This window comes from Micrasema longulum, unplaced genomic scaffold, assembly GCF_059751315.1.
Source record: "Micrasema longulum isolate JH-2025_06_02 unplaced genomic scaffold, ASM5975131v1 h1tg000101l, whole genome shotgun sequence".
Taxonomy (NCBI): Eukaryota; Metazoa; Arthropoda; class Insecta; order Trichoptera; family Brachycentridae; genus Micrasema; species Micrasema longulum.
The window spans coordinates 468,399-531,668 of NW_028277307.1; the positions used below are offsets into that span (position 1 = coordinate 468,399).

Sequence of the window (63,270 nt, forward strand, 5' to 3'; positions counted from 1 at the left end):
CGAGGCTTGTACGCATCCTCGAGTGTTACGAGTGTGAGGGTGTGATTACCCTGTGGTTTTATTCGAGCTGATTTTTGTGTTTAATGATTGTGCCACTCAACTTTTTCAAACAATTTTTTTTTTTAATTTGAAAATTTATTTATAAACCCTTACGGATTATTACATTTATTTTACAAAAAAATAATATAAAACATTTTTCATTCATACTCTGTTGTTCAAAATAATATTTTTTACATCTTTTGAAAATGTTGTCTGAGTCTTTTGTTTAGTTTTGTCTCGTAGTTTATTGTAAAATTTCAGTCCCTGGTTCATTAGTCTTGATTGTCCTTGTCTTGTTTTAGAAAGTTGTGTATGGTATGTGTCTGATATTCTCGTATTATGTCCATGTTGACTACAATTTTTCACAAGTTTTAGTTCTTCGTCTACAATTACATTAGTGGCTAATTTATGAATAAATTTTAATGATTCTAGTTGAAAGAGTTCAGTTATATTTAATTGCTTAGTTTGTTTAAAAAGTTCTCTAGTTGCAGTTAGATAGGGAAGGTCATATACTTACTTTAATATTTTATGTTGTTGTCTTTGCAGTCTGTTTATGTCATTTTGATATCCTGCTCCCCATAGTAGTTGCGTATAACATATTTTAGTTTTTACATAGGCTTCAGACATTAGAATTTTTTACGTTTTTGGAACAAAGTTTTTGATTTTTAAAAAAAGACTCGATACTGTCGCCACTTTGCTAATTAAATTGTTGATTTGAATTGTCCATGTCAATTGTCTGTCTATTGTTAGTCCTAAGTATTTAACATGCTCGATAAAAGCAGAGTTAACGAGGTCAAAATTCGTTCTCTTGGACGATTGTGTGGGAAATTAATGTATGACAGGGTTACAAATGATGAAATCGGGCGAGAGTGGAAATCTGAGGCAGGTGTTTATTGCAAATTAAAACAGTACAATTTCAAATCCCCAGGAATCTTTTTTGAACATTGAAAACACGTTGAAAATGGAATTGTCGTGACTCAGTTTATCTTTAAACGCGAGTACTTTTCAAATAAGAGCGGTAGTTTTTGCTACTTTCACTTGCAGCCAATGTCACGGCATTCACGAGTTGTCAACGACAACTGACGTTATCTCTGAATAATATTCCGAAATGTTCCCGCCATAGAGCCCGCGTGACTTCGGACTTCAATTCCGACTTTTGACGTTTCGGTCGTAAACAAGTGGGTCGGTTTTGGTAAACAGTGCACAAAATGACGTTTTCGGGATTGTCGAAATTTACAAACTGTTCAATTTTGCGGGACCATAAAATAATTAGAGAAGACTTGTGGGTTCGTGATGGTGTCATTGTTGATCCAGAAAATGTGTTTTTTATGGAGAAATGTCAAGCTAAAAAAGTAATTGATTGTAAAGGAGCTATTATTTCACCCGGGTTCATCGACCTACAGATTAATGGCAAGTACTGAATTAAAACTCGATTTGTAAACTATATATTTTGTCAACTGATTAAATTAATACAGTGAGAATCTTTTTGGAATTTTTACTAAGATCGGGGTAGTTATAAAAATCTTTTATTTATTTAGGTGCTTTTTAAAATTTATAGACCGATCGCTAAATAATGTCTAAACTGACTGATTATGTGAAATAAAACAGTATAAATATTTATACTATACAAAAATCAGGTGTGAAAACAAATAAACAAACAATCGCAGAACCCCTTTCTTAATATTGTTGATAATGCTTGTCTCAGCTTTGCATACTGCACAGAATTATACACAGAATTGCCTATCATACATAGTTTTACCAGATATATGCCTTAGAAACCGCATTTCAACAGCAAATTGCCTTATTATATTGTTGTGTTTCATTTATTTTTACTTCATTAAAACTATTAAACCCCAAGATCAACCCTTTTCCATTTTTTTTTCTTGATCTATATTTATTTTCTTGTTGCTATCCAAAAAGATTCCATAAAATATTCATTGTCCTTATTAAACAAATTGTCTAATACTTATTCATAAATCTTTTAATTACCTACTTAAAGACCATGTACTTACATTTCTTTTCTATTGGTGTTAACATAAGTTGTGTCTGTTTTTTTTCTAAATTGAAAAATGAGCACCAAAAGTAAAACAAAATGGTAAAGGTTATACATCATTCGTAAGAAAATTTTCTGCTCTACAAGATATTGTATTCACTTTTACGTTACATGTATTATTTTATTTGATTACAAGCCTTCAAAATGGAATGTCGAGTTGCCAAAAGTGAGCATTTTCGACACCTCTTTTTGTTCGTGTTCAATCAAGAAAATAAAGTTAAAGCTGCTGGCAATATTTGTGCAGTGTTCGATGAAAATGCTATGAATAAAAGGAAAGCTCGTCTATGGTTTTTGCATTTCAAAAACGGTAGGAGCATTCAAGACGATGGTATACAGTCATGTGACTACGATTCATCCGCTCAGCCAATTCTACGGTAGCTTGAAGGGGATCTTCATGAATAATATGATTTAAGCAGTCCTCACCGAAGTCGAAATTAGCATCTTTGAAATGCAAAAACCATCGATGAGCTGTCCTTTCATTCATATCATCTTCACCGTGCACCGCACAAATATCGCAAGCAGCTTAGGCAGCTTTGTTTCCTCGATTAAACGTGAACAAAAGAGGTGTCGAAAATGCTCACTTTCGTCTACTTGACATTTCATTTTGAAGGCTTGTAATCAAATTAAATCATATTTTACATGTAGCATAAAAAAAAACAGTATCTTGTAGAGTAGAAAATTTTCTTTCAAATGATGTATACCATTTTGTTTTACTTTTTGTGTTTATTTTTTAATTTGTAAAAAACGGACAAAACTTATGTTAACACCTTATATTCAAATTTTTCATTTGTGATTATTTTGATAGCTCATATAATAAAAGTATAATATGTTCAATAATAACTTAGAAAATATAACCCATATTTGATAAGCCCATGTCGTAAATTATAATGATAATTGTCATGACGTGATAAATACTTTTTAAGTGGTTTATGATTTTAGGTGGTTTTGGAATAGATTTTTCTTACGATGTGTCATCAGTGAAAAGTGGAGTAGATAAGGTAGGTTTGGGCCTTCTGGAGCGTGGAGTCACGTCCTTTTGCCCGACTCTTGTGACGTCTCCAGCGGCGACCTACCACGCTGTCCTTCCCCAGATAAAGAAACGTCCAGGAGGGAAACACGGAGCCACGATCCTTGGAGTTCATACAGAAGGACCTTTCATCAACAAAGAGAAGAAAGGAGCACATCCAACTGAGTACATCAAAACACTAGATAATGTTGGTTCTTACTAACGTATATTTAACAAGAACGAGTTTTACTGGAGAGTTTTTGCTTTTTAGAGTAAAATCCAATAAAAATCGTATTTGTGAAACACTGAGTTCATGTATTTAATAAGATAGGTTTTCAATTAATGTAATATATATTTTTATTTGTCGGCCTTGTGGTGTAATAGTCAGAGCGTTTGCCTACCATGCAAGAGGTCTCAGGTTCGATTCCCGGCATGGTTGATATGAAATATTTATTTAAAAAGGTGTTTTCTCACTAGAATATTTCATAGTCCCTGGACTGGTACCTGAAGCGTAAGACTAATCATTTTACCTTTATGTAACAAAAATGATCAAGATACGCTGCGATTGGTGTATCAGTGCAATGCTCTATGCACCATTAGGTGCGGAAAGGGAATGATGATAATATTTTTACATACAATCATAGAAAAAAAGAAACCTGTACTATTACTTTATATTTTTTTAAACTCCTTGCTTGAATCGACAAAAACTAGCTCGTTGTAACAAAGGTCGTATTTTGAATGTTTTTTTGCCAGCTGTGACCCCATATTTATAATAAGGGAGCCATAAGGGAGTATTAATATTTTTGAACGCATTCAGAAGAAAAAACTGTGAAAAACAGAACAGATGTATTGTTTAATTTGTAAATACAATTAAATTAAATAAATAACTACAGAATTATGCATATTTTTTTATACATTTTTCACTATTTTAAAGTACATGAACATTTACCGCACGCAAGAATACATTTTTTGTATCCAATTTCCCGTAGGGCTGAACTTCCTCATTCATTGTTTTTGTATTTATGTTCTGACTTGCTAAAATTTTGATCCTTCTTAAGTCATGACTTACAAATGTTTTTTTTAATTTTATTGTTCAATATGTTGATACAATTTAAAATAATGATAACACAAATAGATAAGTGTTTTTACAATACATAAAAATGTTATTTGAAATAATTATATCATAATTTCTACTAAATTTTATTCTCGTTTTAGTAAATCTTAAATAAACTACTCTCCCTACAAGCCCCTTCCTGCATTTATTACTTTTCTTTGAAAAATTATTTTTCAACTTTTCCAGTACAGCTAAAACACAGGTTTGCTATTGTTTTGTAGATTACTGTTTGATATAGCTTTATAAATAAGATAATATGACTGCACTAGAAATAGCTTTGACCATCAAACTTATCTTGTTCTATGAATGTCAATTTTTATTTTAGTGTAGATAAAGGTTTAAGTATCTGAGAAAGTTTTTTTTTCTTTTCAGGGTATTGAAACACTCAAAGAAATGTATGGTTCCTTAGAAAATATTGCAATAGTTACCCTGGCACCGGAACTTCCAAATACAGGAGATGTTATTAGTAAATTAAAGAAATTAGGCATCACTGTTTCCGTCGGACACTCGATGGCTGATCTATCGGATGGAGAAGCGGCAGTCTGCTGTGGAGCATCATTAATAACGCATTTATTCAATGCCATGTTACCGGTAAGCAAGTCGCAAGAAGTGTCCGTTATTTCATGCAGTAAAACATTATCTCTTTGATAAAGTTTACTAATAAAAAAATGTTTTACTAGGTTCTTCGAAGTAATATAATAATAAAACTCTCCATTCTATCTGATAAGCATTTTATCTATACAGGTTGTTTTATTTTGAATATTTTATTTTATTTTTATTATTTCGGCGTGTCATTTTGACGACTCGGTCAGGGGCCTTCAAGTAATTGTTGATTGGCTAAATAAGTACTCTGCAAGCATTGGTCTGAAAATAAATGTTAGAAAAACTAATGTTATGTACAACTTTTCGTGCCTAGATGCCCGGGCACGAAATGTTATACATAACTACTTTACTACGCTTTTTACTACGCTTTTTTTTTCATAAATTCATAGCTGAAAGCCTTCAGTATAATTTTCAACTGAAAATTTTGTGCTTACTTCGAAAAAAGTGAAACAATCAACGAAAGAATACGAAGGTGTCACAATTTACATTCGATTTTGCAATTTCCCAAAAAATAGATTTTTTTAGTTGAGTCATTTTCGTCCTAAAGGTGCAATCTGTCTAATTCACTACCATGATAATAGCTTAGTGCTACCAAAAAATATGTGCCCAATTACTGTTAATAAAATGTATAAATTTCATAAATATCTTATTATTGGTGAACTTATTTAAACTTACTAAATTAAATGGAACTGGATGATCCAAATTTTAAATCCATCTTGCTACAAGTTAATCTGGCTTCAATGCATCTTTATATATATAATTATTCTGTATGTGTGATGTCACTAAATGGCTTAACCAATTTACGTGCAGTTTTCAGCGAAATGTAGGTCTTTGCGCTGCGCATGTTCTTAGGTATTAAAATTTTCAATCTAATCTGTAAAAAAAAGTTAGGGGCATAATTTTTTTTTATCGACCTACCAGGGTTGCATTCGACGAGAATGCTTACACAAAAAAATAGATGGATGTTGTTTTTTTGTGTTTAAAAAGTTTGTTTTTGAATGTTTACAAACAACATTCGCTTTTTATGGATCCCAATCAGATTCTTTCCTTAAATTCCTTATAATTTCTTCCCGTTTATTTCCTTTTACTTGTATTTACTTTACTTTTATTGTGTATTTTTGGTGATACTAAAATGATATTAACTGACATTCAGTACATTTTTTAAAATCGCATTCCTGAATAAAGTGCACCCCTGTTGGTGAGAAGACCAGAATTTGACATTTGCAAAATGAATTCTATATTTGAAAATGAATTATTCTATGTTTTGGATTTCAATCATAAACAAGTACCTGGGTACCTATTTATCAACAAAAAGTCCTTTCCCCTTAATCCGGACAGTTTTTGCACGCTTTCATGACACAATCAGGCATTTTTCTTTTAATTTCTTATGGTTTCGAATAAAACGTCAAGCTCGCTTCAAAACCCTGCTGGTGGTTAAAGAATGACTAAATTTGTGCTGGGCATGAGTTGAGTGTCATAATTTTAGAGGGCTCAGGCTCTGATCTGACTTTTCTTCGTTAACACATACTCACGTATTTTCTCCCTTGATTATGACTCTAGAATAGTGATTTTTGCATGATTTTGATTTGAGGACAATGAGGATAGCCAATCACATGAGGAGATAAAACGAAAAACTAAACCTTATTACGAATATGTTAAAAGCTCAAAAAAGGCAAAAAATAAATATTTCTTTATTCTTCTGTCCGCGTGTATGTTACTGAACTCCTCCTTAAGGGCTGGACCGATTTTGATCAAATTTTTTGTGTGTGTTTGAGTGTTACCCTGGATGGTTTAGATTTACAATTGGACCCGGTAGGTGGCGATGCGATCTCAATGTCAAATGTCACTTAGTATATAGTTTTTAAAAAATTAGAATTTTTTGAGACTTTGCGTTTGCTGAACCAGCTAAAAGCAGGCAAGCTAACGTTCAGGCAAGACAACGTCGGTCGGTTCCGCTAGCATTATATAATATTTTATTTTTTATTTTAGTTCCACCACCGTGATCCAGGTTTAGTTGGTCTCCTGGCTTCTGATGCCATTCCTCCCGGTCAGCAGATTTTCTTTGGAATCATTGCAGATGGAATCCACACACATCCTTCTGCATTAAGAATAGCACACAGAACACATTCTGATGGTATATTTATTTTGTTTTTAACCAATTATAAATGATAAAAATATTTTAATGCTGGCACATCATTTTATGGGTAAATTTATTTAACGGATGTGACATTGCATTACTGTTTATTTTTGTTATTTATTGAAATCTGCAGTAATTTAATTACAATATAGCTATAATATCACACCGTGAGTTTAAAACCAAAGTAAGTGCAAGTTTCTCATTTTTGAGGTTTAAATGCAAAACAGTCACATTTGCCACTAACTTATAAGTGTAAAAGAGAAGAATGTTTAAACTAAAACATTAAGGCATAATTTATTTATTTTTAAAAATCTTAAAAACCAGTTTTTCAAGCAAAGTGAAATTTTCAATCTCCCATATCTACAACTTTTCCCATACTTTAAAAAAATGTATCTTACATTATACAAGTATTTGCACACACTACGGTTTTACATTCAAAGTGGGATATAACACACAATTCTAGCCTAAAAATTATTTCACGCTTATAATTAAAAATAAATATGTATGTCATAAATTATACTAGAATGCAACTAGTTGCATGCATATTCCTAGGAATATGCATGCAAAATAAATATTTATACATATACAACATATATTTCAATGTAAATTTGAAAGGAAAAATAATATTGTTAAGATGACATTATTCACCTACAACAATAATGCCTGCGTGCTGTCGCAGATTCCCTTTTTGAATTTATCAATATTCAAGTTCAATATATAAATCGCATCAGGGCCCGGTTACAATGGGAAGTTAACATTTATCTTCAATTCTATCTACAAAGTAAAATTAAGTTTTCTGTATAAAAAGCAGAATATGCTTACAATTTTTTCTGCCAAACATGTTCAATTATCGGTTACCGAAGAAGATACTTTAAGATTCCATGCAAATATACTCATTTTTGTACACAAATATCGGTTTTTCTTTATAGACAGTCGGAGATAACTCTGTCAACTTCTTATTGTAATCGGGGCCCAGCTCCAAAAAGGTAATTACATCAATTGCCAATTCTATTTATGTTTGAATTTTTTGCTGTATTGGTACAGTAAAATAATTTGGTGTGACTAGTACGTCTATTGGGTATATGAAAATGAATTAGACTAAGTAAATTTGCGCAGTTACTAGTGCCATTTATAATTTTGAATAAAAACATCAAGTCTGCAATCTGTCCTCTATTATCCAAAGGGTCTATCTTAAAATGTCTCTTCGCTGCATTGCAATTATTTAATTGGTAATTATTTCTGTACGATATACATATTGGTAATTTGTTTTGGACTTTTTCTACTTTATACTTCATATAACATGGGGACCAGGTGAAAGTTGCATATTTAAGTTGGCTTCCAATGAATATTCTTAAATTATATTGACGGTGAAAGCTATAAATTACTAATATTTCGATTTGTTTATTTGAGGAAATTATGACACTTGAAATCATACTTGCCGTCTGTCAACGGATTGGAAATATAAATAATTATTTTGCTTGTAGAAATGATAAAATAATCTGTATTTATTTATTGATTTCATATTTTTTATGATAACCTAAAATTCCACTTTTAGACCAAGTGTTTATGAGATAACCTCATTTTACTTTTGTAAAACGTAATATTTAAATGCCATCAAAATTTATATTTTCTCATGCTCCAATAACATATTATAATGTTTATAGTATCATTTTTCATCAGTTATTATTATTGAATCAATAAATATAGTTTTATTTGTAAAAATACAATTATTTAATACAAAGAACAGTAAGAAGTTAATCTTTAAAATATCACGCTGATCATACCACGAGGCAAGGTAGTATATTAAAATTAATTATTGCCATTAAAATAATGAAACACTGAGTGTGTTAAATCAAAATGTACACTTTAAAAAAAAATTTATATATTATGTCGATTTAATCCACATGTCCGTGTCCGGGAGGAAGAAGAATACAGTTCTATGTGTGAAATAGAACTAGAACCCTGGGAAAATGCGTTCGACTCAATGTTGATTTTTAAAATTATTTATTTATTTGTTTGTACGTATTTTTTAAAATTTAATTTTTATTAATATTACTAGTATATTTTTAATTTTTTTATTGGTTAGACTGTAAGAAATTGCTAGCTGCAATAAATCCGGCTGTTAGTCATGTACAACCTTTGTTTTATTATTTTGCATTCATAGCAATTGTATATTATAGTTAATAAAGATATTTGATCATTATTATTATTAATGGTTACTCTCAATGCTTGAGGTCTCGGGTTCAATTCCTAGCAGTCAATGTGAAATATTCATTTTAAATGTGGTTCGCCGCAATATGTCACAGTCTCCGGACTGGCGCCTGAAGCGTAAGACTGATCACCTTGTCCACATTTGACAGATGATCGCTGGATTTGGTGTACAAATGCAGTGCCCTATGCAACATTGGGTGCAGAACGGGAAATGATGATGACTTCAGTCATTTTGTTCCAGGATTGGTACTAGTGAGTGATGCGATCTCCGCTTTAGGTCTAGCTGAGGGCCTCCACCACATTGGACAGATGGAAGTAGAGATCATAGGGGGAAGAGCTTATGTAGCTGGGACCAAAACTCTTTGTGGGAGTACCTCGTCTTTAGACCGATGTGTTAGAGTGTTCCGTGAGTCCACGCAGTGTTCTACAGAATATGCCCTGGAAGCCGCTTCTCTTCACCCGGCTAGGACATTGGGAATCCAAGACAAAAAGGGATCTTTATCATTCGGCGCGGATGCGGATTTTGTACTTCTCGGGGTAGATTTAACAGTTTGGTCTACGTGGATCGCTGGAGAATGTGTCTTTCAAACAAATGATATAGACAAATTTTTTTCTGATGTCACACCTGGAAATTAATACACTATGTTGCTTCTTGCTGATTTATTTTTACAATACTTATATTAAATAATTTCCTATATATATATTACTCGTTACAGTGGAACCTCTGTATGTATTTATTTGCAATTTTTATCTTACATTAATATCAACAAACAATATTTGTGTGGTCAGTAAAATAAAAAAAGAAGGATTGAGGTTTGTTAGTGATAAATGTGAGTTTTATATCAAAATATAAGTTATATGGAGGTTCCACTGTACAATACTTGCTCGTACAAAAGTTAACCACACTTTTTTTCTGATTAAATAACATGCACATTTTCTATTATTTTAATATTATATAATAATGTATTAGGGATACAAACTTTCCCAAGTTTTATGGTTGGTTGATGCAATGTCATTATAACAGTAAATTATTTAAAGACTTAACTAATGTTAGTAAATACTAGTATGTAACCACTTACCGACTTTTTATGTCTGCCGGTTTCCATACGTACCCGTCTCTTTCGCTACACCAACATACAAATACTTAAATACACTTTCCCCATTTCCATCACCGAAATAAATTACATGCAGAGTTAAATTAGATTAGATTGGTTAGTGTTTAAACCCAAAAGTGGGCCATGTGAAAAAAATATTTGATTACTTATTAGGGGAAAATTCATTTAAAAACCTTTTTTAATGTGAAACACCTCCATGTTATTTTATTTAAGTCCTTTTTTGGTATTGGAATGTAAAATTTCTATCCTTAAAATTTATGAGATGATTAGCAAGCTCTGAAAAATTGCTATTATTTAAACATCTCATGTGTTCTTCAATGCGAATATTAAAGCTTCGTGTATGTCTCGAAACCGGTAGACATAAAGTCGGTAAGTGGTTATATACTAATGTTTACTAACATTAGTTAAAATGTTCGCCCACAAAGTTAGTACTTACATAAATAATATTCAAAGACTGTTTTTTACTAAATGTAAGAATATTACCATTGAAGTATATTTTTGTAAGTTTGAAAAAATAATATTTCTAATATGAAAAAAATATATAAAAAACCGTTGATGCAATTTTTTGAAGAAATCTCAAATTATAGTGTATAACACAATAAATAATCTAGAAAACACTTTGATTTAGCTAACTTTTTATGATTTAAAAAAAAATATATATTATAAGGCTCACTGATACAAATTATTTTCAGGGAGAAATTGCCTAATTTTTAGTAATTAATATACAAGGTATATCCAGAAAGTAAGAGTACTGTATGGGGGGGAGTCTCCTGAACACAGCGAGCACCGGCAACCCCCGTTAGTACCAAAACTTTCCACGTAATGTTAGTTTCTGTGAAAGATGTCGATAAGAAATCCTGCTAAGTGCGAGGTGCGCACTGTCATGAGGTTCTTTTTCACGGAAGGAAAAACTCCGACTGAAATTTTTGCACTGATCAAAACTGTTTATGGCGAAGGTGCTATGAATATGTGCTTACAACCTGCATAGAACAGGAAGGCGACCACGTGGCAAAATAAGTCATATATATACAAACAATGTACTGTACCTTTTTTTATATATTTTTTTTAAATATAAAAATTGAGTACCCTTACTTTCTGAATATGCCTCGTATATATGTATGCATGTTATTTTATATGTTGGTATGCCATGTATTTTTTAATGATATTTTTGTTTTGTATAATATATATGGTGATATGTATGCTGTTAAAGTGTTATACAAAATATATTCGTCCCAACTCAACACAGGACTTTGGTTCCATGGAGTTGGGATTAGTGTCTCAATAAATGTTACATAAATATATTGTGAATAAAAACAAATAAATATTCATATATTTGTCATTTAATTCCAAACCCCTCTATAATTGAAAATGTTAAAAAAAATTATTTTTAATGTAATATTACAGAAAAAAATTACTACTTTTAATTTGTCTCGGTTTTTTAACTCTTAACCTTTGAATCAAAGCAAAACTAAAAAAATTATGCAACAAATGACCCGTTAACAAAGATTTACGGAGAAAAAAGCATTTGGACATAATCAAACATTGTTGAATTACTACCTGGTAAAAGAAGAAGTATAAAAATTGGAAAATTGTTTCCAGGCGTTGCCTAGTAGGTGATTTGGTTCAGCCGGATGAATCTCACCCACGTGATAAAGGTTTCAGCTCTTTTACTTCACAAAAGTCAACAGATGGAAGAGTTGAGGAAATGTGGATGTTCAAACATGGGCAGAATGGTGAATGTTACACAGTGTGTAAAGTGGCCACTTAAACCAGCCAATGACAGGTCATAAGCCCTGTAAATGCCTAGACTTCCATATTCCCTTCTCGAAAACTTTTTCCCTCTCTCTTGAAATAAATTTAAAAAATAAGTTGATCACTTACTTTTTAGGATGTATTTTGCCATGCGCAGAGTCCGTTATCCATAGAGTGGCCTGCGTTAGGAGGTCCAAAAATTATTTTATTTTTAAATGCCTAAATCAATAGATAAACTATCTAAAAATATATTCACAAAGTTATAGAGGCTAATTCAAAGTATTTTCAAAGATACAGAGCCGAGAGCAGGTAAGCGTCGAGCGTGTGCCTACGTGCTAGCATGAGCGATCAGCCGTACTCGAGCATGTACGCATGCTAATAAGGAAGAAAGAGAAACTCTGCGGTAAGAACTGGCTGACGGAAACTGTTGTCAAAAAGCTAACAATTTATTGTGGCTTGGTGATAAGAAATGTGGATTCTGTCCAAGAAATGAAAAAAGGTATAATTACAATGCTGGATCATTATTATTTAACAGATAAATCGCTGAGGCACGAGAACTGTCCAACAGGAGCCGACAGCTGGAGCAAATGGCGCTGAGCTGAAACTGTGAATCAATTACCTTCTTTTAAAAATGGTGCTCGAGTGATTGACAATTATATAGAACACATCCGCTCAATTTATGAAGATCTCTCAAGCGAGGATCTTTTAACACGATGTTTAGGGAAGGACACTTCCATTTTGCAATACCAACAAGTCATTCAATGCAACAGTGTAGCGTTTGGCTCCCGAATACTTGAATTCCGGCAAAAAAATAATCATCAAAAATGCCGCCTATATGGCGGCAGGCATGTTCAATGAAGGCTATTCAACAATTTTAATCACGATGCAGTTGCTGAATTAGTATATTGGCCAGCAGTGCAAGATGTTCATTGATATCTCTGACGAGCAACGAATCATGATGGAAGACAAGCGCCAAATATACAGCAGCAATGAGGCTCATAGGCTCGAGCAAATTCAGCAAAATGAGTTTTTTGAACAAGCTGAAGGACTACTGGAGCAAGAATAGCTTGTTAGCAGATCATTAATGTTAGTAACCAATAATTAATATTTCCTCCTACCGCAAACTTGTGGAAGTGCGTTTTCTAATGATTTTATTTTTAGGTTTTTTTTTTAATTGGCAGGCATAAAAACCTCAGAGTAATCATAGAAGCTCTTTAGATCTATTGCATAAAACAAAAGCACTCCATATTTTTGGTTTGGTTTTTAGTTTCACAACAAACGTGTAACGGACTGTTTCGGTTTGCGCTTGCAATTCTCGACCTGAATACCTACAGCCCATTATATTTATGCAAACTGTAGCTAACTTTGTGGTTAATAATCATAGAATGATTTTTCTCCGTATCGGCGACTCTATTAGCCATAGGCGATATTACTATAAGATTAAAACTATCGAACCAAACTAAAGCTCTCTTTAGTGTTATATGTATATCTTAGTGAACTAATAAATTGACAAAAAAGTATCTTTAATTTATTTATAACGGGCGTTAAAGTCAATTAATTTATTTTTTACTTTCTACTTTTTTATGGTTTATGCAGAAAAAAAAATTATGATAGTTAATAATCATTTTGATTATTTCAACAAGTTCAATATTGATGGTATTGGCAGAGTTGAATCATACATATAATTAGGTCACACCATGAAACTAGAAAGAGATAATTTGGAATCCGAATTAGAAGGAAGAAAGGACTAGGGTCATATTTCTCGGATGTCAGATGGTAGATGTACAAAAAAGTGATTGACTGGAATTCGAGAACATGACGCGGAAACGTAGGGAGGCCCCAGACCAGGTGGTCTGACGACATTAGAAGAATTGCAGGGCCACAGTGGCAAAGGGTGGCTGCTGACAGGGAATTGTGGAGGTCCAAACAGGAGGTCTTTGTTCAACACTGGACTCACGAAGAAGGCTGTTTTTTTTTCATTTCAGACAAGACTAACGAGCTGAATCTTTCCCACTAATTAGACTGCAGTGGCAAGGCGCTCCAGGAATCTGCTGATAAATCCGCCATATTTTATAAGAAAAAAAAATTGTTGTCTTCGAATGTATGTTTAAATATACCTAGTTTACAAAGCCCGGTTGTTTCTTTCCCTCTCAAAAAAAAATGCAAGAAAAACCTTTTTTTGGACCATTTAAAGCAGGCCACTCCCTTAAATTATTGATTTTTAAAAATATCATATTAGTTCATTTAATTTTTGGACATTTCCACAAACTCAATTTTATAACATTTGGACTAAAATTCGTTACTTAGTCAATGTCTGTCAGCGTAATATATTTTGTTGAATAATGAAGCATTTTGATTATGATTATGATTGTTAAAAATCCATTAAAGACGGTTTTGGAAGTGAATGACATATAATATCTCGTTGCCTATTATTTTCCGTAATTAACAGTGCATATTTGTTTAGCTAGACAAATTTGGAGATGGACGTCGCCATCCTCTTGCTCAAGGACATGATTATATAACAACCGCAAGAAATAATTTCACTGTCAATATTCCTCCCTTTAACACATCTGGCCAAAGGGTGCAAGGATTATTTCTCATCCTTCAACCACAAAATTAAGATAACAGATAACAAAATCAACAATATTTCGAGTTTGTCCAAATTTTTGTAGACAAGGACGAGATTCAACTCCCTGGGGAGCTGTTAATATTAACATATTACAACAGAGATGAAGAACATTTTAGAGAAGGTAATATAAAATTCTAGGCATCTACAGGGCTTATGACCTGTCATTGGCTGGTTTAAGTGACAGTCAACAGATGAAAGAATTGAAGGGATATAGATGTTTAAATATGGGCAGAATGGTAAATGTTACAGTGTGTAAAGTGGCCACTTAAACCAGCCTATGAGAGGTCATAAGCCCTGTAGATGCCTAGACTTCTATATTACCTTCTCTAAAATGTTTTTCATCTCTATTGTAATATCTTAATAACAAAATTGTTCCATACGCAAATCAAAATCTGGCTGAAGAATATTAGCATAGAAGAAATAAAATATATATTTAAGTGATATGTGAACATTTTAAATAAAAAATTTAACATTGAACAGTACTCCTTAGAAACAGGTTACCTAATGTTTATACTTTTTTTTCTCATAAAGTTTAATAATAGGGCTGCATTAGTACACCAATTGCAGAATATCCCGATTATCAATTTATCAAATGAAGATCAGATATATGTATATTATTATTATAAAAAATATGCTTGTGAACCAGTCAAACAGCACCGCATGTACACGTCACATAATAATTATATATACAATAGTTGAAATATTTTATTGATTTATGTGACTGAATATATCGCAATATTTATTACTGTCAATATTTTTATGATTTGAATAGATGAATATTTGAACAAATACACAACAATTTTATTTATTAAATAGAAAAAAATAATGAAAATAACTGTTTACTGAGGACGAAGACTTGAACATTCTTCAAGAGTACCGTTTTTAAAGATACAAGCATTTTTGAAGATCAAAATATTTGACTGCCCATATTATTAATATACCTACACAATAAACGGATTATTTGCAGTGAAGTTTTATACAGGAAGGACTGCCTAAAATAATAGATTTTAAGTGGTTAAAGTCCGCCTCCTGGTCAGCACGTTTGCCAATCATGCAAGAGGTTTCGGGTTTGATACCGGACACTGTTGATATGAAACAATTTATTTAAAAATATGTTTTTCACTAGAATATTTCATAGTCTCCCTGGACTGCCACCTAAAGCGTAAGACTGATAAGCCTACCTTCATGTAACGAAAAAAATTATCAAGATGCACCGCGATTGGTGTACCAATGCAGTGCCCTATGCACCATTAGGCGCAAAAAGGGAAATTATGATTTGATAAAACTCATTAAAAACTTCGGAGTAATAATGTAACAATGCGCTGCCCATAAGGACAAAAATCTTTCTAGTATCACAAAGCTAGCTATAGTTTACATCAAAACAATGGGCCGTAGGTACTCGGATCAAGAATCGCAACCATAGCAACGAAACCGTCCATTACACGTTTGTTCTATGAAATAGAGCAAAATGGTATCTTTATAGCTGTAGCGATATTAAGATTACCAGTTTTAGGACTCTTCCTCCTAACTATGTATCATAATGTGTTAAGTGACTTATCCGTCTTTATTTACTATTGTTTTTATGGACCCATATGTTGGGACCTTAATAATCTATTGTGCTTTTTTTTTATTTAAACATATTTTTGTAATCACCTAATAGTACAATATATGTAAATTGTAATTGGCAGTAGTGCTGTATTGTACATTTAAATAAATAAATAAATACAGACATTAGTCTTTACCGTACGGTACTTTCACCTATAAGATCCAATCTAATAATTAATTTTCCAATGGTTACTCAAATAATAAATAACCCATCCTCTTGGTACATGTGCGAATTAAAAAGACATTGATAGTATTATAATATCTTTATTGAAAGTAAATATATTTTATAAAGTCAGTACAATTTAAGGTCAATAGTTTCCAAAAATATTTAAGACGCAGGAGCATTTAATACAACCCTGCTAATGTATTATTAATATATAATTATTTCTTAGTTAAAATACAGGCTATATTGAGAAAAAATTAACAAGGAACAAAGGATATAAAACAAAAGCGTGACAAAGATACTTTAGGCGGGTTTAAATACCTTCACCTGATCCAAGAACACACAAAACAATGAAACAAAACATCACTGACACAGTACGAGTACATATATACCTTTCTAATTGACAAACTGTAAAAGTTGATGATTGTAAAACAGACATAAGAGCCAAAAAGATGATATTATTTCTACTCCGATACTGGTTTGACTACTATCTAGGCACAATACCCCATACTGATACATAAAGTACATTTATTCGTTGACCATTATACGTCCCTATAATAACAAGGCTATTGTTCTGTCAATGTGAACAGCAAGCGGAGATTTACAAGTTAGTCTAGTTACAGCTAATCTGATAACAGCAGTTAATATTAGGAAATTGGCCTTCAGATTGCAGATCCTACCTTGCCTAAGCATGCCTGCTGACTCTGTTCACCGATTGACAAATATGCTTGTTCTACAAGCGATATGGTAACAATAGACACTAGTTCCGCTGACAAAGTGCGGAAAGCTAGTTCAAAGAGTAAACACTTCTCCAAGTATGTAGATTACAAAAAATATATCTACTTTATATCAAATTGGAAGTTTCAAGTGCCATAAGCATTATAAATTTCAAATTAGGTTATAGTAAATCTATCCTACAATGAAAACGAATGTTGAATATATTTGGCTTAGGTCCGTACGCATTATCTACAGTTCCGAGTTAAAACGATTTAAGTAGACCTACATAAGAAGGATAACATTGAAAATTTTGTGCAATACGGGCCGTAATATTAAGACAGATGTCAATAATTGCTTACGTTAAAAATTTGCAATAGTGCAAATATTGCAAAATACTTTGAACAAAAATATTTTTTAATCTCAAACAGATTGTGAATCAACAAGTTTTTACAAACCATCCACTTTTCCACAAAATTCATAGAACAACTTTTTTTCTCCTCGGTTGTTATAATATTTATGTACATTTTTTTTCGAGTTTACAATAAATGATCAACTCTTTTTCAATGTTTTTTACTAATGATAATAAAACTGGTACTGAAATTGTAAAATTAATGATACAATAAGAAATATACACCAACAAAAATGAATACATGGGTTTTAATAATGTAAAGCGATTTTATCGCCGAGAGATAAATAAAACTAAAGCTTTAAAAATGAAAAATACATGTAATAACGTTATTATATTAAAAATTTACAAGTGATAGTAGATTTGCTCAAAATATCAAAAAAGGAGAATATTCCAAAAGCAATACTATTATCACTCGAAGACAAAATAGGAACCAAATCGGTTCACACACATCTGGTGTCGGTATTTCCAATGGCCGGTTACAGTCCACAGCCGACCGACAGCACATCTAATAAAAGCACGAATACTTTAGAATTTTGCAATCATATCATTCACACACACTTTTTACATCAACTTATCAATACACACTACAATATGTTACCAAAATCGACAAAGGCTCAAATATGACACACATACTAATGAAAATACTTAAGTTAAATACATATCTGGAAACACTCACAGAGACCCAGTCCAGCGCGTGTGACAAGGTAATAATATAATGTGTGATGTGATGGGATGTGATGCATTTCTCAGATAAGACTATTTGTCTATGAAATAAAGACAAAACCCTGACGTGATGAGTTGGTACTTAAAACATTAATAGAAACAAATCTTTGGAAATAATATTGATGTATAATATATAAAAATGCATACTGAATATTTTTTTATTTATTATTTTTTGTATAGCTAAGACACGATAAATTTACTTACTATAATGATAATAGTTTGACACAAAAAATAGATGACATGTAAAAGCACATGACATTTTGTTTCATATGTGTATATAGTAAAACTAGCGACAACCTTAGACCTAGTACGCATGTAAAATAATCCATTTATAATTATCATAGCATATCTACATACCTACTTTACTTTATTGTAAACTATAAAAGAATAACCTGTTCCAGGGTTAATCTAATACACCAAGGTATTGATATGTTAATGAGAAACAAAGTGAATGTACAACCCACGGATAGATACATATCACTATCACTATCGGGGAGATTAACAAGCAGATTTGGAAAATGCCACCGATCGAAAGTGAGCTGCTACCATACACATACGTGACTATAAATAAATAAAATATTTGTACTTGTACTGACTAAAGGAAAATAATCATAATGGGGCCTGATGGATGACCTGAACCCTACACGCGCGACCTCCTGACGTGGAATGCAATTTCTATACTCGACACAAAATACGCTATAACACCGTAATAATGTATAATTATATCATATATTAAATTTTCGTATTAGATCAACAATGAATATATTCTTTAATTTAAAAGCCTAAATCTGAATTGTGATATTATTGCACAAGCACATCGTGTGGCTTTAAATAAATCCAAGGGAAATAGCTCACAACCATTTTTACTTAAAGAGATAAGAAGTGATTATTTATTGTTCAAGTCCGCCATCCCATGCCGCCGTAATGCGGACCATCTTACATTGCTTAAATCTACTGTTATAATTAATATTTGTCAAAACATGGTAAATACTGAAATGTCCTCGGACAATGGAAACCGTCTTGCTTGGTGCGTTTCTTGTAAATAATTGTAATTTAGGAAACAGTGGCTCCCTCTGTTGGACAAAGCGGAAGACTGACCTGTCCACTCGCCGCATTGTGCTTCCTCCTCTTTGGGCATCCTCCACTCATCATATTCACCAGTCATACTCCACACGTCTACATTTATTGCTGGAAATTTTGTGTGGGCGCATTACTTACCGAAGTACGAGCCTAATCAACAATCGTAAAGTATAATATTTACAATGTGCCCGAATGGGCAAACAAATACCAAAATAAAAACATCTGGAAAAATTCACAATACGTAAAATTGAAATAAACTGAAAGTTTTATGTAAATAAAATTAAGAACATTTAAAAATATACAGGCGGGTTTAGGCACCCCCAACACTAGAATTTCTTATCAACCTTGAACAAACCTAGTTACCTATAATAATAACATATATTGTTCTGCAGTATACATAGAAAATATATTAAGTGGTCATGAGGGTTGTTCATGGTTCATGGTTCATATACAAACTAAATGCATCCATCCATTACCCGCTAACATATGTACATTTAATACATTAACATTTAATAGGTACACATTGTTTAACACAGAATAAAATCATAGGAATTTATCAATTATTCATTCATTTTCAATGGGAATTTTGTACACACTCAATGACTTGTAAAAATCATCAAAAATCCTATCACATTGCTGTAATAATTTTCTTTTTGTAAATTATTGAATTCTTAAATATTAGGAAAATGTCCATAAAGTGGCAATACTCCCGTCATATCCAAGGCGGACGTCCAGCATGTCCGGCAAACTGCTCTGAACATGAGCGGTACAGTGTAAACCTGCAGCGCTAAGGTGATTGCACTTGGGGGGTGGGGGGGAATTTACTGCTTTAAGCTTTTCTCTTTTGATCACACTTTCAACAATTTTTATTTGGCCGACTGCAAATGTCAGTCATCGGTTTTAGAACTGAATTTTGTTCATATTGTACGCTGGTTTTACTTAAATAATTAAAATGTATAAAATAATATTTCTTACATCACCGGAATAAATGTAGTGACTGTTTTGTGTAAATATATATGTATATATAATTTAAATAATATTAGCGTAATTAACTACGAGAAATTAAATTTGGCAGAAAAATTCGTATATATGTTAAAAGGCCAACAGACTAAGGCCAATCAATTCCACAACACGGGTATTACATATATTCAATAGGCCAAAATATCCAAACAAGTATTATGCAGTTGTATAAAGGAATAGACATATCTTAGAAAATATTACAAACTTCTAGCTGGACCGAGGAGTATTCAAATCTTCGTTGCAATTATCATATTTCAAGATAAAAGGACAGGCATCCAACAGTGACAATATAAGACACAAAGAAACACAAAGACAGAACTTAAGTCTCACCACCAGCGTGACTAGCTGCTATACAAGTAAAATAGATCATCTGCCAGAATATGTATACAATGCTAGTGAGCATTAGGAAAGTAACGGGGTAACCATAGTAGCTAGTGTTTGTAAAATTATAAAATAGGAATAACATTCAACGACAATATCACTCGATAATCGACCTACAATTTTAAAAGTTAACAACAATGAAAAATAAATAACAAGACACGCTTGGCATGTGACGCATTTTATGCCGGCTAATGGAGCGATCTGTTGACGTCGCTACTACTGCATGACTAGTGACTAGTACTGCTCCCTCAATGCCTTCCTCCCCTACACACACATACTGGCACACTACCACAACTACACACTCAACCAACACGCAATATACGTCGTGGCGTGCAATCAGACGGTACATCTGCGCCAAGGCAACTTCCTTCCAACAAGTCGACTATATGTAGCAAAATGACTACAAACAGGTCCAAAACTTGATAAAACTTTTTGAGATAGAAACTCGGGAGGAAATAAATTATTAGTCTTATCAAGAAAGATTATAAAAATTCAGTTGTGGGGTAAATAGTATTTCTCGTAGATTGGATGATTAGTGCGATGCATGGTAAAACTATAAAATATTATGGAAATTTATCACGCGAGTATTCGCATACTATAACCACGAGTCTAAGGGCACAACTTATCCTGAAGATACTTTTATCACAGGTATGTTATTTCCGACGGGGCAAAGTCCTGTCAGATTTCGTGTAAATATTATTAATTACCACTGAATCGTCACATTTTACCTAAGGGTGCCCTCTAAATGGAATGAATAGAGTTGCAAGTACAAGATTATCAAACGGAAAATGAGCGCGCCAGTGTTTACGTCAAGTTTGAGATTGAACGAACATTTTACATAAAATTACAAGACATATCGGGCACCTAGAAGAGATTCCTAGAGTAAGCGGTTAGTACGGTGGCGGTGGGGGTGGGGGTGGGGGTGTGGGGCGGTGCCGGCCAATAAGCTCTACACACCTCAGACAATAGTCTGTCGACTCTCCCATCATTGTTCTCCCCTACCACTACTCACTGGCCCGCTGGTATTGGCCGAAGATAACGGACTTACTTCATCACTCGGAAAGATCTCTTCTCAAGTAAATCACACTTGTAACTTCTACACCTACAGTAAATTGTCACGATCTATATTAACAAAAATGTATGTATATATAGGATGCTCTCAAAAAAGAGTACACGAAAAAACATTTTACCTTAAAGACTTTTCAGAATATGGTATAGATATATTTAATGGACATTATATAAGTAAGTATACCTAAACTATAGATGGCACGTGAATACAACGGGCTCCCCGCACTGATATGTGCTCCCGCAGACTTTCCAACATTGTGCTCCTCCAACTGACATTACTACTAAACCCAATACATATTATATCCTAATTGACAAATGTAAATCATTCAAACCGCACTAGGAACCATATCTGCCTCTAAGTTAAATCAAGATGTTACAAACAAAAGTACGCTTACTTTCCGCAGTTAAACTAAGCTTTGGATTCACTTTACTACATAACTAAATGCGTCCTTCTGAACGTACGCGCGATGAAAATGATTTACACAATAATACCTAAATCCTATTCAGTACTTTGGGGGTTATATGACTTTTCATTTTAATACAAATTAATAAAATTAATCAGACCATAAGTGAAATAACATTACGGGAGTAGATGGGGGCTCTGCCCCAGTGAGTGCGCCAACTAACAATAAACAAAACAAAAAATAAACATAAAAGTAAAGAAATAGCGCGAGCATGAGATCTTCAACTTGTTGGCGGCAGACAGAGCTGGCTCCTCACACGATGTATAGCGTATTGAGAACCAGCACGTGATGATTATTCTTAGCCAAGGTAACGATGTAGCCCTCCGACGTTATCTTCAGTCCGCAGCAACGAGACACCTGCAACACCAATATTGCGTTACCCACTTGTCGGAGTGAGTTGGGACATCACCTCCGCTACTACTCTATACACCATTCACTCACCTTGACATAGGGGCACTCAAACTCTGTGATCAGAGATCCTTCGCGAGAGAAGACTGCCACGTGGAACTTGTTTCCGTGGGAGTCTCCGATGAGAACATCTCCAGCATCTGACACATCAATCCCATTGGGGAAGTTGGTGATGTTTTCACACCCGATGCGCCTCAGAAATTTCCCCTCTTCGGAGAATACGACCACACAATGTCCTTTGAAGTCACAAACGTAGAATTCCTTACCTGAAATTATTATTATTGCAGATTCATTAAAGCTTACAGTATACGAGAGAACTTATGATTTCTACAATGTTTATTTTTACACACTTACCACTGATTGCGATATCAGAAGGCTCCCGCATGCACTCGCTGCAGTCGAACCAACTAAGCAGGTCCCCATTCTCGGATATGACAAATACAGTAGGAGTTACACTGTCCACGGCGACAATGTGTCCCTGTTGGGTGACGGCCAGTCCAGCCACAATGTCGATGTAGCGCACAGCGATTTTCTTCAGGAAGTGTCCATTCTTTGTGAATATTTGCATACGCGAACGTTCATTGCCACGATCACATACCACGAATTTCCCGGTGGCGCGCATTACTGCCACCTTACGTGGATACCACAACTGACCCTCTTCTTTACCAGCAGTGCCAAAATGAAATTTATAGGTTCCAGTCTTTTCAAAAACCTATAATGGACAAATTAAATTAACCGATGAAAATAGTAGACATATTACGAATTTGTATTAAGTTTATCACAAACGAAAATTTTAAAATGAAAAATATTTACGGTAATTCGGTGGTTATTTGTATCTGCCACAATAATATCCTCTTCATTCCCAAGGCAGAACCCGTGAGGAGAATTGAATTGGCCTTTGCCAGAACCGAGCTGGCCGAACTTGAAGCGAATGTGCATCGGGGCAGCCTTGCTGGTACGGGGAAATGGCGAGGAGGAGGTTGCCAGGGAAGAATCTTCTAGCGAAGGGGGACGAGGGGATGTAGCACCCGCCATCAGCAGGGGAGGGGAGCGCCCGGGTCCAGTCTGTACTCCGCCATTCACTTCTGGAAATAAAAGAAAATTATCACACAATAATATTAAAATCAAACTCTCGCAATTATCATAATTTAGGTTGTTGAAGCTTACCTGTATTCAGTCCGAGTTTTGCCAGAGCTTGAAGGTTGTTAAAGGCGTGAGTGGCAGTTAGATCTCCAGCCAAGAGATCAGCCAGAGTAAATGCAGAAGTCGGTGGAGCCAGAGGGGGCAGGGGTGTCAGTGCGGGTAAAGGGTGTCCAGCGGGCACATCTTTTTCTGCCAGGCTAGCGAGCTGCTGGAGGTTATACTCCGCAATAGAGGACAGTGCAAGTGAAGGCTGCGTTACCAATGGCGATGATGGATTTAGAGAATATTCCTCAAAGGATGATTGCATGGAAACTGGTAATGGCGCCGGAGAAGAAGCTGCCAGGGATGATCCAGTAACTGTGTTCCCACTGTCCGCACTATCATTGGAGTCACTCTCAGTCTTAAACTTCCCAAAGTGTTCGAGTATTACACTTTCCAACTTCTCGAAGTTGGTTTCAAATTCCAAGGAATAGTTAACATCCAGTTTAGGACTATTATTAACGAGATACATTATCTGCGTCGAGACGACCTTCTTCAGCAATGCGATTTCGGTAGCATCGCCGCGTTTCAACAGTCGTTGGGTAAACTTACAAGCGTCCTCGATTTTTCTAATAGTCTTATCGATACCGTCTAATAAATCCATAACTTTAAGCTCTCTCTCCGAATGCAGGCTGTCTAGGCGCTGCACGGCGCCATCATACGCCATCTCCAGGGCGGCTTTACAGGACTGGTAGGAATCCCGGATAAGCGCACGCGCGTCGTCCCTCTGGCGCTGCAGGTCGGCCAGGGTATCGTCGAGACGCCCGGCGGTGCGCTCGCATTCGTCACTGCGCAGGGCGGCGCGTCGCGTGAGCGCCAGCAGCTGACGCCGTACAGCGGGCTCGGCCTCTTGCAGCCGCTCGCACTGGTGCGCCGCGCCTGCCTTGTGCCCGCGCGCCGCACACTCTGGGCACGCCGCCTCCTCGCACAGGTGGCAGTAATAGTAGACACTATCTCCCGGGTGAACCGAACAAAACACCGGTTTGTGAATGGCAGAGTTTTCTTCCGAATTTTTCAAAGTATCGAACGGCACCACCCTGTGATTTTCAAAGCAACGCATGAAGTCATGCGCCGAAGTACAGTTAGGGCATAGAAAATGCGAACAATCCGAACACCTGGCTACGGCCTGATCTTTGCTCTTGCAGCATGTGCACACAAGGGTCTGGTCAACTGCCGATGCGTCGATAATATTTGTAAGAATATAATCCGAGGGAAGAGAAGATACTCCCGAACTTCCAACCTGGAAATACTCATTGATAAAATAGTGTACGGTAGTATTTTATCAAATATGATTTTAAAAAGGGAATAATTTTTACCTTAGTGTCTTGCTTGCAAGTCGGGCACTCGATAATCCTATCAAATTTGATGGAGTCGCCAGCTTCATTAATCAGAAGCTTTTCCAAACAAGCTTCACAAAATACATGCAAGCAACTCAACACACGTGGATTGCATAACTTATTGCTGTAACATCAAATGAAAAATAAACATTTATTGGATGAAAGAAAATAAATAGATTGTGAACCAGAGTAAATATATTTTTATAACCTATTCAGGTCTTGAGAACTCGAAATTTAAAATTATTAAATAAAAGCAGTGTGTTAAAAATAATGCGGTAATTACATTAATTTATTTACAATGTTTTGAATTTGTCCAAATTTTTGTAGACAAGGACTGGATTCAACCCCCTAGGGAGATGTTAAAATTAACATATTAAAAATAACGAGACGAAAAACATTATAGAGAAGGAAATATAGAAGTCTAGGCATCTACAGCGCTTAAGACCTGTCATTGGCTGGTACAAGTGGATGTTTATTAAAAAAAAATTCATTCGTTCAAATGTATTTGTTGAAATCTATAATGTAACTGAAATTCAATTTTTAGAAATGATTAACTTACTCGCAAATATTACAATCTTGGTCCTGATTCCCGCCAGAGTCAGAAGGCTCTAAAGAGCCTTCCTCATCACCCAGCCCAACTAGATTGTCGGTAAAGAGGTCTCCATTCATCTCTTCGACACCATTCACAGCCATCATTAAAATCTGTTGGATTTCTTCTGCACGCAAAATGTAAAACTTAATATGCTGGCCCCTAGTGAGATGTTGACTTCTTTTTCACCTGCAATTAAAACCTCTTTTTAAAATGTCTTCCGAATCTCATAAACAACGGGTCAAATATTTGATAAGTGGTCCATTTGACATTATTTAAAGATTGACACAACTAACCTAATGAGGAAACTCAGTGCTGCGGGAAATTGAACATATTTTTTTCTTACATGCGGTAACAATAAGAGCATTCAATTGTACAACGAATGTTCTTTATAATGTAAGAAAAATTTATAAAAATGAACTACTTTAAATGACGTCATAAGTTCTTCTAAATCAACCAATGATAAGAGTGTTGTAATATGTTTCCGGTTTTCGGGAAGCCAACTCACCAATCGGGACAACTCACAAGAGGTCTAGTTATATCACATGCGGAGTAATTTAAAAAAAATTACAACACTTTAAAAAATCGTAACGATGATGATATGACAATTTTATTTTTTTTAAATTTAGCTTGATTAATTTGATACATGTTTTTTTAAATCACCGAACTTCTTCATGCACTCAGTTCTGCTTTTGTAATAACAGTGTGTGGGAGAAAATCCATGTTTATATTTGAAATTATGAATATGGATTAATAATAATTATTGATAGGATGATAGGTATTGCAATTGTTGGCAAATTTGACCCGAAAAGGACAAATGTATACAACGGGTATTACTTATAAACCTGGTATAAAGTTAGGCCTAGGCATAACAATACTAGAAGCATATGCAACCTATACTTATTAGCAGCAACTTTAGTGTATAGCATGTCCGATTATCTGACTTGATTTACCACCACCACCACTTAGATGGTAGAAACATAAATAGTAATTGATAACAACCAAAAGTATGTCTCGGAAAACACTAGTTTACTGCACGATTTAATATGTAAAAAAATGTGGAAGGCAAGAGTTCTCGTCTTGCGAAATCTCCCCCTCCAAGACAGAACCATATGACAATAGCGATTTGCTGGATATGTGTTCACGTGTATTTTCTCCGCCAAAAATACGAAAAAAATATTTTTATTATTTAGTTCATTCTTTAACAATTCCAATACATCTTCGTATAAAATGAACAGTATTTTTCGTAAACTCGATAGTAATAAATAACTAACTAACTAACCATCACGCCATTTCCCCAGAGGGGTAGGCAGAGAGGATAGAACGCCACACCACTCTGTCCTGGCACACTTCCTTTGCTTCCTTCACATTCATACATCTTCTCATGCACGCACGTCGATTATTCCGACTTTTAAATAATAATAATAAATGCCATTGTGTATTCATTTTTGCAGCACTCCCGTGTGAACTGTGTGGCCAAATTTTCATTTTGTCCCAGCGTTCTGTACTGCACGGTCAAGGCTGTTCACAGAGCTGGGATAAAACAATATTGTCATATCTTTGTATTGTCCATAAGTAAACAATGCTTTAAAATGGTAGAGAGAGCCGGGAAATGCAGTTTTAGGAAATGCTTTTTGAAATGATAAAGCAGGCAAGAAATCATGGACAGCCAACTTATTGTACTGAAGTACATTATTCAAATTGGTTAAAAAGAGGGAAAATTAGCAGTTCACAGAGGAGTCCTGATGCTGGCCCTAATGTATGGGATTGAAGTATAGAATTGGAAAAACAAGGATGAAAGTAGGCTTAATGCTGTCGAAATACGATCTCTCGGGGGAATGTGTGGTAAAATTACATACGATAAGTGCACAAATGTTGAGATCTGTACATTATGTAAGGCTGAGATGGAAATTATCAAGAAAATCAAGGAAGGAGTTGTGCGTTGGTTTGGACATGTAAAGAGAATGAACAGCGAAAAAACGTCTAAAAAAAATAATTATGCGTATGTTGATGGATGCAGAAATCGAGGAAGACCAAGAAAGACATGGCATGACCAAATCCAAAAAATACTCGAAGATGGACATGTCAAGTCAGAATATGCGCACATGCATGAGAAGATGCATGAATGTAGAGGAAGCGAGATCTGTATGCAAAAATAGAGTGATATGGCGTTCTATTCTATCTGTCAACCCTCGCGGAGAAACGGCGTGATGGTTTGTTTGTTTTTGTTTGTTTGGTTAAATCGATATACTTTTTCGCCAAAAGTTTTCCAGATAATAAAATAACAATTTTAATTTGAAATAAAATTTGTAATATGTACTTAAATGTCATAAAGTAAAACAGTACAAATCAGAGAAAATCAAATAAATTATATTTGTGGTAAATTTTTAAAATCTTGTCAATTAGTGTAATTGATGATGTGTAGTTTCCATTAGAAACATTAAGTTTATATTCAGTATAATAATAATAAAGGAAAGGATATTAAAAATCTCCAGGGTGGACAGAGTCCGAAACGATGACATTCTCCGATGGATGAAAAAAGATAAAAAGTACACTCCATACAAAAGACTATTTTTGTTTTTGGTGTAATAGGTCTCAAATGTTGTATTAGGCTTATGGTAATAAGAAAAGCAACAAAAAAAAACTTCTAATCTTTGGGGCGTGCCAAATTTTGGCGGTAAAATGGACTGAAAATTTAAAAAATAAGAAAACTCTGAAAGAAAAAAAAAAATGAAAAAACAAAGTTTTTAATTTTTTTTTTAAACATAAAATAAATAAAAAATACAGATTAGACGAACATAAAAAGTACCCAAAATAGCATATTGATATAAAAATACGAAATTTTACATGCGTTTTTAAGGCAGTTATTAGTTTATTAATGGAAAATAAAATATAATATAAAGATTTTATAGATATAAAAAGATAAATGCAAAAAAAATAAGCAAACAAACTTAATTTAAAATCTTTCTTAGAATTTAACGATGGCATCACTTTTTTCGATTTTTTTGTGTGGTGCATATTGCGGATTTTTTCCCCCAAGACATCGCATTTTTTCACTGATTGTGTGTGAGAGGGAATCTTCAAAAATTATCTTTGTTTACTCGTTGCACTAACACTACTGACGTTAGGGCTCGCAAAAGCGGCAGTTCTGTCAAAACGAGGTATGTATCGACTTATTAATCTTGTTAATCCTGAATAAATTAAAAGAACAAGATTTTATGATTCTTTTGCAAAAAGTTATTTTATTTTGAGTTATAGAGACTTCAACCTTAATCTGCGTATGCGAATTGTGCGATGCTTTATCTTTTCAGTACTTTTCTACAGCGTCAAAAGCTGAATTCACACCCAAGCAACCACAAAGAGAATTGAGGCATTCGAAACATGGTGCTATTTGTCAATTTTGTAGCTGCAAGATATTTGGTAGTGATAGCTTTTATATTATACAAATTAAATTTACTCTTAAATTATTTCTAACTTCAACTGTAAAGTCTAATTTCCACCCGCCTTTGCGCTCTGTAGCTGGAGGAACATGTTGTAATCTAAATTATATTTGTAAACATTTATTTTTACATATGCAATTAATTGGTAAGGGGAACTAGAATCCCAACCGCCTATTAACTCTATAGCTGCAAGAGGTGTTGGGATGTTTATTGTACAACATCCTTGAGGCGATTTTTACAAAAATGGCGCTATAAAAATTATCATGAATAACAACAATAATAATAGAAGAATGCTTAAAATATCATGGGCGGATCTAACTCTGATTCCCAACTAATAAGTGTTAAGACGGAAAAAAAAAGATAAATAATTATATTTAAGAAAAGAAAGGACATTTTACGCAGGGAGAGAAGTACAAAATAGTCCGTATCATTATTGCAAAGAAAAGTTGAAGAGAACCCCAGTGTAGGAAGTAGACATATCTCCTGGCTTAAAAACTTAAGGTTTCTCTGTAGCTCCAAATCCTTATTTAGAGCGGCTGCGGGCAAAGTAAAAAATGGAAAAAGGAAAAGGTGGCCAATGAATACAGCAGTTAAGTTTGGATGATGACAGTGCAATGCAAGATTTATATTTCATTTTTAGTTACTAGTAGATTTTCCTTTAGTAAAATATCAGTTCTCTGTATTTTACTAACGTACAAATTACAGTTACTCAAAATTCAAACATTGAAGAATGCTTTGTAACTTTTCAAATAAATAAGCATACAAACTCGACATTCATAAAACATTAATTTATAAAATTCTGATCATGAAAGTAGATATTACTAATATACTATACTTACAGTTAGTTAGTCCAATGATAAATTTATCATTTATGATTGCTTCGTATACTGATTTAACAATGAAAAATTTAAAATCAAATGGTAATTATTGATCAGATTTAATCTACTGAAAGTATCCTTCAAACTCCAAGCAAATCAAAGAAAAAATAATGTATGTAGACATCGGGATTATTGATCTACCCATAAATGCAACTATGATTGAACAAAATTGCAGAAAAAACTTAACTATCCTAGAAATAGACAATAATAAACAAGAAAATGAAATATTAAGGTTGAATTATGAGAGTTGTTTGGTGTTGGACCCCCCCATTCGCATTTAAAGGATTCATAACCTACTTGGAAAATTCTAGTACTGCGTAAAAAAACGATAAACTCACATTAGAAAAAACTAGCAACGAAAACTTAGATACATAAATATTGTCTTATCCTGTAATATTATAACTGGGGTATTCAATGCGACAAACGAGGAAAAAAGAAAAATGCACCACTTACCACGGCCATGACGGACAAACTTTTAGCAAATGGCGATTTTCGGTGTTCCCATATTAAAATATCAATAAGATTACCGCCAATTTAATAAATAGAAAAATAGGTGTGATAAAATTTACAGCTCAAATCTACATTTATAAAATCTGTTAAAAATATTTTTTTAAACTATAAATATACAAAATTCTGAGCTGAAAATTTGCGCTGCCTACTTCTTCAAAAATCCGTTGAATACCAAAAAATCACTCGTGTTATTTATGTTTTATAAAAACTCAACCAAACAAAATCACCAATTAAATTAAGAACAAAAACAAATTGAATGGCTGTAAAAAGTAAGTACTTACATATCTATAAACATGAGAAGTGGGTACCTTATGAACCGAATGAACGCCAGCGGCAAGCTTGCCTCGCGCGTCAGTGCCTGCACAACTGAGCCCATTTAATAACGAGGTAATTACTTGATCTTTACATACATTGAGAAATGGATTTTGTAAGACAACCTTAAGCGTTCATTTCAGTGGTTGGATTAAGGGGCTCCCGCCAAACAATGACCAAAATGAATGATCACCCAAAAAAAGCTTATGGTAATGGAATGAAGGTCGTGTGCATTGGCGTTATATACTACAGATTCATAGGATCCCGTTCAAATATAACTGCAGACTTACGTTGTTGAAAATGGAAGAAGCTTCGAATAAAGTAACCGAACCCGGGGAATCGCTCATCGCTATGCTGCTTCACAACAACGCCCGACCACACCTTTTAAGGCAAATGGTCTAGAGATCTAAATTAGAAGCTGCAAGATCTGAAGCTGGAGACTCTCAGTCACCCACCGTACCCACCGGACTTTGCTTCAACTGTTTTTTTTTTCTGAATTTGGATAACTTATTACCGTACCATATGTGGAAAAAATATGTCAAAACAGTATAAATAACATGGGACAATGTTTTGATTAATTTTCATACAAAAAGTAGTTTCATTCAGATTTAATTTATTTTCAATTGAACTACAACCTGAATTTTAATTTATATTTTATAGTAAAAATCAGTGCCATGAGCAATTTACTTCAGGTACCTAATGTTATACGGACACACGGCGCATCCAATAATCACAAAAATGGAATCAAATTATATGAATTCACCCAAAACCCACTACTTACCACAGACCCTGTTTTGTTATTTTTGCGGTTTGATTTAAAAAAAAAAAATTTCGCTTGATTACTTATAAAAAAAATGTTAGTTTATATGCGAAACTGAAAAAGACACAAGAATTTTTAAGCTGTTTCGGGAAAGGGATGGGTGCTATATGGTGCACACTGTACTTAAAACATAAGATTCAGTATTTTAGTTTTTAAAAATGTACATGGAAGGATTTACTTCCCTACTTGGTTTCTGGAATAACACACCTATCTTCTTATGTATTAATATTTCATTTTATAGAAATGATTGATTGTGTCTGTCTTGTATGGGCACGTTTCACACGTATCACGCTAATCCACTCGGTCCAATAAACTTGAGGTTGGTGGATACTTTCATTATTTTATTTTTATTTTATTATTTTATTTTTTGGTTTGATTTATTTGATTCTATTCAGGGTTGAACAATTTAGTGGAGATTTGTGTGATTACCTGCCGTTTATAAACGAAATAATTAAAAACGTATAAAATTAATAAACTCACCCTATGTTATTTTATTGTGCCGTGCTATGTTGATTGACTGGCCACATTAGTGGATATAAATTTAAGCTCCATTATCTATGTAAGCCAGACATATTTTCTTCTGTTCAAATTCGTCGTTTAAAGATTGGGTGGAAATAATCAGAAATGTACAGTATCCGATAGGAAGTCACTGGAATCTCTGGACACTGGTGGAATAAATCTTTCTGTAGAGCGCTTTCTTTCTCAGTCTTACATTAATTATTATACGCCTACTGGTACGACAAAAGCGACGCTCTACAAAGTAGGCAGTTTTTTTTTTAGTAAGGCTGATGTAATTTATGAACATTATTGTCAACGCTTTGTGTGAAAACGAAAGCTGTGAAATATTTTGCGTACGCCAAATATCACAGTTGAAATTCTATTTAAATTAGTTTTATGTTAATAAATGAGGCCTGAAAGTACAAATTCCCTAAGATGTGACTTATTTATAAATTAACGCCCAAAGTGCTTTTACATACATATATGGGTTATAAATAAAAAATGTAAGTAATTAAAAATGAAAAAATAAATAAAAAACAATTGAATATACCAGAAACTTGGTTATTGCCGATTCAAAAAATTTAAGAATAATTGTTTCTTAAAGTTTGATAAAGTTATAGCAAAAACACCTATTTTTTTGTCATCAGTGTGCTAAATTATTATTATCGGAAGAATAGGAATAGGAAGTTCAGTATTATTTGTTGGTCTTGGTCTGGGCGGTGTTGCCATAATATTATATTATTCAATGAGCTATAAAAGCATTTTTATACGTCTTCTGGGGTTTACTACACTCAGCGTTGCCATTACTACCGATTTTTCGGTAGATCTACCGATATTAGGAGCAATCTACCGATCTACCGAATTCTGTTGAAACTCTACCGATTTTTATGCATTTCCTTGTTTTTTCCACAGAACAAAATTTCAATGCAAATAAAACGAATTCATATTAAAATAACGTATTGCTTGTTTGCTCACTTCGATTGCCATCAGTTGCTTATTTAAAAAAAACTGCTTATCTATCGTACATAAGTATACAATGAATGATAAATTAATTATGGAATTGGCTAGTATTGTTGAATATAATATGGTAAAATAAACCATGGGATAGAATTTCATGACATTATTGAATAATGACTGATGATTGTAAAAATGACCAGGGCATAGAGAGATAGAGAATACCCATCAATGTCAGGGCTTCTATGCTGCAAGACGCTTCTACCTGCAAAAAAAACTATTTATACCGACCAGGCTTACAAAACAGAATACTTGAATTTCTACAGAACGGGTATGATCATACATCATTGAATATATTTTATGGAAAAACATTTAACCGATGTATCTTTGTGCATAAAAAAAAATGCATTCATAGGTGACTTAGTGTGATTTCATTAATATGTATGCCTTAAACCCTTGAAAAGTTTATGTGGTTACACAAAATACAGTATTTTTGAAATAGAAATATCAACACAACCTCAAAGTAATAAAGAAAATCCGGAGTCGATATATTTTGGTAATTTACATAGTGAAGTCCTTTTGGTTTTTGATTGTTCATTTATCAAGTCATTTCGACTTTTTAAAGCAACGGCCTTAGACGAACAACTGTCAAATTTATTTTTCCCTTTTCCCCCCCTCCTCACCCCGCGAATCTACCGATTTATTTTTCTGAATCTACCTCTTTTCGCTTGATCCAGTCTGGCAACCCTGACTACACTTGACATATGGAAATCAGTCACACCAACTTAACTAGTTAGATTCCTCTTCCTCATTCCTCATGGTTTTCAAAAATTTCAAGTTTTGATTCGGCATCTGCATTTTTTTGTCCAGCAATGGTTTTCTTATCTTAATATTTTTTTCTGTATAAAATAAGCATTTATAAATGAAGGAAATTATCCTTTCAATTTGTGAGAAAAAGTTCATTCAGAATGCGATTGCTGATGGAACGGTAAGGATTATTAAAAAAAAACTCTTAATAAGGTGACAGACGCATATGACCGCACGACTTTTGTATCACTATATTTAAAAATTATATTCAGAAATATTAACTGTTGTTTTTAAGTTACCGATGTGTCAATAAAATATTATTTCAGAGGCTAGATGGGCGAAATTTAGATGAATGGCGAACGTTAAAATTATGTCTAGGCTCAGAATGGGGCAGTTGTCACGTATCTCTTGGAAATACAAAGTAAGTAACACTATTTTTTAAGTAAAAATATTTTTTGAATGACTAGTTGCTACTATTTCTGTTAGTTTTCGAATTCAAATTCAAACCGCCAATTAACTCCAAACCAATAATTTAATTTTTCTCACTATTTAACACCACTAACATTTATTATTATTTTCACACAAATTTCAGAGTTGTTTCCCATGTAACCTGCAAAGTCGGCTTACCCAAACAAACTAGACCAAATGAAGGGATTTTATTTGTTAATGTGGAACTCGGCACAATGGGTGCGCCTAATTTCGAACCAAGTAGGCAGTCAGATTTGAGTGTTTATCTAAACAGGTTGATTGAAAAATGTGTATTGGAATCTCGATGTATTGACTTGGAATCACTTTGTATCGTCGCTGAAGAAAAGGTATATTTATCTTACATTATTTAACAAGTATTGTACTATTCAATACATGTCTAAAACATGCTACCAACAATTAGATTAATGTTATAATATATATATGTATATAATGTGTTTCACTTACATTTTATTAGCCAACTTTCAAGGTAACTTAATGTACTAATTATATGTATGTTTTAAGAGGGTGAATGTACAAATATATGTTGGTATAATTTGTAAGGGTGTGTTACTATATCAGTGGTGGTGTGTGAGAGTATGTATATATTTTGATGTGCAATATTCTAGTTTTCCACAGTTAAGACTGCAAATTTCATCCTGTATGCCTCAATTTTGTGGTTCTACCGATAGCTTAGTATTTATATGTTATTACAAATAATGTTTATTTATTTAAAAAACTATGAAGCCTGTAAAATCTATTCCTCTGCATGGGATTTTCCAGTGAGTATTAAAACTCTTCTAGTTTATGTTGTTTTTTAAGTTGTGTTTAGTCAGGTGCATCGTGCATATTGTTGTGACCTAACGTAATATGTTTTGTTTACTACTGTAATAGAATTGATTTTTAAACAAGTATATGCGCGTTGAACGTGTATTCTAGTAGTGATGGCTGACAAACGGGAATGGTCTGCAATAATTGTTTATTATTATTTCTCATACCACACATATTAATCGTTTTAACAAGGTTGAATTCATAAGAGAGTGAATCTATGTATTCTATATTATTAGGTATTGTTGAAAAAACCGATAATTATTTTAGGATGGAGCTTACGATCTGTCATTAAGTTTAAGTGATCGTTTTAAACACTGCAACATAATTTTTTTGTTGAAATCCCCTCTTCAACTTTAGGTATGGGCACTAAGAGTTGACATACATGTTTTGAATCACGCCGGAAGTATAATAGAATGCGCTAGTATTGCTGCATTGACTAGTTTGGCTCATTTTAAAAGGCCAGATTTTACTACAAATGGTGATGAATTGATTATACACAGTTTTGCTGAAAAGGATCCTATTCCAATAACGTTACACCACTATCCAATTTGTGTGTCATTTGGAGTCTTCAACAATGGGTAAGTTTAATGAATCATCATATAAACCAACAAGCTACAGAAAGTGGCTTGGTGGGATTTTAGTTTTAGTAAATATAAGAAAATTGAAATGTTGAAAGTGTAAAAATGTATATTAATATTAACAAAATAAAAACAAAAAAAAATAGTAATTTGTATCTTTAGTAAATACTTACTAGTAATTGGGGGATTAAGGCTTTATGAGCTCCCAATATCACTGTGACTTAAGTCTATCGTGAAGAGTCCCTTTTCCTATACGCCCTTTGTCTTTAAAGAACTAAAAGAAAACTTTCAGTATATATTTATGAGATGTGAGTTTGATTGAAATATTTTTCATTTCCAGGACGATGGTTTCAGACCCAAATTTGTCTGAAGAAACGGTGTGTAACAACTCTGGTGCCATCTTGGTTATTGGAATGAATCCCTACAGAGAGGTGTGCCTTATAGATTTAACCGGTTCGGCCGTTACATCGGGACCAAATCTAATATATAAAGCAACACAAAAAGCTACCGGCCGTGTACAATACATTGTAAAAGAAATCAAAAGTCTTTTGCTTGATGATGAAAAGATAAGGTGTGTTTTCTTTTGACTTGTAATGTTTTTTTTTTGGCAAATATGTAAAGTTTAAGATTTGAAACAACAGGGCACCGTATTGGTAAACATAATGCAGTGTATCTTGATCTATCTATATCATATGTTAAATGAAGGAAGCTGATTAGTCTTACGCTTCAGGTGCCAGTCCAAAGACGATGAGGAAGTTCAGTGATCTTTTTATTTCTTAATAGACTGTAAGCCAAAACTTATTTTTAAAAATTTAATTTAAATGTATCTTATTATCAGCCCTACGAATTTTTAAAGTTTGTATTTCTGAAATTACTCTGCGTGTGACGTCTCAAGTCCTCTTCCATTTCTTCTCAGTCAATTCTGCCGATTGGTCTGTTGACTTGCCGTAAACAGGAAATATTTCACAACTCTCTGATCATTGGTTGATACCAGGGTTGAACCGTGTATAGAAGTGATTATGCGCAGCTTACCATTATATTACTAACCATAATATTTTTTTACGGAAAAAGCAAATAAATAATTACCATTTATTTTAAATCATTTCCACCGTTTGTATTTTTATCCTAATATAAATATTAATAAAGCGCGCCCAGCGCCTGCGGTGAGCCAAGAAACTAGTTGATTATTCCAGCTTATTTTTCATACAAATAAGTATACTATATTTTGAATGTCTTAACCCCAGTGCGGGTTTTTTCTCCTAGATTAAACATGCAGATTACACAAATTATTTGAAGATTCTTGATTTGGAAAACAGTATTTCAAACATTGTTTCTTAAGGGCTATTTTTCTTTGAGATGGTACTTTTGACATAAGATCATAATTACTTTCATGCGTCATATTGCAGGACATATAGCGCTCGACGCGGCCGTTTATAGCACTATTAATTTCTAGAATAATTCAGCCTGTTCACATTTCAATTGAATACCTAATGTCGACTGAATTCATAGTGGTATTTTTTATTTCTTTTTTAATGAGTTATGTATTAAATATAATATATCACGAAGTTACATTGTTTAAGTTGATTTCATGGATGAGAGTTGTTGTATCACACAGAACCAAGAAAAGTATCAATTTATAGTATATATTACTTACATTATATTATGCACCTTCTATGTAGGTACAAATATATGATATTTTTTTATAGCTTACCTGTAAATAAAATCACCATTTGCCACTGGTTGATACATATTAACTAGTGACGCCATTCAAAGTACTTAATTTTTATGAATATATTTTTTATTCTTTTTTCATACATTTTCAAGAAACTTTGCTGTTCAATTTAATGCTCTAATTTTTACCGCGCGTAAGAAAACATTTATAATCAATTTCCCTTAGGGCTGAACATCCTTAATAACTACTGTTGTGTAAAACCACTTTTTAAACCAATATTTCATGTCGACTGTGCCAGGAATCGAATCCGGGACCTCAAGCAACGTTTGCGAATACACCAATCACTACACATTGAGGCACACATATCCATTTGATTTTCTCTTCCAGGATTTTTGCCTAAGAATATCCTTGGAGTCAAAAACACTCATCCAGGATTCTCATTCTATTTCACCTACAGAACTGTATTCATTCGCTTGGGCGTACATACCTTATTCTTTTGTTTCACTTTATTTTATCGTAAATTTGATGGCACCTGTTGAAAACATCAATTTTTCAGGAGAGCCGATTAAAGACATTCAAAAGTATTGATTACACATACAGGGGTAGGCGCTCGAAGTGTTACCAACTTCACGCTGCTGTATCAACCAAACGGCTAATGACAGTGCGCTCATGTTTTGACATGTGTCAGTCTGTTAAATTGTTAATAATTCTACCGAAGCATATCGTTTTACGACATTTACATGTGAACAAAATGTTTTTGTATCAGACCATTTCATGTTACAATGATACTGGTAGCATAAAAAAATGCCATGGAGGTGGACATCCAAAAACAGCAACATCGGCAGAAGTGGTTCGAAAGGTGAAGGCCAGAATTCAACGTAATCCACGACAAAGCGCAGATCTATTGGCGAAAAATCTCCGTATGTCTGCTCATAGCATTGATGGGTGCATATTAAAAAATGAACTACGATTGAAGCCCTACAAAACACAAAAAGTGCAAGATTTAACACCTGTATAAAAGGCAGTTTGCCTAGCACGAGCAAAGGTGTTAAGCTTTATCGCTTTTTGGTATTGTTAGTTATAGAAATTAACCGAGTCCTGATTGTCTCTTATCAGTTGTAACCTTTGAAAATCATAAAATTGAGTCCATTTTACTTCATTCACTCAAAGGAAAAATACTTATTTTTATTTTAAGCTGATTGTTTAATATATATTTAATTTTAGAACATCTGGTTCAGAATATGGTTTTGCAAATGCTATACCCAGAAATAAATTAATGACACTGGCTGTTGACAAACTCTTCTTAAAACTGAAGAAATTTGACCTAAATATGGATGAAAACATGGAGGTAGTTAAAACCAATACTGAAATGGACCCCGAAAGTGATATTGATGAAGATGAAGGTAATTATTGATATTTTATAGAAATTTGAAGAACACCTTACTCAACCCTTGAATTCTTGATTGGTATATTCCATTTTCATCGGATCTTGCTAATGATTTAGATTATACTTCAATATGTAACAAGTTAATAAATTTATACAAAATTTGATGATTATTGGCTTCATGGGGCACCTATTAATGTTTCAAAGGCTAATGAGCTCTTGGTCTTGTGTAAAGATGTTGATGGAACAACATATTAATTTTAACTTTTGGAGCATACGCCTATATAGGCGTGGCAAGAACGCAACAAAAGTGTTATGAATATAATAGGTATAAGACTGTATATTGCAGTTATTTTTATAAAACTTTCATGATTTTTCAATAACAGTACAAGCAGGGTATTAAAAGGTGGTTTTCAGTTATCAAATCTACATTTCCCTGTATCGGAACACTATTGAACCGGATTGTGGTCCCGTGGCTAGTGTCGCGGACTCACGGATCAAAGGTTCGAGGTTCGAACCCCACTAGATATATATATATCAGGTTGGGAAAAAAGTAATTTAACCTAATATATATATAGTTGGATAATTTATACATATATCGCCATTTTTGTGGAAATCACCTCAAGGCGGCTGTACAATAAATAAATATCCCAACACGTCTTGCAGCTAGAGTGCATGGACGATTGGGATTCTAGTTCTCTATCACAACTTGATTCCCATTTTCTTATTTAGTTATTTACAACTCTTTGAAAATGGTCATCAAAATTGAAATATTTGCATGTATCATATGAAGGTTATTATTTATTTTCAAATAAAAATTATTTTTTTTGCAGAATGTGTGTATCAGTAATTAAAAAAAAATGAAACCGAGTTTATACCTTGTCACCTTAATGAGAAATGTTGAGGTATTTTTTTTCTTATATAAACATACACTTTTCAGATATGGCTGTTGTCACAGATAAAAACATGGCTGCGTTGGTACCTAAAACCAAAAATGGGTCTGCTAAATCTTGGGCGCAAATGACAAGCGATATTGATGAGGAAAGTGATGAAGAAGACGATAAACCAAGTAAAGACAAACAAGAAGAGGATGTTCAAATAGTTAAAGTTATAACTGCTGAAGATAGAATAGTTGCTAAGATCCGTAAGTGTAACCCATTTTCAAATGTTTGTTTTGTTTTTCTAGTAACAGATCCAAGTCTTATGGCAATGAAAGTACTTCCTCTATATACCCGAAAATCGTTTTAAAGATCGTGGGTTTTGCTATCGGCTTCATTCATACAAAAAAGCTTTTTTTTGTCAATAGATGAGTTGCTCTTTTAAAATTTTCAATTTAATTGAATTTAACTATACTACTTTCACCGCCCCTTTCTCTGTGAGTTTGGAAAATTATATGGAGGGCCTTTGTCAGATACTGTCATTTATCCTTATGTCCACATTGCAAAAACTGTATTTACATATCAAACTAGCCTATGTCCATTATAGTAATTTTATAAATTGAATAACATCAGATTGGATTATTGATTAAGTCTTATGGCATGTTGCGTCTCTTGCATAAATGTTATAAACTCCTAATTTGGTGATGTGAACTTTACGCAGTGTGTGAAGTGATCACAAAAAATAGCTAATGACAGGTCATAAAAATGCCTAGACTTCTATATTCTTTTTTCAATGATGCCCTCTATCTCTGTTGCTATATTATATCGAGGCTTTACGTATATTTACTTACTTTAGTATAGTAAGTGAACGGAGATATTCTGAATCAGGTAGAAGAATTTTTGTACCTGGGAAGTATGTTTACTAGGGACGGAAAGGCCGAGAAAGATATTGAAAGGAGGGTGAGTGCCGGGAACAGGGTGAACGGTGCACTAAAATCTACTTTGGCAAACAAACGTTTATCGCAGGAGACTAAACTAGCAGTTCACAATGGAGTTCTAGTTCCAATGCTAATGTATGGGAGCGAAGTATGGAATTGGAAAAATGATGATGAAAGTAGGTTGAATGCTGTCGAAATGCGATCCCTCAGGCGAATGTGTGGTAAAACGATGTATGATAGGTGCACAAATGTCGAGATCCGTGAAGTGTGTAGGGCTGAGACATGCATTACTGACAGAATCAAGAAAGGGGTGCGCTGCGTTGGTTTGGACATGTAGAGCGAATGGACAGTGAAAGAACGGCTAAAAGGATCTACGATGCAAATATTGATGGATGGAGAAAACGAGGAAGACCGAGAAAGACACGGCACGATCAAGTCCATCAAATACTCTAAGATGGACATGTCAAAAGTAAGAATAATCGACGTGCGTGCATGAGAAGATGTATGAATGTAGAGGAAGCGAGGTCTGTATGCCAAGATAGAGTGTTATGGCGTTCTATCCTCTCTGCCTACCCTTACGGGGAAACGGCGTGATGGTTTGTTTGTAGTATAGTACTGGATATCCCAAATTTGTGGATTAAAGTATCACTCGTCTTTTATTTATATAATAAATTACAATGAACTTTCATCAAGAATTTTCACTTACAAACTTAAATGTTGATTTAATGCATTCTGTCAGATATATTTGAAATATTTTTGAATAAAGGTGAAAGATGTTGATTTCATATGTTATGCTATGTCTAGAATAAAGATAATTCTTATAAAGCTTTAAATGCGATTATCCCGCAACTTGTTTTACATACTTAATGCATTCTGTCAGTAAAGCCTCGATATGTTTGTTACCTTTGGTATTCTTTCTCTACATTTTTGTAAATCAACATAAAATATTAATTTTTGTTTTGCCTGAACTGAATTGAACCTGAACTCTAAAGAATAACGTCCAAGGTTTTTACTATCTAGAAAGTTCTAATTCATTGTAATATTTGGAGTAAATATATTAATACTTTTATACGTAAAGTAGTTCAATTTTACTTTTAGAGGCTTTATTTGGCACTTCATACATTCAACTTTACTTTTCATTACTAATGACACCGGTTTCAGAACACAACTTTACCGTTTCTTTGTCAAGGCATTTATATAAGTTGCTTGTGTGTTTTTTTTCTTTTCAGATGTAAGCAGTGATAGTGAAGAGGAAGATGTCGTAATGCTGGAACTGGAAAAAAACAGAAATAATGCTAAGAAAAAGTCTTCCAAAAAGCAAAAAAATAAAACTAAAACTTAAAATACATCTTTTATTGTAAAACTAAAAATACACATTTTATTTTACTGAAGCAGTTTTATTCTTATTTCCTATTGCACTCGAATGCAATAATCTAAGTATACATACATACATATATACATCACATGATTCTATTGTAAAATAATGTTTTGTCAATGGATTACTTTATTATGTCCGCTTTGCTGTAAATAAGGTACTAAAGTGCACAGTAATGTAACCTCAGAAAATTATGGAGGAAAGTTTAAATGACTTGTAAAGACAAACCAATTTTTTAAAGATTATCTAACTCTAATTATAAATTAATTTATTGTGAATGAAAGCAATACTCAGATTATATGAAAAAATTTACCAGGTGGTAACTTTACCGACATTAATTTATGACAGCGTTTAGTTCAGATTAGAGCATTATAATTGTTTAATTTTTTCACTCATTCGCACATATTTCTTCAATCTCAATGGCAATAACAGATAAATATATGCACTCATTTCAGTTCAACTGTATTGGAAAACTAGCAACAACTAAGTTGACATGGTCTTGAAAAGTGTTTCCTTTTATTTTTTTAGTTGTCATTTTATGTGTTTGATATATGGAAAACAAACAATCGTAAAACGAAAGATGCGCAAAAAAATGCAACGTCAACTTTCTTTGATATTTAATCTTGAAAAGGTTATATAAAAGCTTTATATTCCAGGTTTGAAAAAAAATATATACATATATATATATCTAACCCAAGTATGAAATGATGTACTCTTATACTTATCAAAAAAAAAAAAAACACTCATGTAAAGTTGAAGAAAATCACATGTGTCGTTTTATGATCATGATGAAATATAATCTTCTGCATCTGACAATACATATTATATACACCAACACAATGAGGAACTTCAGCCCTACGGGAAATTGTATAAAGCGTTTTCTTGCGCGCGGTAAAAATTTGATAATTAAATTGTACAGCAAAGCTTCTTGAAAACACATGAAAAAAATATTTTAATAAAAACGCACTACTTTGAACGACGTAGATGGTTCATATGATACGAAAGCTGTGAAGGATATCCAGTTTGCTTACCGTAAACGAACCAAACGGGAGAACTGAGAGAGAAGAACCTCTGACGTCACACACGGAGTTATTTCAGAAATACAAAACTTTAAAAAGTTATAGCCGATAATACGATAAATAAAAATAAAATATTTTTGGCTTAGTTTAACAGTCTATTAACAAATAAAAAAACGCTGAATTTCCTCATTTTATTATTTATACAGTTTATATACATATAAGGGCTGGCATATTGCCTTAAGACAATTTCTTCCTACCTACCCAAACCGTGCAGTTTGAGAAAATTACAAGTGCATAGACATACTGAATCTTACAATTTTATACAAAAATTAAAAACAAAGATTAAGAAAAAAAAAATACACTAAAAATTAACACTATACTATGAAGAGAGGGAAGGATAAAGGAACAACTTAAATATTTAGATAGCATCTCTAACATTGGTGGGTAGATTATTCCACAATCGAGCAGCTACTACTGTGAAAGAGGAGGAAAGAAAATTAGAGCGATGAAAGGTTATTAAAAGGGTTCTCTCGTTACTGGAACGAAGAGATAGTCCGTGTTGTGATAGAGGTTGGAAGAGCTCTCAGATGAACAGGCGAAGTGGGATTATTTAAAATATTGTGAAGAAGTGAAAGAATGGGAATGTTTCTTCTATGCCTGATACTAAGCCAGTGTAGTTGCGTGCGATATTCGGTCATGTGGTCGAATTTGCGAAAATCAAAGATATATTGTATCCAAACATTTTGCAATTGTTCCAACTTATCAAGTAATTCAGAGTTAGCATCTGGATAACATACATACGCATAGTCAAGGAGTGGAAGAAGTAAGCTCTGAACTAATGTTTTCTTAACATGAATTGGCAAGAAGTTTTATAATCTTTTAAGTGAGTGCAAACTGCTATTAAGTTTACGACTAACTTCGTTAACCTGATCGTGCCACCCTAAATGCTTATGAATGATAATACCTAAGTTTTTGACTGAGACATGTATTGAATATCTGTACCATCTATTTTGAAAAGAGGAAGTGTGGAAAAATTCATATATTTTTTTACTACCAACAAGTACAATTTGGGTTTTTGTTGGATTTATGAGAAGTCCATGTTTTTTTGTCTATGAAGAGATATGCTCGAGTGCAAGAAACATTACTTAATGTGTTTCACAATGTCAACGGGTTCGAAATGAATATACAATTGCAAACCGGGTATGAATTAAAATTACATCATTGCATAAATAATATAAATTGTAAATGTACAATATTGGAAAACTATTGTACATTTGTAATAAATATGTAAAAAAAATAAATAAATAAAAAAATCATCGTCATATTAATGGTACATTTTGCACCCTCCATAAAAAAAAAAACAGTTTTGAGTTAAGAATACTCTGTCCCAAACTGCCATAATTAAAAAGTTAATAACAACCGCATACAGAGTGTATAATGGCACTCTAACATGATATATATTAATAACTGCCAAAATATGAAATGCGGCAGTCATAACATGTTTATTAGGTTTTAAAATTAACAATGAAGAAGTTGAGTATTTTTTTTTAATTGTATGATTTTTTTAAAGTTTTGTTCTGTCAAGTTCCCTTCCCCTTCTCAGTCAGTTCTGCCAATTGGTCCGATGACTTGTCGTAAACTAGAAATCTTTCACAACTCTCTTATCATTGGTGTCCCCAAAGTAGTTCGATTTTATTAATATATATATTTTTTACATTTTCAAGAAACTTTGCCGTAGAATTTAGTCCTCTAATTTATACCGCGCATAAGAAATCATTTTTTGTATTCAATTTTCCGTAGGGCAGAAGTTCCTCATAAAAGATATTTTTTAATAAATAAGTGTTATCGAATCTTCAAAGTCATTTATCTCAGTTTGATGCATTTAAACATGTGGCACTCTAGACAGGGGGGTGCAATTTATGATGTAAATGAAAAAATGGCAAACCAAAAATTGATTTATCTTTCATCTTAAGATAATGGTTATATGTAAGTATACAAAATCAAATTGTTTCGTCAATCAAAATACCTTTCAACTGGTGCTAAAAGAGTATGTACATGCTGCATACATATTCAACTGACATTTTATTTAATAAAATTAGCTTACCAAATTATAAAATATCCCCATACTGTTTTTTCTTCAGTGGATAAATAATCTTTAATGAAAAAAAAGTACAGTGGAATTATAACATATCGTCAGTTGACAGGTAAAACTCATTAAGTACAGATTTATGGTAGTGACTTTGTCACTAAGTTCTATATTTTTCAGCAATCTCTGGATAAAAAAAACACTAAGTCCATTATGTGATCCGAAACAACTGTTTATGATTGTATAATTTCACTCCCTGCAGTTTTGCAAGAGATTGTTAAAAAAAATAATGGAATGTGATGTAGAAATTTTACCATAAATCTGTTCTCGAGTTTTACCTGCCAACCATATTCATCTCTTCTAATATTCTCAGCATGAATTCATTTAATTAAATATTAACTTCCCACAATGAATCTATCAATTTCAAAAAGCGATGATTGGGAATATTCTTATTGAAATCACTAAATTTAACAATTCGCTGCAACTAAACAACAATTTGTACAATATAAATATTTGGGCCAGACCATAGAGGTTTATCAATTTCAAAATAGGAAATTGGAATACATAATGTGCAAAGTTAATATTGATTATCCCAATATTACTCAATGTCAATAAAAATATATATTTTTTTTAAACTCTCGATTAGTAAAATACATTTTGAATATCATTCTATTTGAAGGAATATGAGTAATACACAGATATATTAATTTGTCCTACAAAGTGGAGAAAAATACTAAGATTTTTTACTATTACAGTCTACATTTAAAACTATTTCAATAGACACTCAATTTGATTTTTATATACTTAAAGATTGTATCACAAATTTAACAAAAAATTGTTAACAAGTTAAGTACAATAAAAACTGCCTACTGGATTATGTAGTAACTATGGTACATATATATCGCTTACCATTAATGAGAAATCAATACACACATAATTCATTGTTAATAATGCGGGGTAATATTTTGGAAGAATTAAAAGGTAAGATTAAAAAAATATATTGATATTGAACTGTAATGTTATGATGCCTTGTAAATGATATTTACAAATGGACTGTTTTAATTTTTACAATATTTAATATTACTAGATTAACAAAATATAATCTTAAATGGATATTTATAACAAGAAAAATAATTATTACACTTTCACCATGTCATCCATTCCGTGAATTTAAATAAAAAATATATTTTACATAATATTACAATAGGGCTCGATGAGTGCTTCAGATTGCATCTGAATTTAATCCATTTTTTTGGTCCAACTTGTTGCCATTCGTTTTGACCATGTAAATAAAATATGTAATGATTTCCTTTTCATTCACAGGAATTGATTTAAAGTGCTTCTGTAATGTCTGAAAAATAAAACAATATTATGTAAAAATTGTGTAAATGGCACACGGAGATGAGATTGTTTAAGAAAAAATAAATATTTGGGAAAATGAAAAGTGTAAGGATCAATAATGATTAATTTACCATGCATATAGTAGGGCCAATTTAATAGGTCACATTTGACATTTGTCGGTTTTAACTTCATAGAGAGGAAACATGCTTAAAAACATCAATTAAAGTGTATGAATCGATTCGGACTTCGAACATAATATATGTGAATTGAATTCAGTTGCTATAAAAAGGTCCTTTTAGGTACTGTAATTTTATTTTAAAAATCATAAGTCGAATCCCTGTCTCATTATTATTTTCTATCGTTAATTTAAGGAACAAAACAAGATAATTACATAATTTAACAAAACTATCAACATTAGATTTTTCTGGGTAACATCCCTAGTGTTTAAAAAGAAAAAGGGTTCACTGATGCAACATTGTAACGACATTTAGAACAGAAAAAGTTTATTATGTTTAGAATGGTTTATTAGTGAAAGTAAATCATAAAATTACCTTCTTTTGTCATTATTACAATAAATAAGTAATCATAATCGAAAAAAGTTAAGCAATTGTGTAGTTCTAAATTCGAAAAAATAAATAATATTTTATTACCGCTCTTACAAGGTTATGTTGTTGAATTTTGATGAAGTGTCAAATGTGACCTATTAAATTGGCTCTACTATAGTAAATATTAATTTCGGGTGAATACATTTATTTTGAGCTTTAATTATTTATTTAGGTAGCCCTCCTACAAAACGATAGATACATAGATTCCTATAAAATGCCGTGTTATGTGAAACTGTGTTATATGATACTCGGAGCCAGTACCAGTTTTTAATTACTTTCCTGTGATATTTCAATTTACGGCGTTGGCCCTAATAGATCTAAGCTACAGAAAGATTAAACAATTTGAATGCTCATTTCATCAAAACCACTGCATATGACAGATTTTGCAAGTTCTAATATGCCAACAATTTCATTTTCTGATCATCTACAATATACAAACATCATATTATACACAACCGTGTTGTGAGAAGCCATGTTGTAGAAGGGTTTCTGCAAAATTTTAATAGTGTTAGAGCAGAACCGTGTTGGAGACCGTGTTGTTGGAGGGTTACCTGTATATGTTTTTTGAATGACTTATTTGTAATATAATTTTATAATTAATATTTTTAATTGGCAGTGCACTGCACTTACGCACAAAAGAAGAAACTGCTTTTCCAACATGCAGTACTTATTAACATGATGCACGAAGAAATAACTATATATAAATAACTAAGTATATTAAATTACAATGGAACTTACATCAGCCAATTGTGATTTGTTCATTCCAGTTCTTGCTTGCACTTTAAAGTGCCGTTTGTATCTCCTAAGTGTGTTTGACTGTAACTGGTACAGGTCCACTTCAGGAAGATCAACGTCTGTCTCGTTACTGTCATCTTCAGATTCCTTTCGTCGTCGCTGTTTGGTCCTCGCACACTGTATTATGGCTTTGTGGGGATCGCAGATGTATATATGCTGTGCCTGGTAACAGAAATATGAGTAAAGGTATTCGATTTATTGTGGATAAGAAAAGACTGTTGATAATGCCAATTGCCTTCACAATTGCGTACCATCAACAATTTCGGTCAGTTCAGATGCCGACTCAAATCACACTTTTATTGTTTATCCTGCCCTCAATTTTTAAATCAGAACAATATGCAGTGCTACCAATAGGTTAGTTTAATACTGTTTTATAGTGCCTATAGAGTGTTTTTTTTTAAATGGCACTGTACGAATATTATTACTATTACATACGGAAATTTTTAACTGTAAAGAAAGTTTGTAAAACAATTCACAAGGAAGTTAGGCAGAATTGATAAACAATACAGATAAAATGGAGAATAATTTATTTAAACATTAATAACCTACTCAAATATTATTAGAAACGTTTCAATAGTAATAAAACATCATAGAAATAGGAGTCATGTGTTAGAATTTCCTGCATAAAAAAAAGATTTTTACAAAAATATTATATTTAATAAAAAATATTTCTAGTCATAAATTCTTTGGAACGATTTCACATTTACTAAGGACATTTTTTTTTACTACTTTACATCACAACTTTTGCAAACTAAAAAAACAACAATACATACAGCTTTAAACTACAGCCAGAAAGCGCAGTTTGGAAAAAATACCCACTAAGACTTCAACATCTGAGCGCGGACCACTCCTTTTTTATTGCTCTGCGGGGAATTATGGTGCATAATTAAAATAGTTACCGACTCATTTAATAAATAATATGGCATTGCACCAAATGTGGTTTATAATACACTATTTAGTAAGCAAGTAAACTTACTCTCATTGAACAAAGGTGGAATTTTAAAATTTAAAAAAAAAATCACAGTAAAATTGAAAATAACAAATCTAGAAGGTTCAATAACAGTACCACATGTTTTGACTAGTGTAAAATACCTTGCAACCGATATGGGATCAAATACTCTCCGCATGATATTTCAGGGCGTAATTTCTAGTGATTTTTAAAAAAATGCATATCGAGCACAGACGTAACTATTTTGTTTGTGACCAAATTCCTAATAACAAAAGGCTAAACAGGCAAACAAAAAAATATTGTGTTGAAAAGGAAAGGCATTGCACAAAGTAGGTACCATTGAAATATTGTTTAGAAAAAGAGAATACACTAAACAAAAGTAATGTTTTGATAGCCTTACAGAACCAGGCACATTCATGGTGTGCTGAATGGTTGTAGGTACATATGTACAAGAAGCACATGCGACAAAGGGACATGTTTGAATAGATACAGGCATTCCAGATCTTGGAGAATACTTATACGAATAATGTTTAGCTTTAAAAAAGAAAACAGCGAATCGATAAACTAATCATCGTATTTCACAATTCCATATTTCTGATGGGAGAGACTAGTGTTCATATGAAAGAAATTTAGAACACAAGACAATTAATAGAGGTTAGCACGTTTTGACAACACAAATTTGCAATATGCACGAGAAATTGAATTAATGATTACATATATTACCAATGAGTCAAAGCTGAGTTTCAATCTTCTTTGAGCAACTGCTTTTTGAATTCTCTTATTATACGCAGCATTTCCAGAAGGCAGTCGGCATCTTTCTCCATCGTCAAGCAAGCAACATATTTGCTCTGGTCCCCTAGAGTCTTCTTCGCCTGTGCTGAACCCGTTGTTCATTTGGTGCTCTCGTTGAATCATTAAACGGCTGTGTTTGGCCTTATTTGGCCTAAATAATTTTAGATCAGTTGTACTTGTACGAAGCACTACGACTGGTATAATAAGACGAAGTTATTGTCAATCACGTCAATCACTTGTAAAAACATTCGCTTAGTTGAATAATAATTGTTATTTTACTAATAGGGACGACAGATTGTGTACAAATTATTTCACAGATGATTCCGACGGCGAATCCGATCAAAACACCAAAATAAAACTGCGAGATAGAGAGATAGCGACTTTGACATAACGCGTACAAAAGTGAAAACGAACGAGCTGTCCTACATACAAAAAAAACTCTCTTTTAATTGGTTGATTTTCTATATTCGTCTAAAACCACGCCCAATCCGAATGCAGTGTTTTAGAAATGGGATTTTATTTAAATGTAAACATTAAATAATGGTGATGCAAAACAATACAAAACCTTCTTGAACGCGAAATAACAAATAAATATTTCATATAATGGGATCTTTTCTATTAGCTCTTAAAACATATCCTCTTTGCCGACAATCGCGGAACATATCGAATAATCTTTGAAACGAAAAACAAACAATGCTAGAAATGCTTTATGCTTATTGGTAGACGGAAGGCGGTATTTATAAATTCCACCAATGATTATACGCGTTTTCCCGGAGCAAATAGTACTCCGTAACACTTCACTAGTGGCGTGGGGCCGTATAGAAATTTGTATTGAAGCTGGAAATATATAGGAAGTGAAGGTAAGACCTGTTTATTTTGATTGAATACTATTATGTCAATTTTTTTGTGCTCCTGTTTTGTTATTATTTTTTTGTCTAAAAATTGGACGACAACCCGATATTCGCCGAGAAATTATCTTTTCCGCGTAATTTTGTGTTTCGTCTTTATCATTAGGCAAATGGCTGCCGAAGTGACATTTCTAAATGCGCGGTAAGTTCATATACTATATGGAAACGTCATTTTTGTATAAGATTGACGCTTTTCCACTTTAAATAGACTATTATTGTGTGTTTTCTGAACAATCATGGAATGTTTCATGAATTTCGACGAATATTTTTGGAAAACTGACATTATTTCGGTTTGATAGAAAAGTATTCTGAACGGGTGCATAATATTTTTATGCAATAGCAACGTAGCTATGTCACAACGCCTTGTTTACAAATAACACGTTCCGAGTTCACAGTAGTTTATCAATCTGTACATTCATGTACAAGTACAAAGTTTCTCGAAGAACATACATTCGCAAAAGCTATTAACGAGTTTTACTTATTTTTAAACCTTGACCCAATTTTCTGGACATTTTCCGAGGATGTTAAAATGTCTCCATAAATAAAAATACATTTTTATTTTATTTTTTGAAGGTGACCGAACTGTGCATTTTGAGATTCATTAACACTTTATTTTGTGAGATGATTATATACTCTTAAAAAGTAAAATCCCCGATATCTTAATTAATATTTTAATCAGCAGAATGTTACTGATAACTGATAAGCCGATATTGTTTTGTTAGTAAAGTGAAACGTGCGCTCACGACTTAAAATGATTATTTGTGAAGTAAATGGTATAAAGATGAGTTGTATGGAACATAAAATATTGGTATTTCATATCCGAATCGAGATCGGGATAGTCGTATTAAAATACTCTCACATTGATTTTTAAAAGGCGCCATTAATCCTGTTGGAATCGTGTTGGAAATCGGAAACACCTAACGACGAAGCTCGATAATTATTTTTACCACATAGTCTGTTCGTGCAATTTAAAAACATTTTCTCATAATATAATTATAAAAAAACAATATTTATTAAGTTTTAGCATTTAGGGTCAAGCTAATATAATATATATATTTTGAACATTTTTGGCTTATAATGCGTGCAGAATTTAATACCCTCAATTTCCGGATTAATGAATGCCAGACGTTATCCGGATATGCAGAAATCCGGATAATTGGATCAACCACTAAATTATGGCAATGTTTGATTCTAATATTAAAATTGGAATCACATTAAAAACTTGCTTAAACGTTAATGAGGACGCCCAGCAAAGTTAATGAGGAACTTCAGCGCTACGGGAAATTCGATACAAAAAATGTTTTTTCGCGCGGTAAAAATTAGAAAATTAAATTGTAAAAATAAAAAATATATTTTAATAAAAACCCACTACTTAGAATGACGTCACTGGTTCATATGAACCATCCAATGATATGAGAGCTTTGAAGGATATCCGGTTTGGTCACCGTAAACGAACCAATCGGAAAAACTGTCAGAGAACAACCTCTGACGTCACACGCGGAGTTATTTCAGAAATACAAAACTTAAAAAATCATAGCGCTGATAATACGATATATAAAAACAAATTTGGCTTAGTTTAATATTCTATTAACAAATAAAAAAGACACTGAACTTCCTCGTTGCTTTGACGAAGAAACTCGCTCACGAGTAGCGCTCTTTTTTATTTGTTATTAAAGCATGTTTATTTTTTTATTTATTTACAACATTCCGGATATTTAGCGATACGGTTGACTGGAGTCCTATAGGTACAAAAATAGTACTTGCTAATTATAATGATAAATAACATTTCAATTTCAAAGCGATTTGAAAACACTAGCAAAATCTACAGTTTTTAAATAACGCTGATAAAGCAGATGTGGTTTATAAACAAATGTACAAACTTTTATTATATCAAGACAGTAAGGAGTTTATACAAATCAATATGATAAATTAAAATGTATTTATTATAGCACTACAATCAATGAGATGAATCATAAATGTATATTAATATGCATTATTTGGACCATGTTATGCAGAAATCCGTCCAACCCACAATTTGCAAAATTTGGCTTTTTGATGAATGCTCTTTATCAATAGTGAATTCTTAATTTGCTGAAGACTTCCAACCCAAAAAATCTACACAATATTTTCAAGATAATCTTGGTCTAACCCATAAGTAATAAATCTATGAAAAAAATATCTTAGAAACATCCATTCGGGTCGACCGCTTTAAAATTATTTTCATGCATACAAATATTGCAGAACCAATCCAACCCCGATGAAAAAGATTTTAGTGATATTAATAATATAAATATATTGTGTTTTATATTTCCTGCGTATATAATAAAACATAAACATAAATAAAATCACTCAAATACCATGTATTTAATTGTCTTTTACTATTTTCTATGTTTCTTGCATGGTTATTCATGTTACTTACATATTTGTTTAAATAAATAATATTTATCAACAGTATTTTGAGTTTGTAAATTTTTTTGCAGACGAGAACTAAAACAATAAATACTAGATATCATAAAGTTTTATCATCATCATAATTCCCTTTCCGCACCTAATGGTGCATAGGGCACTGAGTTGGTACACCAATCGTAGCGTATCTTGATATTTTTTTGTTACATGAAGGTAAGAAACATCCTTTTAAATAAATATTTCACATCAACCATGTCGGGAATCGAACCCGAGGCCTTTTGCGTGGTAGGCAAATACGCTGACCATTACACCACGAAGCCGACGGTAAAGATTAGTACATTTTTATTATTCTATCATTTTGCTCAAAGGATTAATGAACTGTAAGTCATAATTTTTGGTGCTAAACAACTGTCAAATTGACATATGAGTGTTGCTATACGTAAAAAATGACAAAAATTACTCTTATTCCATTCATTCGCTCAATACTGATAATATTACAAAACATGTGGGCAATTATAAAACGAACACCCTCTTTTAACACGAGCATCTTGCTCCATTAGAAAGGTAGAAACGTTAAATGTTAAATTATGATAGGTGTAAATATAAACGGGTTAAAAAAATTGTTTTGATTAAATTTAAAAAAAAAATTTCAAGAAATATGTACGTTCTTATAATTTACCCCAATATTTCAATTTTGTGGTATTTTTATTTTAGTCGTAAATAACTGCATTGGAAAATGGGAAACAGGTTGTGGTAGAGTGGAATTCCAACCTCGGATATCCTGATCCGGAGTCCGTGACACTACCCACGGGACCACGACCCGTCTCGATTTATGTGAAATTTTCTCAGTAACAAGCTTCAATTTTTTTTAATGACGATATTTCAACTCACACGATATTTTATTTATTATAACGACATTTAAACTCGAAGTTCTCGAGAAAAACTCCTACGTCTGGGCCCCGATTACAATGGGATGTTAACAGGGAAGTATTTGTGAGAGGCCTGTATCTAGCAGTGGAAAGAAACGGGCTGATAAGAAGAAGATTTAACAGAGTGGTCTTTAATTTATTGTATATAAAGTAAAATGGAACTATTTGTGCGAAAATGTGTATATTTTTAAAAAAAAATAAAAAGAAACACTTGCGTTCTTATGATTTAACCAAATATTTCATTTTGAGGGCCATTTTCAACGAGTTGTAAATAACTCACGATTAGAAAATGGGAATCAAGTTGGGGTAGAGTAGGATTCGAACCACGGACCACACAGCCACAGGACCACAACCCAATTAATTTTTTAGATTTTTTAGATTTTCCGAATGTTTGAGTTTACTGTTTACCATATTGATGTGATATATATATGTTTCTGATCCTATATTTGTGGTGATATACTCATGTGTCTGTGTCAACTAATTGCTAGTCCCATCTCAACACAGGACTTTTAGTCCCATGGAGTTGGGACTTACGTCTCAAATAATGTACAATAAACTTATGTATGTCAATAAATAAATAAATATTTGTACAAATCATTCAAATGCGCATGCTAACACAAGCGAAAATGGTATGTGAACTTGGTTCACCGACAGGCACTAACAAATTAACATAGGCTTATTAAACATTCGAACGCACACACTACAATTAAAGATAACTCTGTTAACTTCTATTGACAAATCTATAAATTAAAATCCAATTTTTTGAACGAAACTAGCAATAATTGTTTTAAGTTTGTTTTTTTTTAACAACTTTGTATGAATATTCAATTTGTCATACAGAAAATTTAATTTAACTTTATAGACAATTAAAGATAGCTAACTTCCCATTGTGATCGAGGCCCTGGGCCCCGATTACAATATGAAGTTAACACGTATCTTTGGTTTTATCTACAAAGTAGAATTAAGTTTTCTGTATGAAAATCAAAATATGCATTCAAATTTTTCTTCTAAACATGTTTAATTATAGGTTACCGACGAAGATATTTTCAATGTTCATGCAAATATACTCATTTTCGTACACAAATATCGTTTTTCTTTATAAAAAGTCGATTATAACTCTGTTAACTTCCCATTGTAATAGGGGCCTTGTAGCTTAATCACAAATAACTATCGACGTGCTTAAAAACATGTTAAGCATTTGAGCGATCAGAATGAACAATAATGAACATGCTTAAGTTATTGCAGTCATAAGTCAATGCGTGTGTAATCTCTAAGTCAACGCTCGTGTCAGTTTATTTTTTGTTTTCCTCGTAAATAAATATAGTTCATTAACGAAAAATTGGCGTTTACTACAAAAATAATACAATATATTGCACTTGCAAAAAAGTAAGTAGTATCTAATACAAAAAAGTGAAAATTAAATTACAATTACTATGGCGACTGCTTTTCTTGACATTTGTCTTGACAACTACCGGCTAAATGCAATAAATAGCATGATAAATAATAAATAAATATATAAAAATAGCAGTTTTGGAATATTTTCCATATTTACACTGGTGAAATTCAAATATGTGATTGCGCAGCAGGATTATATGCCGCGAAACGTAAATATTTTGACATTTAATATTAGGTGTTCACGGATGTTCCATTGTGATCGCAAATACGATAAACAACCATGGTGAGAAATTGTTATCACTTCGCTTGTTAGCACGTCGATAGTTATTTGTGATTAAGCTACAGGAAAAGGATTTTTTCTACTGCGAAATTACATAATATTTATCTTCATATTGATACCTATTAATTACCAACACACCACGGCTGGTATTCCAAACGCTCTCGCGGCCGTATTATCTCGTGTATTTACATACAAAATACACGAGAAAAACTGTTTTCTCGTGCCGCGAGAGTGGTTCAGAATAGCACCCCACGTATTAAAAAAAACTAATTGATAAAATAGCCGTATTAAATTTTTAATAGTATAAAAAATAATAATATTTGTAGTTACAATGTTGGTAAATTATATTAAAAACGTGCTACTGACAAAATTTTATCGATCAAATTTGTTTTTTTCGGGTTCTTGTACCGTGTATCGTTCGTACTCTTTGTCGACGCGTTGAAACGCGATCTGAAGATCGCAGATAAGTGGAATGGCGCATGTTGCGCTGTGTTTAAAGTGATCACTTAAACTTGACATTGTATTGTCATCCCTGTGAATGCCTGAAGGATTTCTTATTCTTATCTCTTCTCAAAATAATCCGTCCATGTTGAGAGATGTATGTGTCACACACCCACGATCACGCCATCACGCCGTTTCACGTAGGGGTAGGCAGAGGAGATAAAACGTCATACTCTGTCTTCACATACATATTTCGCTTCCTTCATACATCTTCTAATGCATCCAAGTCGATTATCCATCTTTGGACATGTCCATATTCAAGTATTTCTTGGATTTGGTCATGTATCACGTTTTAAATAATGATAATGTTTTAAAAATAGTGTTTTGAAAAATTCGGCGGCCTCCGTGTTGTAGTGGTTAAGTCGCTTGACTCACGCACGGAAGGTTCCGGGTTCGATTCCCGGTGAGAATACGAAAATTAAATGTGATTTTTCTCAAGCATGGGTGTTTAGTGCTGTAATTCACCACTGTAATTGGGCTTCCTAGTCTGTTGAGGTTCAAAAAAAAATTGTTTTTAAAACGTTAAAAATTGCCATTTAAACATTTTATTACTGGCGAAACTTACATTTACCGTACAAAATTCTTTTAACTTTTATGCATTTCAAACACTGTTTTTTGAGAACATTTTACAAGTACCTATCGAACTTCAGCGGGTACTTTAAAAACTTGTGGCATCAAAATTACTCAAAAATAATCATATAAATCGGCGAATCGCTTCTAAAGCTTCTATGTCTTTATAACATACATACATAAAAAAAAACACTTTTTTCATCCGCAAACAGCCGTTCCATGGCAAAAAAGGTATGGATGACTTCATATTCTCATATTTTACATTAAAAAAAAACCCCTCATGACTTCTAACTAGGTTTTACCCAAAATGTTACTTAATGACTTCTTGCGCTACACCGACGAAATATTTCTTGTCAACCATGTCGGGAATCGAACCCGAGACCTCTTGTATGGTAAGCAAATGCGCTGACCACTAGATCGCGAGGCGGACTAAATATTTATTTAAGAATGGTGTTTTTACACTATAATACTTCATAGTCACTGAACTGGCACCTGAAACGTAAGACTGATCATCTTCAAACTAGCAAAAAATGATCAAGATACGCTGCGGTTGGTGTACCAATGCACCATTACGTGCCGATAGGGAAATGAATGATGAATGAAACATTATAATGATTTGAGGGGATAAAGAGTAACGAACCCGCCTATCACCCATAGTTGTTAAAAAGTCCTTGATGACTCAGTCGAGGTAATTTGACTTAAATAAAAACGATATTTTTTTTTGTATATAAAGAAAAAACTTAAAATTGTCAGGATCGAACCCGGGACCACTCGCATGTTGCATGGAGGTATACCTGCTATCACTACACCACAATACGAACTTTAATGATTACACGAATTTACGACCTCCTGGTTTCCATATTTTATTTAATTAAGACTAAGCTGTAGGTGCTAAAGTTGATGTAAAATATTATTACGATTCTATTCGTGAATTAATTTTCTGACCTGGGCTCGTATTAAGTCGGGTAGTTACAGTTATTTCCAATTGTCTGTGAAGTAAAATGGAATTTACCTTTTTGAAAATTAAATACGTATATATGTTTTAAAAAATTAGCACATTTGATAACAGGTTTCCGACGGAAATATAAGAAATATTCATACAATCTATACGTCTTCGTACAGAAAATATACTGTAAAGATAATTAAAGTTAACTCTCATACCTGGCATACGGCGGCCTCCGTGGTGTAGTGGTCAAGACGCTTGACTCACGCACGGGAGGTTCCGGGTTCGATTCCCGGTGAGAACACAAAAATTACAATGTGATTTTTCTCAAGCCTGAGTGCTCTGTGATGTAATTCACCACTGTAATTAGGCCTCCTGGCCTGTTGTGGTGCAAAAAAAAAGATAAAATGTTAAATGTTAAACCTAGGCCCCGATTACAATGGGAAGTTAACAGGGTTATCTTTAATCGTCTTTAAAGTAAAATTGAATTTTCTTAACGAAAAATGTAACATAAATATATTTTTAGACATGTGCAATTACAGGTTTCCGGCGACGATCATTTAAATTTTCATACAAATATACACATTTTTTAGAGAAAATTTGAATTATCACCATTATAAGCCTGTAATGGGGAAGTTCGGTGGTTTAAAAAAATAATTCGTTAAAAGCCATTTAAAAAAAAAATTATATCGTATTATCAGCGCTATGATTTTTTAAAGTTTTGTATTTCTGAAATAACGTCACAAGCTCTCTTCCGCTTATTCTTGATCAGTTCTGCCCATTGGTCCGTTGACGATGAACGTATCGGAAATCTTCCATAACTCTCTTATCATTGGTTTATTAATATGAACTAGTGACATCGTTCAAAGTAGTTCGTTTTTATTAAAATATTTTTTTTCTTTTTTTCGTACATTTTCAGGAACCTGATGTACAATTTAATGCTGCAATTTTTACCGCGTTTTTTATCCAATTTCCTGTAGGGTTGAGGTTCCTTGTTTGAAAATATATTTCATATATATATTCTATTTTTCACACAGAAAATTCAATTTTACTTGATAGACGATTGAAGCTGTTAACAAGCCCAGAGCCACGATTGCAATAGAGTTTCTTTGGCAGAAGCGGCATAAGGTAAAATAAAAATGTACGCACGAAAATGTATATATTTGTATAAAAAGTTGAAGTATCTTCGTCGGTAACCTGTAATTAAACATGTTTAGAATAAAAAAAATTGTATTCATTTTCTATTTTTCAACAGGAAACTAATTTTCATTTTCAGTATAGGAGGAATATTCACGTATATTTTTTTGAAACGTATTCAATCACAGTGTACCAATGAAGTTACAATATAAATTCGATTTTACTGTAGACAGTTAGTAATCAGGGCGTTGTTTCTCGATTATTCCACAAACGTTATATCGTTTTCCAACCTTACGTATCAGCGGCCTCACTTTTTTCCAGGACCCCGATTACAATGGGAAGTTAACAGAGTTATCTTCGACTGTGAAAGAAAAACCGATATTTGTGTACGAAAATGAGTATATTTGCATGAACATTTAAAATATCTTCGTCGGAAACCTATAATTGATCATGTTTCGAAGAAAAAAATGTATTAATATTCTGCCTTTCCTACAGAAAACTAAATTTTACTTTGTACATAAAATTAAAGATAAATGTTAACTTTCCATTGTAATCGGGGCCCAGGAGAGAAGACAGTTTTTTCTTTAGTAACGAATCGTAGCAAAGTTTTTTTCGATGTAATTTTTTTTAAATAATGCAACACTAAGGATGTATAAGTTTTACAGATTTTACACACACATTTGAAATCGTAACAGAAAACGCAAGAACATCATTTTTGACTCTGTGGATTTACGAGTTTTATAATTTAGGGTCGTCATCTACCTTTTCATTCACATGAGCGCCCGGAGAGCAGGGTAGATAAAGAAAAAGATACAGAGTAAAAAAAATAAATATAGTATTTGGTACACAAATTATAGGTACGTAAAGTAAGATTAATAAAAGAAATTAAGCCATGCTTGTAAAAAAATAAAATACGTCTAAGCGTAGCAATAAATACACAGTAGTATGCGAGTAGAGAAGAAAATGGTGTTTTGACTTCGGTGCTAACTGCTAACTAATTTAACGTAGTTATTCAGAAATCAGCCAGCCATAGAAAAGTGAAACTGAGATAGTAGGTACCACTTTTGTGAAAAGAGTGAATAATCAAACCTTCACAACTGTTTGAATGTTTTTACTTTGGCAAATGATAAATAATGCATACATTCGTCTTTTTATAATACAAACAAGAATTTAATTACGTATGTGACCAGATTTTTTTTTTAATGTCGGGCCGACCACACAACACAACATGAAATATGCATTTTGCAGAAAACAACCAAATCCAATATTGAAAAATACCTCATTCAAACTTTGGATGCATGAGATGACATTCTTTATTAAAAAGTATTTTTTTATTTTTTTATTACATTTATTTGTTAAATTAAAATACTTATTTATTTATCCACTTTAATTTATTTAAGAGGACGAGATTTCTGGAGGCATAAATCTTCCCATCAGCATCTATAATGATTTATCTAGTGCTGAGGGTGTTTTCTGCAAATTGAGAAATGCCGTTTTTGTGATTAACACTATTTTTAGAAGGTTTTTTTTTGTATGAAAGCGGCCTGGCTGTTTTTAGCAGAACATAGAATTGACCTTACTGTACCCGATAACACCAATATCGCATTTTTTCCAAATATGGTATTATCACCCGGGAGGAATATCGGATTTAACATATTGTACATATAAAGGATTTCTCAAAGACTCCTTTAGTGTTTATAAAAGCTCTAATAATCAATAATTTCATTCATAAATTTCGTTTACTATTTTCAACATCTCTGAAAAGCGTTTCTATTCGGTTGGTAATAAATTCGATCATCCAAACCCACCCAACAGTACACCACGAATCGTGCATTTGTTTTAAATGTTGGTAATCCGAATAGAAATTGAAACGACGCGTATTGCTCTCTATGATTTTTTCCCCTTCTCTAGCCAACCTTGAAATAAATGGCGACCGTAAAATGGGGCGACATTTAAATCGTAAGGCGACTTTGATCAGCGGATATATTGTTTATATTTATCTCTATAACTACTGATCATTAATAAATTTCGATCAATTTAACTGTTTTTTTAATGGTAACACGGAATACGATTTAAATGAAATTGTTATATAACTTTATTTAAAGTAAGATTTCAAGAAGTTTGAAGTGGAATCGTCAAGATATTTTTTTTTTTTTTTAAATTTAGTAATATACTTTTTTTAATGATACAAGTAATTTCATAATTTGCATTGTCTTGACATTACTGGTACTTATATCACTGAGTGTCCATTATTATGATTGTTTTAATATTTTATTTTTTAATTAACGAATAATAAGAAGTTTTCTAAAATGAGCTGAAATTGATCATTTTATATACATCTTTTTTTTGAGAGCGACATGATTCGAACTTATTAATAAAAGTTTTGAAACAGGGCCTACAAAAAAATATTTTGCTCAAATACTAAGAAAAGCTGTTACTAAGAAAATTCGGGCTGCTTCCAACCATTACAAAATATTATTTGAAACACTATACAATGAATAATATAAAGTTAAACATCTTTCAAATCATTTAAGCCAGTTTTCCAGAACAGAAGGAAAATTTTATTTACCAAAATGTGAGGACTGGGTATTTTCCCTTAACATACGGGATTTCAGAATATAAATAAAAAATATTATGACTCAAATGAACGAGTCTTAAAGATTTTCTTTTAAAGGTGAGCAAATAAATGTGAAGCTTCGTTTTCAAATGATAACGGTGAAGTTATTCATCTAGTAAATCAGATAATTGTTACGAAATGCTTGTAAAAAAACCTCATACACATCAATTGCACTTCTTGTGAAATTTTGTCGAACATTGTTGAATATGGCCAATATTAATTTCCTAAGTATGTTTCACGTCTTTGTAAGAAACAGATAAACAGATACAATAATTGCTTTCCTGGAATAAAGTAATGGATTCTAATTCATTCGGTAAAATAAATGTTTTCAAAGCTGTGAAAGATAAGTTTTCACCAAATAAAAAGAACACAATAACCTCTCATTCTGTTTCGATAATAATGTCAGTCAATGAACAAATTCCTATACACAATAATACATTCATTAACTGATAATTTTATTCCATCAAAAAGCAAGGTATATTATGTTAGCTTTATCAATTATTTAAAATATTTCACAAATACATTTTTTAAATCACCATAATATTTTTCTTGATTTATATTTTAATCTTGATTTATATTTCAATTATTATTTTTGAGTTTATATAAAAATTCCATTTTTTGGTTTACAATAATTAGAAAAATAATTTTTGTTTTATGTGGAATTAAAGTATATTATTTTTAATTATTTCATGAGATTCGACTTAAACGCTCATTAAATACACGCCTAATCATAATTTGCTGATACCTGAGTGTTTTTTTTTGCAAGTAATTTACTATCGAAGGATGGATAATATAATTAAAAAAGAAGTGAAAAGTTATATTTATAATTCTTTTTTGTGTAGCACTGACTTAAAACACCGTTTTTTTTAAATAATTTATATGTTATACTAAAAATATTTACCGATTAAAAATAAAATAAACAAATTATTGTAAAACATCACTTCCCATTTTATACTCAAGAATCGTTTTTATTTTTACGTAAAGCGAAACGTTAATGTAAATATATGTATTAAATTAATATAAAATTGTATTAAGTAGTAATGTTGTGTACGTTGTATACTTATATTTTTTATCTAAATAAAGAAAAAATAAAATGAAATGTTCAAAACAAACGCATAAAATCATGATGTATCAAAGCGACCCCACTCCGAAGGGTTGACTTTGATCACAAAGTTTTTATTATTTTCTCGCTCACACAACATAATATTTTCTCACTTAAAAAATAAGAATTTTAATTTTTCTTTTACGAAGGTTTGAAGTTCGAAACTGAACAAAGTCACCCCTTCCACTTACTCTACTCGAATCATAAATTTTTACGTAAAAACTATATTCGCATACGATGACGTCAAACTTGGTGACGTCATGAATTGTCTGTTTTTATTTATATTCAAATGACTAGACTTTAATCCTTTATATCTCCCTTATTTCTTAACGGATTTTAATAAGAGTAGTACCGATTGTCTTGTGATTTTTCGAATTAATTTATTAGCTAATAAAAAAAAACCGTGATAATAGCCCATTGTGGGATGCTTACCGCATAACTCAGTACAATTGATGAATTAAACTTATAGTTAAAAATCGTCTTCAACGTTTATATTTTATTTAGATACATAATATATGTTCATACTTTCCCTTCATTATAGCATTTTAATGCAGTTCTTTGGTTTCTCCTAGTTAAGTTTCTTAATATCGTTTCGCTTTTTTAATCCTTGAGATTATTATTTATTCGATAAGTAGTGTACAGTTTGCTTCATACGACTTTTCCAATACCCGACGGGAAGGCGGTGCGATGAACCCGCACGATATAAAACTGGTCGGAGGGTCAAACTACAAAAACTCAGCCGTTCTCCCT

The 63,270-nt window shown here is 32.7% G+C and overlaps 4 protein-coding genes across 6 annotated transcripts; 2 read left to right on the forward strand and 2 right to left on the reverse strand.

The window, feature by feature from the left end:
* The first annotated feature begins 1,157 nt into the window (after positions 1-1,157).
* Positions 1,158-9,817, forward strand: LOC148284636 (N-acetylglucosamine-6-phosphate deacetylase). Of its 3 annotated transcripts, none has more exons than XM_088237175.1 (5): positions 1,158-1,449; positions 3,032-3,306; positions 4,585-4,803; positions 6,805-6,949; positions 9,391-9,817. In XM_088237175.1, the coding sequence occupies exons 1-5, from the start codon at positions 1,248-1,250 to the stop codon at positions 9,414-9,416; spliced, it is 867 nt and encodes a 288-aa protein (XP_088093301.1). In that variant the 5' UTR covers positions 1,158-1,247; the 3' UTR covers positions 9,417-9,817. The 3 variants fall into 3 exon arrangements, with proteins under 3 accessions (XP_088093301.1, XP_088093295.1, XP_088093309.1); XM_088237169.1 differs by having other exon boundaries at positions 9,405-9,817; XM_088237183.1 differs by lacking the exons at positions 1,158-1,449; positions 3,032-3,306 and adding an exon at positions 4,314-4,414 and having other exon boundaries at positions 9,405-9,817.
* Positions 9,818-22,083: 12,266 nt separating this feature from the next.
* Positions 22,084-30,688, reverse strand: mei-P26 (E3 ubiquitin-protein ligase meiotic P26). Its single transcript, XM_088237196.1, has 8 exons — positions 30,577-30,688; positions 25,776-25,994; positions 25,196-25,340; positions 23,865-25,119; positions 23,511-23,782; positions 23,052-23,409; positions 22,731-22,963; positions 22,084-22,646 (listed from the first exon to the last, which is right to left on the reverse strand). Exons 2-8 carry the CDS (start codon positions 25,910-25,912, stop codon positions 22,542-22,544), a joined length of 2,505 nt encoding a protein of 834 aa, XP_088093322.1. The 5' UTR covers positions 25,913-25,994; positions 30,577-30,688; the 3' UTR covers positions 22,084-22,541.
* A 3,278-nt stretch (positions 30,689-33,966) lies between these two features.
* On the forward strand, positions 33,967-42,161 carry LOC148284638 (exosome complex component RRP45-like). Its single transcript, XM_088237207.1, has 8 exons — positions 33,967-34,205; positions 34,351-34,445; positions 34,617-34,839; positions 35,678-35,898; positions 36,239-36,469; positions 38,795-38,973; positions 39,895-40,098; positions 42,000-42,161. The coding sequence occupies exons 1-8, from the start codon at positions 34,140-34,142 to the stop codon at positions 42,110-42,112; spliced, it is 1,332 nt and encodes a 443-aa protein (XP_088093333.1). The 5' UTR covers positions 33,967-34,139; the 3' UTR covers positions 42,113-42,161.
* Positions 42,162-46,250: 4,089 nt separating this feature from the next.
* Positions 46,251-50,741, reverse strand: Sap30 (SIN3-associated polypeptide 30). The gene is made up of 3 exons (XM_088237229.1): positions 49,664-50,741; positions 47,935-48,153; positions 46,251-46,601 (listed from the first exon to the last, which is right to left on the reverse strand). The coding sequence occupies exons 1-3, from the start codon at positions 49,853-49,855 to the stop codon at positions 46,473-46,475; spliced, it is 540 nt and encodes a 179-aa protein (XP_088093355.1). The 5' UTR covers positions 49,856-50,741; the 3' UTR covers positions 46,251-46,472.
* Between the last annotated feature and the right edge of the window lie 12,529 nt (positions 50,742-63,270).

Coding starts and splice junctions, on each gene's coding strand:
- LOC148284636 (XM_088237169.1), top strand. CDS start 1,248: ATGACGTTTTCGGGATTGTCGAAATTTACAAACTGTTCAATTTTGCGG. Junction 3,307..4,584: donor ACATCAAAACACTAGATAAT/GTTGGTTCTTAC, acceptor TTTTCTTTTCAG/GGTATTGAAACACTCAAAGA. Junction 4,804..6,804: donor TATTCAATGCCATGTTACCG/GTAAGCAAGTCG, acceptor TTTTTATTTTAG/TTCCACCACCGTGATCCAGG.
- mei-P26 (XM_088237196.1), bottom strand. CDS start 25,912: ATGATGGCTGTGAATGGTGTCGAAGAGATGAATGGAGACCTCTTTACC. Junction 23,783..23,864: donor AAAACTCGGACTGAATACAG/GTAAGCTTCAAC, acceptor TTTTATTTCCAG/AAGTGAATGGCGGAGTACAG. Junction 22,647..22,730: donor TTGAGTGCCCCTATGTCAAG/GTGAGTGAATGG, acceptor TTGGTGTTGCAG/GTGTCTCGTTGCTGCGGACT.
- LOC148284638 (XM_088237207.1), top strand. CDS start 34,140: ATGAAGGAAATTATCCTTTCAATTTGTGAGAAAAAGTTCATTCAGAAT. Junction 34,446..34,616: donor GTATCTCTTGGAAATACAAA/GTAAGTAACACT, acceptor CACAAATTTCAG/AGTTGTTTCCCATGTAACCT. Junction 34,840..35,677: donor GTATCGTCGCTGAAGAAAAG/GTATATTTATCT, acceptor CTTCAACTTTAG/GTATGGGCACTAAGAGTTGA.
- Sap30 (XM_088237229.1), bottom strand. CDS start 49,855: ATGATTCAACGAGAGCACCAAATGAACAACGGGTTCAGCACAGGCGAA. Junction 48,154..49,663: donor AACTCAGCTTTGACTCATTG/GTAATATATGTA, acceptor TTCTGTTACCAG/GCACAGCATATATACATCTG. Junction 46,602..47,934: donor ACAAATCACAATTGGCTGAT/GTAAGTTCCATT, acceptor TTTATTTTTCAG/ACATTACAGAAGCACTTTAA.